Below are 71,228 nucleotides of genomic sequence, written 5' to 3' on the forward strand. Positions count from 1 at the left end.
GAGGCTGGGGAGCTGGAGAATGGTATTTCTGAAAGGCACGTTTTTCCTGCAGGAATACCCCCGTGGGTCTGCTGGCCTGCACAGCGGTGACATCTGGCAGAAGTGGCTGAGTTGGGATGGATGAGGCTGAATCCTGCCTGCTGCAGCAGCTGCAGAGCACTGGGCAGCCCCAAAGAGGGGATGGAGCAGAAAGATGGGGCAATGCTGCCAAAAATACCCTCCAGCAAACCAGAATATTTTTTTCCTCCAGTAGCAAGTATCAAACATTACAGAACAAACTTTTATTTGTATTTTTGGGAAACAGCAGGATTTTTTTTTCAAGGTCAATATGCTTTATGGGAGTGGAGAAATGAGGTAAAAGACAAAAAGAGACATTTCCCCTAATGAACAATGTCCATTAACTCCCCACAGCACAGGAGGAGGGAAAGACCCAACAGGCATTTTTGTCTGCACATCTGTAGTTTTTCATTGCTATATCATTTGTGCAGAGTGCCAGGCTGCACGCAGAGCCCAAATAAACCAGGGAGGGAAAATGTCCCAGCAGGAGAGGCTCTAAACGAGGTGGTGGTGCCTGACTTGCAGCAAGCAGCAGCATTCGGGATCTGCCTTTTTTGCTAACACGGGAAATCAGTGCTCAGCCAGCAGATGAATGCAGCGCAGTCACCAGCACATGATGGGCTGATGGCGGCCGTGGCAGCTCTCCAGAGGTAAAAAGGAGCAGCAAAATTGCCCTCCTTGTTGCCTTCTCCATCCATATGAATAAAACCCAATGTGTGAGAGGGAGGGCACTGCTTGTGAAAGCAAACCCAAAGACCGAGTTTTGCCTGAGACTCCAAACTTGCAGGGTTCAGTCCCACTCTGAAGCATTTTCACACTCAAACAGCACCACCACGCCCACCCAATTTCCACCACAGTTTCACCACTCCACAGGAAAAAGTCACCCAGGAGATTGAGGCTGCAGGAGAGGCAAACTACTGCAAGAACAAATCTTACCAAGCCATGAAAAAACTGGAGAGAAAGTAGAGATGTTGGGAGGCAAACCACAGCTATGGTCAGCAGGTAGGGGTCCCTGAGGGGTCTCCTAAGCAGGGTCTGCACCTGTGCTCTTCTGATGTCTCCTGACCTGGCAGCTGCCCTTGCACAGTTGTGACACAGCCACCAGCCCACCCAAGTCCAAAGACCATCAGGGTTTAAACTGCAACACCAGCCCAGGACACAATGCCCACTTGAAATACAGCTTTTTTTCCCCACACTTCTGGTTTCCAGAGTCATTGGTCCAGCAAAGATGGTTTTAGTTTGATCACTCTTGTCTCTCCATCAAATTTTTACATTTTCATCCTGGTTTTTACTCTTGGTCCAGCTATGGGGAGAATGAACTGAAATGCCCTCAGCATTCAAGGTTTTCATCGCTCTCCTTTTCTGTTTCCATTTTCATCTTATTAGGATTCATACCTTGAACAAGAGCTTGTCATTAGACCACTGGACCAAGGCTTTATTTAATATGGATTGCATTCTCAGCTCAGTCTCCAGCTTCTTGCGTGATCTTGAGAAGGATCTCCTTTCCCCAGATCCTGCTACTGTAAAATGGATATTGTAACTTTTCCTCACTGTGTCTTTTCTAAATCTCAAGAAAGAGACTGTCTCACACAAAGTGTATGCACGGCAAAACAATGAAAATTATTTGGTTATATTGTAAAGTATCTTTAACCATTATTTAACAAAATACCCAAGTTCCTGACAATGTATTGGCAAAAAAAAAAAAAAAATTTCACCAACTCTCTTCCCACATGATTAATTCTTGTGAAGAGTATCACACTGGTGTGTCCAGCCCATACAACTGCTCCAGGTGCTGTAGTTGTCTGTTCAACCTTGACACTTAATTGCCTGCAAGTGCCTTGTTCTTCCGAGCACACCCTCAGCGTGTCCAAGGGAGCACTGATGGGCAGTGAGGAAGGGAAGGGAGGACACAATCACTCCAAAGGATAAATGTCACGGTGAGTTCTGACACCCAACCCTGTGTTCCAGGGCTGCAGATCGAGCCAGGGTGGCCAACAGAGACAGGCAGGGCTGAGCCGTTTGCTTCTCCTGCCGCAGTGCTGCTGTGTAACTTGGGGAAATAGGTTTTGTTTCCCACGCCTCAGTTTCCCCATCTGGAACAGGGAAATAATTGTCTTGGCTTCTTTTTAAAGGCCTTTCACACGAACAGCCCTTTTAAAGAGGTAAGTTGTATTATAAGCAACGGACTCTCATGTCTGCCAAGAACCAAAAGTGATATGAGGGAGATGAAATTCAGGCCACCTCATCAGCAAAGCATGTTGACCTGGCCTTCAAGACAAGGTTAGGGCTCTTGGTGAGAGCCCATTCCTTTTTGGGATGGAAAGGAGTGGACATAGACCCAGCACATGCTTTCCTATTATTAGGCATTTGTATCCATGTATTGCTGCAAACATGTACAGCTCTCAACAACCCACCAAAGCAAGGGCACAGCAGCTCGACCTCACAATGGGGGATGAGGAGAAGCTGCCAGGTAATTTCCCTGCGGCGGCTCGGGCAGGATGGATGCAACCAGTCCTCACCAAGCCCCAGCAGCTCCATGAGCCCTCAGTGGGACTGGAGAGGGACAGGAGCAGGCAGAGGGACCTGCCTGGGGACCAGCTGGGCATCCCTGGAGGGCCAGGTGGGTGCCTCGCGTTTGGCCGGGGGAAGCAGGCGAGGTGCAGGTTCGTGAGGAGCTCTCAAACAGGGCTGGAAGCACGGCCGGGAGCTGCTTTGCACGGCGGGGCCAAATCCGTGGCTGGCAGCGCTCCGCTGTGTTTGTGTAAGGATCCGGGCCTGGCCGCGCTGCGAGGCACCGGCTGCGGGGCCGGCATGCCAGCCTGGAGCCCAGACACCGGGACGGTGCCAGATGCCGGGCATATTTTGTCAGCTGTGCAGGCTGTGAGCTGTCACACGGCGCTGGCCGTGCACCTGTGCGACCCCGAGCCGCTGGAACAGCCGGGAACAGGCGGGCTCGGATCGCTGAGGGCCCGTCCCGGCACGGGGCTGAACCGGCCTCACCACCCCCCCATTAACCCCGGGGCTTCACTGCAGCCGGCACCCATGCAAATGTTAATGCACCACTGCTTGCTGCTCGCCCATACAAATGTTAATGCACCGCTGCTTAGCCATACAAATGTTAATGCAGCACTGCTTGCTGCTCCTCTGGATTCAGGCTGAGTGTGCAGCTGGCACCCATACAAATGTTAATGCAGCACTGCTTGCTGCCCGTCGGGGTTTGGGCTGAGTGGCCAACCCGCCTCCACCACGCCCGGGTGTAGGGGGATAGAACATAAATAAATAAAGGTAGTATAGCATGTAATCTTACCTCCTAAAGAGTTGTAGCTGGGTTAATTATTAAGGGTTAGGAGCAGGCCTGATTTGAACAGGCCAGGCCAGTAACCAACGAGAAGAAGAGTGTTATAAAAGAGTGGATTGGTTGGTTAAGGGGAATTGGAGTCAGTTGGCTGCTGTGAGGACAAGGAAGAGTCAGTGCCTGGAGGAGCTGCCTACAAGAAACATCAAGAAAGCATGAAACTCTAGTAATGTGGAACCCTTGCTATGTAATGACAATAGAACTCTTGCTCTATAATGACAACATCCCGGATCATGGGATGCCCAGAGCTCCTGGTGCAGCCCCTGGAGCTGATGGAGCTCTGAAGGTCTCCCGATGCAAGTGTTGAATGTTTGGGATCCTCCAAGCAAAGATGAGGCCAACATCGTTGAAGAAGAGCTAACACAGTGACAACCAACACAAGCGTGTTAGTGTCATGGTTTGATGCTGGCACAATGCCAATGCCCCCATGAAAATATATTCTCCTTAATGTCTGCTGTGAGATGTGACCAGAAATGGAGCAAAGTGGGAGCAAGAGCAAAGTGAAAAAGCCAAGCAAAAAGCAAGAGATAAGTGTGTTTAGTACCCAAAGGTAAGCTGCAGCAGGCACTGACAATTTGGAGGTTAAAATCCTCCCAGACATGAGAGATATCATCTGAAGGGGTCAGGGAGGGAGGCATTGAAGACAAACTGCATTTACATATTTTATCACCCCCTCCACAACAACCTCAGCACCAGCCCTGAGCAATCCCTGCACATCCAGAGGAAAGGTCCTGCCATGTCCAGTCCCTTTGCAGGAAACACTCAGTGTGTGATCGCCTTCACATTCTCTCCCTCCTTTCACTGCTCACCCAAAGTAAGATCAATCTGACTAATTACCAGAGTTAATTAGCATCAGGATGAAACATCCAACATGGACTGCAGACTCTTAGGAAATACATTTTGATGCCTTGAGACACAGAAAAATGATTTCCCAAGCATCATGTGCACAGCACAGCCGGCTATGTGACTTTTCCTCTTTTTCCCCACCAGTTCTTGGTTCTCATATGAAGATGATTTTTAATGCCAAAGCATTGTGCTTCATCTCTCTTTATTTCAGGCCACAGGCTCACCACATTTTGGACTGGTTGCAACCCATCTGGTTTCACTAATACTTCTAATATAATATTTATAACTAGCTAAGGGCTGATCATATGACGGGTGTAATCCATAAGTCACGTGCCAGTTGTGGTTATTCTACACCTCAAGCCGTTTTTCTGTATTTTGGTGTCCATAGCCTACTGGGGTATTTCTATGTTTTGTCACTGTTGTACCTTTCCATCTTTGAAGAAGGCTGTCTCAGTAATTGAGAGAAAAGGGATCACTTTTTTCCACCCAAAAATAGGAAATGAGATGAGAGAATCAACCCAAGCCTCTGCTTGCCATCATCTTTGGATTTTCTGAAGGAACTTGTGCTTAGGAAAGTTGTTGAATCTAAACAAAAACATCTCCTCAACAAGTTCCTCCTTCCCACTGCCAGAAGAATCATCCAACAGAAACCAAAACCAGGTCTGACAGCTTTAGCTCACCCACAGCCAGCTGTGGCAGCCCAACTTCATCTTCAGCAGACACAGGACAATTCCTGGCAGACCATCAGGTGCCAGGGAGGAAGGATCCTCTGTATTAAACAGGGAGTTCCAGCTGCATGCAGGTAACTTCCTTCTTGTCTTGTTCTCTTTGCCCTTCTTACCCCACATTGCCAAGTGAGAGGAATCTCTGGAAAGATGCTCAGACACATCAAGAAATGTTCTTGACCCGTCCCAAATAGCACATCATAAAATACCTTAAAGAAATTTTGAGTGAGACCATATTTGAGGGGGAAAAACCTAAACAAACAAACAAAAACCACTTTTTCCTTAGGTTTGAAAAGAATGAATATCATTAGTGTTAAGCCACTGGCACCAGGCTAGGATCTGGCCCCGTGTGGCTGCAGAGGCAGAAGGAGACTGAATTCTCCCTTTCCACGGGTGCTTACAGTTGGCCACAGCCTGCAAAAGCAAATGATTTAATGATTCATGCTGGCAAGCAGGGAAGGATGACTTCAGGTTTGAGCTCCCCACATCACTTCCAGCAGATCCAACACGTCAGTGGCCAAGACCTTTGCACAAGGCAGAGCCAAGAGGTGCTGCCTTCTCAGCCTCTGGGGCCCGAGCATTTTGTATTTGGGTTCCCCCCAAACAAAAGAAGGAATGATGAATCAGACTCCATGTTCTCAGAAGGTTACTTTATTATTTTATGATACTATATTATATTAAAGAATAGTATATTATATTATACTAATGAATATAGAAAGAATACTTACTGAATGGTAAAAAGATAATAATGAAAACTCCTGACTCTTTCCAGAGTCCTGACACAGCTTGGCCCTGATTGGCCAAAGAGCGAAAACAACTCACAGCAGAATCCAATGGAACAATCACCTGTGGGTAAACAATCTCCAAACACATTCCACATGAGCACAACACAGGAGAAGCAAATGAGATAATTATTGTTTTGATTTTTCTCTGAGGCTTCTCAGCTTCCCAGGACAGAAAAATCCTGTGCGAAGGGATTTTTCAGGAAATGTGAATGCCACAGGAGCACAAAGCTGGGTCCGTCTGTGGCACATGGGAATCCAGCAGTAAAGCAGAGGCTGTGCATCAAGCCCAGGAGAAGATAAACCTCTCCTTTTTATGCAGAGCCTTTCAGCAGCAACAGCCTCTTCCCCGTGGGTCAGTTTATTCAGAACTCAGTAATGGGATTAAGGAGCTCTTCACTGCTTGGATCGCTTCACAGCGGGAAGATCCAAAATCAACTGATGGAAAACAGGATAAGTCCTCCTGCAGAGGGAGCAGGATTGTTTGTGGAACAGAATGATCAAACAATGACTCTGAGCACTTCAAACCTGCCATGCCTGGAGACACGTACCCTACCCTGGGGGCACTGGGCACAGCGTCAGCGCTTGGTTGGGACCCCATGGGGGGGTTCTGTGGGGCTCTGTGTGCTTGAAGGTAGCAGAGGTTACAGGAAAAGGAGCAGTCATCCTCTCAGGCAAATCTCAGCTGTGAACCTCAGGGCTGGAGGCTCAATCCCCTGAGGAGCTCTTGAAGGAACTTAAAAACCTGAATTGCCCCAGGATTTGTGACTGAGCAGCCCCAAATAACACATCCACCATCATCTGAGTGTGGTGTTTGTGAGGTCCCCAGGACAGGTGAGAGATGAGGAATCTGACTCCATGTTCTCAGAAGGCTGATTTATTATTTTATTATATTTATATTATATTAAAGAATACTATGCTAGAACTATACTAAAGATTGCAGAAAGGATACAGACAGAAGGCTTAACAAGAATGATAATGAAAGCTTGTGACTGCCTCCTCAGAGTCTGACACAGCTGGCTGTGATTGGTCATTAAGTAAAAACAATTCACATGAAACCAATCAAACATTTACCAGTTGGTAAACAATGTCCAGATCATATTCCAAAGCAGCAAAGCACAGGAGAAGCAAATCAGATAATTATTGTTTACATTTTTCTCTGAGGCTTCTCAACTTCCCAGGAGAAATCCTGGTGAAGGATTTTTCCAGCAAATTTCACAGTGACAATATGAGGATGTACAAAACACTCCTCCCCAGTGCAGAACTGGGTTTCCTCTTCCCCACAACACCACATGGCCTTGTACCTTGCACAAACCCTTATCTCCAAAAAGAAAGATACTCTCAAATTCTTGCAGTATCCACCTTGCCAAACTAATTTTCTGGTTCATCCAGCCCTCCTGGGATCTGGCACTGGAGAGGGAGAATTGGCTCAGCAGCAGCAGGCACCTAAAGCTTGTGACATTAGAGCAAGGCAAATTTTGGAAACCATCAAGCCTCCACCATCAAGAACAGGAGTCACTCAACCAACCTCTCCAAGAGCCTTTGTGGGTGAAAATATTTCACATTAAAGGCAGTCATACATTTAACATGCACACATTATTTCAACTCTGACAAGTTTTAGGAGCTTGTCAGAAATTATTATTAGAGGCTTTGTACATGTCTTGTTTTTCTTCAGTCTCTCCCATGACAGGGAGTGAAGTCTTGTGACAGTCAAGACCTTACTAAGGGTTTCCAGTGTTCACACAGAGCTTGACACCTCAAAGTTACATTATTCAGGGTCTTCTTCATCTGGAAGAGTGAAGGGACTACAGCTGGTCTGAAAAATTCAGTTTTCTTCTCTCACAAAAATTCTGACTTTTGCTTAAAATAAATAGAAACAGCTAAAAATAAACTTTCTGCTTTTAGATATACAACTTCAGTAAACATATGAAATTTCATGCCAGAAAGAGACACTTTTCAAGGAAAAAATATTGCTTAATCTACAAAGGCATTTCTGACAGAAAGCATTTGAGAGGTAAATATTTTGGAGCAGCCCTGGAAATGCTCTTTTGCCTAGATCAGTGCAGTGCACATTGCCTATTTTAACTATCAGTTGGAACACAGATATCTGGACCTTTAAACAGAGAAATCTTTATTATCCTCCCCTCCAGGTAAGCTCTGTAATAGATTCTCAGAATGATTCTATGCTTTCCTCACATCCCATTTCCACCTTGATTGTGACCAGGTTTGATATTTATCATGATACATCTGTGGATATGAAAGCAAATTGCTATCTCAGGAATGTATCAGGGGCTCTGAATGTCATTAGGAGCAATCAGTAGCAGGAAAAGGGTTTTAAGTTAGGGTAAATGTGAAAATTAAAGAGCCTCAATGCCTTGTTTGACTGTGCATCATGTTTGGCTCTGCTCAAAGGTGGGTGGAAAGCACAGGAATAAAAATGTCCACATGAAAACTGGAGTCAGATCCACAGCACATATTTCACCAGGCTCCTGTTTCAGGGCAGCCAAGGTTGGCTTTCTGATCAGCTCAGCCCCAGAATCACAAAGAGAAACATTATCAGCTCTTTCTGGTGTGCTAATATCCAATTTATTTTTCAGCAGTGCAATTTCCTGCCTGCTCTTTGAACAGCTATCAAAGGACAAGACACCAGATCATGGCAGACATTCTTCTAGTGCTGACATCTGCTAAACTAGTCAGTCTGTTCCTATACAGCCCACTCAGTGCATCCTAAAATATTTTATAAGCCACCAGTGGAACAGAGGATGGTACAGCCAGAATTTCTGGGTCCCCTCAGTTTAGGGTTTCTGTTATCTCCAAACCCAATGAAATCATTTAATGCCATCTGGCACTTCATATCCTTCACAGTTTTTCATCTGAGAGCATTGGCAAATCTGCAGATGAAACTTAATCCAAAAACCTCTGAAAACCAATGGATAGACAGTTTTGGATCATGTCTAAAAGTGCAAGACTTTGTTTAGCAAACTTCAGGACTTTATTTAGAAACTGCTTTCTACAGCTTTGCTGGAAGGTGTTTGTCCTTTGAACAAGCTCTCAACCAGCAGCAAACACATTCCAAAAAGACATCTGGACACCTAGGAAAAGGTTGGTCCCATTACATTTGGAGAAGCCCAGAAGTATCACTGCTAAGCCATTGCTCAAACTCATATGTGTCAGCTCTGTGGCTATTTTTGCTTTGGGTGACACCACTGATACCATGAATAAATATCAGCCTGTTTCACAAACATAGGCAAGTACAGCAAGGGACTACTCACAGCCCATTTTCAGAGTTATTCATGGAACCTGGAGTCTCTGTGTCACTGCCTCTCGTGTCCTCTCTGGCTGTGTCCCAAAATATTTCCCATAGCAGTGCTGACTTCTGCCTTAGTTTTGAGATCTGCAGCCAGGAGAAAAAAAAAAGTGCCTAAGCACCTGGTTGTTTTCTTGAAGGTTTGGTTGCAGGTTTGCCTCAACCAGTCACTGTTTAAGGAGTTCTTTTCATTGCTTTCTGCTCCTCACCATCCTTCTGTGTCTCCTGAGCATGACCTCTCCTACTCCTGGTTCACATCTCCCTGACTTCATTCCCATTCCATCTGTCCTTGTCCTGGGCCCTCCCCTGTGCCATTGCTCTCACCAATCTTCAACTTCATCCCAGGCTAAACTTTTCTTTTCTTCTTGAAAGAGTTCCTAGATGTATTTTGGCCAAATTTCCAGCCCATCATCTTGCTTATCCGGACCACTGTGTCCTTCAAATTCATATCCATTGACCACATTGTTTTCATTCACTTCTTATGAGCCCTGCCCAATCCTGGCCACCTTTCTGAGACCCTCAGTCTAATTTCTCTTTCTCTATATTCTTTTGGTACAGTGTTCAGCAGGGCCCTGATCAGGATGGAAGTGAGAAGTTCACAGACCAAACTGTCAGAAAGTTGATAATGCCCACAGAGTATGCATTTATGTGCTGTGAAACACGTTAGGAGGCCAAGGTGGAGAAACTGTATTGCAGAACTGCCTTGAATTTTGGCAGGGGTTGTATTTTATATCATATTAAATGTAGGAAGACATTTACTGACTCGTACTAACCCAAGTCCTGCATTAAACTGATGTATTGGTTACCAGTCACATCTTTCATATTTTAAGTAATTGAGCTTTTTCTCTGCTTTCAGGATGCTGACAGGCAGTAACACAAAACTGAAGAGTTGTACTGAAAGGAAGCTGAAAGGGAAAGTTAGGAGTCAAATGGTTTCAGGACTCACAGACTTTATTTGAACAGCACCTTAATGTCAGTGGAGTGAAAAACAGAACAAAGTCTATCAGAAGCAAAGTATGGGAATGAAGTTCAGAAAGGGAATGTGGAAGAAACATGCACACAGGTAAGCCAGTGCTAGAAGTCAATATAAATGTATTAAAAAACCTTCTGAAAAGCAATTTTCTACAGCTCTGAAAGCTCATAACAAAAGCTGCCTCACAGCAGGTAGTTTTCCAGACAGCTGTTCAGACTGATAGATGATCAATATGTGATAGATGAGCACTCAAGACACATTATCTCATGATGGCAAAGTCAAATAAATACTGAGGATTCATCCCACACTGCAGCCTTTCCTTCTCAAGAACACATCTGCAGAGATACCTCAAACCAAAACATCAGTAGGAAAGGTTTTCCAACAAACTGATAAAATGAATAGGATCAATCTGCAAGACCAGACAGCATTCACCCAAGAGCTCTGTGGAAATCCAAAGAGGAAATTGCTGCATGGTTATCCATGGTGCAGAGCCAGCCAGCTGTTTGAATCAGTCTATGCCAAAAGAATAGAAGCAGTAAATGTGATGCAGAATGAAAAAGCAGTTTCCAGAGAAGGAATTAATAGAGACAAGTGTGATTCCATGTCTGGCAAAATGATAAATATTCTGAAAAAAATCATTAGAGACATCAGAGAGCAAGGTGCAATGGGGAAGAGCCAAGTGTTGTATCTGTAGGATGAAATTCTGATTCACAAATTGAGTTTTTGGAGCTGTCACTGAAGGAATAGGGACGTGAGTGATGCCATTCACTTGGCTTTACAAATGTGAGAACCTATGAAAAACTTCATGGTAAGAGCTACCCTGGATGGTTTTCTAAAAATGAGAACTTAGTGCTCCACAGGAATTTAAAAAGCAAAAATTAAAAATGAGCAGGAAAATACTTGAGAGCAATAGCACAAATTTTTGCACATAGCTCTAATGCAGCAATCTCACAGAGGATAGAACAGAACTGCAAAAGGCAAGAAAGGGCAACAAGACACCAGAGACAAGGCACATTTTCCAGACCAAAGAGCCAGAATAGGCTGAAACCCCTCATCTTGGGAGAAAAACCAGCAGAGGGGATCTGAGAGAGGTCTGTAAAGTCATGGCTTGCATGGAGAAGGTGAACAGGAAATAACTGCAAATTATTATCCAAAATAAGTGCACCATTTCTCAAAACTTCAAGGGACAGACAGACACTAATGAAATTATGAGACACCAAGTTAAGAACAGAAAAAAAGGACATTACTCTCACAAATGAGTTATGGGACTGTCATGGGCGCTAAAAATTACAAATTAGTACAAATGGGCTTAAAACAGTAATGGTGGGTATCTCCAGCAGGGCTGTTAAACATCATAATCCAAATTCAACCTCAGGAGATCCCTTTGGCATTCTGCAATTCCCTGGCAGCTGACTGCCAGAAGCTGGAATGAGGTACCACAGGTAGCACCACTCTGCACTCAATGTGCTTCTTATTTTATTATTTTTTAAATTTCTTCCAGTTTCTTAGAATCTTTCTATTTTATGATTTCAAGACAAGTCTCAGCAGCATGACCCTGGACCCCATGTCCTTATTCACTAATATGTCACTAAAGAACTGTGTCCAAACATGAAGTTCAAACCTAACCAGAGACAAGGTGCTACATGAGATTTTGTGGAAATCTAACTGGTATGCTCAAATAATAAATTCAGCCTTTCTGATGAATGATTTATAGAAGAAAATAATAAACTTTTGCAGATGTAAGACTTCCATGAAGAGAAGCCTCTCTAAGCATCCTCTGCCTTTCCAAAACCTCAATTTCTCCACCATGGTGTGAACAGCCCACTGGAGATGTGGGCACATGAGCTCATGTAAAAGGAGCTGTGAGTGATAGTACTCTTCCCTCCTCACCATTAAAAGCTCTTTCACACCTGGAGAATCTGACCAGGATTCTCCAGGTATAAAAGAGCTTTTGATGGTGAAATAAATATGGAGCAATAAATAAATAATTTGGAATAAATATGCCTCTAATTGCACACTCTTTACATAACCACTAAGAGTCACTGGGAGTTCTTGGGACCTTGCAGGCCACAGTCAACAGCCACCATTGAAAAACCTGGCAAACAAATGTTTGCATTGCCCTCACCCACAAAAGTAAACTTCCACCCAAAATTTATAGGTTTTAACTAAAAGACAGTCTGTCCTGCACCCATGTCCTATTTAAGGTCAACTGTCCTTTTTCTAAAGCAAAAGAATATTAAGTGAAAGACTTTAATATCTTCAGGCCTCATAATTTTCACTTTTCTGGTTGGTTTTTTTGTTTGGGTTTTCTTTTTTCCAGGGGTCCTTCAAAAGAGAAAAGCCTAAAGAATGCTGCGTGCGCATGGGGTAACTGAGTTTGAGCTAATGTTGATCCTGGGCATCTTGCTGGTGCTGCAGGGGCCAGGGAGCACAGGGAGGAGGCAGCTGGGCCGAGGATGGGCACGTTACTGCTGCTTGCCAGGACCCAGGAGATCAGGAGCACTACAGGGAGCAGCCCTCTGGGCATTTTGGCAGAGCTGGGGCTATCCCTCACGTCCATCCCCACACACAACCCCTCTCCTGACCACAGGAACAACCTCCCAGCCTCAGACAGGTCCTAAGCAAACAAATGGGAGGATTTTTATTGGTTTTAATGATGTATGAGGTCAGATGGAGCTGAAGCCAGACCAGCTGCCAGTGCAACTGTGCATAAATCAGTGCATTGGCTCACAGATGGAGAAACAGTTGAGGTTTCTGCAGGTCCTTACCCAGCCACTCAGCCTCCCATACACCTCACACCCAAGCAATGCTGGAGCCAGCACTGCTCTTGCTGAAGTCCAGGGTGAGCTGTCCTTGGCCTCAGTGGCCCCAGGGTCACTGTCCAAGCTGGCGCAGCATGGCCCAGCCTCTGGCAGTCACTGGAGACACTTCAATTGTCCCCCCTCAGCTGGGGGAGACACTGCTTTGGGTAAGGCAGCACTTCCACTAGGGCTAGGCTGAGAACTTCAGCTTCTTTTCATTTCAAACAGCATTGCTTCTTCATGAAATTGAGCCTCTCCACCTGCAGCAGAGTGCATCCAAACAGTCTGCATCCATGCAGTCTGATTTGCAAAACTGCCAAGGACCCAGTGTCTCCCACCAAGCAGTGTGGTGGTGCTTCAGAAAGTCAGATACCTGCTGGGGATTCAGTGGTTGTAGGGCTAGAGGGACCCTGTGTGATTATTTAGTCCAGCTTTAAATTCATACAGTAACTCCTGCATCATGTCCCCAGCTTAAAATGTAACATCTATTTCTGAAATGTGTCCAGTTTTTATTTCTACAATTCCAACAGTATAGACTCCACTATTCTTTTATGTATTGATCATTATGTTTGGCACAACTGCATTGGTGCTCTCACAAGGCTCATTTGTTGTGCCTCTGGGAATAATTGCAGTTCTTTCTGATAGACAGGAGAGCCATGGGACAGCAGCAACATCCTCCTCATGGAGATGTGGACAGGCAACAAAAGCATCTCACCCTCTGCTCTGGGCTGAGATACACTGACAAAAGATATTTTCCAGAGAGAGGAGAGGAGAGGAGAGGAGAGGAGAGGAGAGGAGAGGAGAGGAGAGGAGAGGAGAGGAGAGGAGAGGAGAGGAGAGGAGAGGAGAGGAGAGGAAGAGGAGAGGAGAGGAGAGGAGAGGAGAGGAGAGGAGAGGAGAGGAGAGGAGAGGAGAGGAGAGGAGAGGAGAGGAGAGGAGAGGAGAGGAGAGGAGAGGAGAGGAGAGGAGAGGAGAGGAGAGGAGAGGAAGGAGAGGAGAGGAGAGGAAGAGGAGAGGAGAGGAGAGGAGAGGAGAGGAGACTTAAATCTCATCATTCTAAGCTAAGAGAATAAAATTAAGCTGCAGACTGCCATAAGCACTTTTCCCTCTAAATGCATATTGACTGGGTCAAGTTAAAAATAAGCATTTAAAAAGAAATACAATTTGGAGTCAATGGCAGATATGATTCCAATTTACATTGTGTGTGAATAATTCTCATTTCCTATCTCATTTCACTATCCTTCCTCAGTTTCATATTATCCAAGAGGACTCCCATAATCCTGCCCATGCACATTTGCCAAGTCTCCAAATAGCTTTAAAAAACCCACTGATGAGAGACCACCAACTTTACGGGTTCTTACAACTCCCACTGTACATTTTATGGGTATTTAGAAATGCTACAGGGTTTTCATAATGCTGGAGAAATTTCACTTCTCTTCACTAATAATAGACATGTGTTTCAGCAGCCTTTCCTCACTTTTCTTCTCCTTGCCTCCCTATATTCTCAAATTCCTGCTTTTTAAGATGTATTTTTCATAGAACTATAAAACCAGAGACATTTTTTTTCCATTTCTTTTCTTTTTTTTCTTGTTTTTTTTTATCCTCAGATTAAGGACTGGACAAAACTTTCAGACTGCCAAGCTTATGCTTTCTTTCTTTTTTGTTTTTTTTTTTTTTTGCTTGTTATTTAAATACTTCACAATAAAAGAATGTGCTCCCGATGGAATTTTTACTGCAAAAAGACAAGTTCTCCCTTTCTTCTTTCTTACATCTTGTACATTTTGAAACACATACTGAAGCTCTGAAACCTCCTGAGGAAGATGGCTGCTGAAATGCTGTCAGACTATTAATGATAATGTCAGGCTGCAAGACACATATTTAAACATTAAAAGAAGAAGGATTAAGGCTGCACCTCAGCCTCACTTTGATGATTCAACTTTACATTGATATCCTCAACATGCCACTTGCAATCAGACTTCTGGTTTTGCTCTTCAACAGCATTTTAAAATAATTCCTCTTGCCTAAGGAGGATGTTGGAAGCTGTATATGAGAGTAGATGTTCCTTTTTAACAAGTGCAGAGCTCTGGTTTTTCGCAGGGTTTGGAGTGTGTTCTGCTTTTCAGAAGTACAAAGCTGTCACCAGCTGAATCATCCTCCAGAAATGTTCAGGATGCTTTCCTGGGGAAAATGTCCCATCCCTTGGGCACTGCTTTGGAGACATCCCCCAGCACCCACCTGCAGCATGTCTTTCCTGGGCTCTGAGGACAAGCCTTTCCAACATCCCAACTGCATCCACAACTAATTCTTGCTACCTAGTACCTTATTTCAACGTCCTTTTCCTTCCTACTTGTTTTTTGGTTTTTTTTGTTTTTTTTTTTTTTTAATATATTGTCTGAAGACACATTCTGGGGTTTCAAAGTAATTTCTTACAACCACATTAGTTTTTATCAGGGCAGAGAGCCACCCAACAGGGTGTGTCACCCAGTGGCAGAAGGCAGAGACTGATTTAGGGTATGGGGCTGATTTAGGGTATAGTGAGAGCTTGGCCCTGTTTGGGTGGAGTTAATCCATGGCTGAGTAGCTCAGTGACACAGGATGGGAGCACAGGTTAACACTTCTCCAGTGATTTTTACCCAGGACTCTCATGTTCTCCATAGAGGACTGGCAAAGGGTTTATTTCCTTATTTCCAGCGCCTGACAACCCTTTTGGTCACAACATTTTTCTTAATATCCAACATAAATCTACCCTGGTGTAATCTGAGGCCATTTCCTCTTGTCCTTTATCTCCCCTCGAAGGCAAAGGTAGCAGAGTTGTATGACAAGCGGTGCTGTGCTTATGCTGAAGTTATGTTCTCAGTTGGTCTCAAAGCACAGGAGCAACCCCTTTGTCACCTCACCAGTGTGTAGCCACGGCCACATCACCACACCAAAAAATGCCAGGTATATCAAACAGGGCTGGGCTGGGTTAGCTTTGCTCAGCCAGGCACAGAGAACCTCAGAGCTGGCAAAGGGAGGAACCGGGAGAACAGCAAGAAGGAGAAAGGGCAATGGGACAGGACAGCACCATCAGCTTGGCTGTGCCAGAGAGGAAACCTTCCCTGGAGTGTGTCTATGTCCTGCAAGCACCTGCATTATCCATATCTGTAAAAAATGGATCCACAGGACATGGCAGGACTGCTAAAATGATACAGCTCTGAGTGCAGGCAAGGCTGACATAATGTGGGCCACAGAAAGGAGAGGTCAAAAGTTTCACTACCAGTCACAGTCATGGTCCTGTCACTGTGCGTTTCTCCCCCGCAGCCAGGTGATTCCCTCCATCTGCTCTGCACCTCATGCCATCATTCTGGCACGCAGGCACAACGCAGCAGGATGAGCTGCTGCATCCATATGGCTCAGAGCAGGCAGCACCACCTGCAGATTTGTTTGCATTTGCTCCCAAAAGCCGTGTTTCTCTGGTGGCATTGCACCAGGACACACTGCTCCCAGCCCAAATTCCAATGCCAGCACAGGCACAATGCTTTGTTTTCCAGAGGCCAGGTGGGGAGCTCGGGCATCACTGCCCATCCCCACTGCATGTGGCTCTGGGGCTGCCATGGCATGCCCTGAAGGGATGGGTTTGCTCTTCAGGAAACTCACCTTTGCCTAATGGAAGAGTAAACCTTCATCTAAACAACTTTCTCGGGTTGCTGTTGATATTTGCTGCCCCAAGATGTGCAGGGTGTCTCTGCTTTGGCCCGTGCAACTAAAGAACAAGTCTGGACTCTTCACTTTTCGGTCTTGAGGTTGTTTATTAATTCTTATCTATAAAATTTTCTTTCTGCCCCGCTCAGCAGGGCAGCCACAGGCACTCCGACCACCCCTGAGGTGGTGCTGGTTTTTTATACTACAAACTGCATATATCATATTTACTCTTAATTCCCAATACCTATCGCCTGTGTTAGACAGTGCACTTCTACTGCAAACCAATCCCAAAGTGCCAACATCACTGCAGAAAATGGAGAACAAGAAGAAGAAGGAGGAAGGCTACACACACCCAGATTCCTCCATCTTGTCCCCATAACCCCCATACCAAAATTCCTAAAATCTACATTTTCACCCTGTGATCATTTTGTTATTACACCATTCAAAGCTGTGTGACATTCACGTCCTCATACAAAGTTGGTAACTTGCTCCAGGGGTAAAAATCAAATCCCCGGGTGCTCTGGGCAGCATGCCAGGGTCTCTGAGCCCCCCAGAGGGGTCCTGGGCAACTCTGGACACCCAGAGGGATGTGCTGAGTTCTGACAAACTTTAGCTGGTAGAGAAGGTTGCATGAATTCTTTCATGAAGTTTAAATCTCTCTCCCTTCATTCTAGTCCCAGGCAAGTTCCAGTTTCAATCTCCACATAGGCAAACAGGAGCAACCCAACTGGATGGTGACAGAGAGTCCTCCCCAGACTGTCCTGCTTTAACAAAGGAAGGTGAGTGTTGGAACCCAGGAAATTCCTCTGGCTGCCCTGCAGGACTCGAGCCCCTGCCCAGGGGGCTCAGAGACCTTGGCACAGAGCCCAGGACCCCTGTGCCTTTGATTCAGCCCTTGGAAAAAACAATTACCAACATCATATGAAAAATTACAACCCACCAAAGTTTAAGTAGAATGATAGCAAATTCATCACGGGGTGAAAAATAGATTTTTGGGGCTTTTAGAATGGAGGTTCAGGGGGCAAGATGGAGGAATCTGAGTGTGTCCAACCTTTCTCCTTCTTCCTCTTAGCCTCCATCTTCTGCTGTGATGTTGGAACTTTTGGGTTGGTTTAGAGCAGAAGCTCGCTGTCTAACATAGGTGATAGGTATTGGGAAGTTATTGTAAAAAACAAATTTTTGGGGTTTTTAGAATGGGGGTTCAGGGGGCGAGATGCAGGAATTGGGGCATGTCCAGCCTTTCACCTTCTTCTTGGCCTCCATCTTCTGCAGTGATGTTGGCACTTTTGGGTTGGTTTAGAGTAGAAGCTTGCTGTCTAACATAGGTGATAGGTATTGGGAAGTTATGGTAAATGTAGTTTTTAGTATAAAAAGATAACATCACCTCTGAGGCGGGCAGAGTGCCTCTGTCTGTCTTGCTGAGAGGACCTCGGCAGGTCAGGAGAAAGAATTTTATAGATAAGGAACAATAAACAACGCTGAGACAGAGAAGTGAAGAGCTCTGACTCCTTCGAGCGCCAGGCTGGGAAAAGAGACTTTCTAACGCATCTCAGGGTCAGTGACCAGCAGAGATCCCGAGAGGTGAGCAGGGTGGGAGCAGGTTTGTGCTCACAGTGCGTGCTCTGGGGCTGGCAGCTGTCACTGCTGTGCCCTCTGGGAACGGGCACAGGCAGGGACGGGCACAGGCAGCGCTCCGTGCGTCACGCGGAGGGACAGGGCCCAGCGTGACTCAGCCCTGAGCTGGGCCACCCCGGCCATGCTGTGATACCCGTAACCACGGGGATACTAAAAGGAGAGAAGGGGAAGGTCTGACAGGGGGTTATGTGACTAGGGACACTCAGGTTTAGGTTTCTTCTTGGAAGCACTCCGAAACGCAGCCACCGCCAAGGGAGCAGCTACATAGCCAGCACTGAGAGAATAAACATGCCTTAGGGGCAAAATGAGGGGGAAAACGGTGTAAATGGCTGCAAATGCCTTTGGTTTTAATGGCCTTCATCTATTTGCTGCCCAAATGGATTTGATTCATTGAGCCAAGCTGAAAGAGGGAGGGGATTTTAGGGAGGCAGAATTTAATGGCTGAGACTGCAATTCTGGGCCAAGGTCCTCCTCTTGTGAGAAGAGTCCCCAAATGTTTAACAGAGGCTCCACTGAAGGATAGACCCTGCTGGAGGGGCTGATGCTACTGCCACTCACTGGGATGCTTGGGAGAAACACGGTCAACTGAAAATCCCTTTGCTGGCTCTCAGCTTTGAGAGTTAGAGGAACTAAGATGAAAGATGGAGAAAATAGTCATTAAGGCATGCCCTAGCATTAGCAGCAATAACTCACAGGCTCTAGCTGAGGATATCAGGGCGGTTTGCCAGCACCACCACAAGGCAGGGGGGTGCTGCTACCCACACTGGGAAGTCAGGAACTTGTGAGTTCCACCGACTCACCTGAAGTCCTTCTGCAAGGGAAAATCAAACTGCAGGGACACTTGGGACGTGGGAGGCAATGGGGGAGGCAGCACCGCTGTCACAGATACGGTGCTGAACCAGCACTCAGCACATCTTCTCCAGCGCTTTCTCCACAACCTCTGCTTTCTCCTCATGAGGAAACCCTTCCAATGTTTGCTCCGGGGCAGCCTGGCCACAGTAGCAAGAGGAAATTAGTCATCAGGCAGCGCTTGTGTTGCATCACGGACCTACAGGAGGTCAATAGAAGCTCCTTCTCCTCACCCCACACAGTGTTGATGGCTTCTAGGTTGACACACCACGGGAGGAAGAAGAGGATGAGGAGGGTAAAGAACCAACGTCCCTTTCACTGCTGTGAATTCAAGCATCTCACAGCTTGCATCCCATTGATTCTCAGTACAACTTAATGTCTAAGGGGTTTAGACAGTTTGAAAAGCCAGGTGCCTAAATAACAGAGATACTTTTAAACATTACAAAGGATCTCCTGAAGTCCCTTCCACCTCAAAATTTTCCTACAATCCTGACAAATGGAGTTTATTCCCAGCTGTGCCACAGCTCTGACTGTGAACTGCACCTCTCCATCCCTCCCTCCCACTCTGTCTGCCCACTCTGCAGAGACCCCAAGGCTGAGGTGAGGGGAATTGAGGGGTTTTGGGGCGCCAGCAGAAGGCAGCCCAAAGCTGGCAGCAGTAACCCACGAGTGCAGGCTCCCTTGTTAGCCCTGTGAAAAACAGGGCAGGCTGTTGCTGCGGAATAATTCTTCCTAGCGGGTCCGAGTCGGTGGCGGGGCAGCGACCGGAGGATTCCGCGGGCGGCGGGAGGGATGTGGGGATGCGTGTGCGAGAAACGCCGGAGCTGCCCCAGCTCCCCATCCCGCCGCGGTGCCCGCGGTGCTCCCGGGCACATTCAGGAAGGCGACGTGAAGTCAGGCACCCCGTGCCTCGCCGATGAGGGTCTTGATGCGGAAAACCAGTGATACGGGAGGAGAAGCGGCATGAAGCGTGTTGGAAACCGAAGCAAATCCCAGATTTCCCTGGGGAAGCGGGGCAGGGGGCTGGGGGAGAGGCGCACACGGTGGGTCGCGGCGAGTCTCCGGGGGGCAGGATTTCTCTTCCATCGCATGGAAGAGCGAGATTAAAGAAGAAAGTGGGAGTGGGGTGGGAGGGGAGGGAAGGGAAGGGGGGGTAGGGGGGGATGAACAAAGGAGATTGGCAGCACAGCTGTTTTGGGAAGAAAAAAAAAAAAAAAAAAAGGCCAGCCTTCCTGTTTCTTTAAAGCCGCTCATCTGCGCGGCGGCCGGCTGCCGGCGGCGGGAGGCAGGCGGGCTGTGCGGGAGCTGCGCGGAGCTCGGAGGAACGCACGGACGGACGGAGCTCCGCTGCCCGCCGCGGCCGGGCGGGCGCAGATGGGCGGCAGCGGGGCGGCGGCAGCAGCGGCAGCAGCAGCGGCAGCGGCAGCATCGGGAGCGGCGCAGCAGCAGCGGCGGAGCGGCCGCGGCTGAGCTTCGCCGCGCAGCGCCCCGCGCCATGCGGAGCGCGCCGCTGGCCGAGGGCGAGCCCTGGCCGCGCCTGTGCCCCGCCGAGCTCGGCGGGCTGCGGCGGCTGCGGCGCAAGCACGGCGCCTGCAAAAGTTTCCGCGTGGAGCTCAAAGTGCTGAGCGGGCGGCGGACCGCGCTCCGCGCCCCCCCCGCAATGCCGCCCCCCGCCGCCACCGCCGCCGCCGCCGCGCCGCCCGCCTGGGAGCCGCGCAGCGCCGCGCTCGGCCCCGCCGCCGCCAGCAGCGCCTTCCCCGCCGCCCCGCCGCCGCCGCCCGCCGCTTCCCCGCGCCCGCGGCCGGGCGAGGCGTCCGGCGTCTCGCCCGAGATCAAAGCGCTGCAGCAGACGCGGCGGCTGCTGGCCAACGCCCGGGAGAGGACCCGCGTCCACACCATCAGCGCCGCCTTCGAGGCGCTGCGCAAGCAGGTACCTGCCGCCGCCCGGGCACCGCTCCGCCCGGCCCCGCAGTGCCCGCGGGGGCACCGCGCCGCGCTCCGCCTGCCCGGCCCGCGCTCTGCCCGCCGGGACCCGCGGGGTGCCAGGGGAGGTGAAGGGCAGGAGCCGAGTGGCCGCCTGACAGGAGGGGAAGTCGGTTTAAAATGCCTGGAAGTACCAACCCTAGAACTGTGCTAACGCTCAAGATAAATAAATAAGGGCTTTTAATTTGCTTGCAGTTAGAAAGTTTTGGACTTTTTTTTCTCTCTCCCGGAGGGAGAGTGGTGTAGAGAGCGAAAAATGAAACAAACCCGATAAATCCCTCCGAGGGAGAACAGAGTGTGTAGAGAGGCACTTGGTCAGGCTGGGAGCTGGGGTGATGCTCCTGTACCTAAAGCACGTGTAGTTGCCAGCTGTCTAGCTGCGGTGAGCTGCCCCAAAGGGATCACCGGGAATTTGGGCAGCACCGTGCTCCTGTTGACGTTGATCCCTCAGAGCCCTTGGGTTCTTGCAGCAGCCTCTGAAGCGTTCTATGTGCCCTGTGTGCCAGGGATAGCCAAGCTGAGCTGTGGTACTCCACCAGTTAGCTTCCCATGGCTTTTACTGTAGGCTGTGTTTGAAGTGTGTCTTGTGCTGAGCTTTCTTGCTGAGAGGACTTGAAAATCGTCATGGTTGGCTGTAAAGGATATGTTCACAGTGTCAGGGTGGCACTTTGAAAGGTTTTGCTCAAAATCCTTCCATTACCTGCCCAGGATGAGGAGAGAAGCCACAAGGCTCTTGTATCTTCTGCACAAGGATAAATCAGTGTCCTGGCCCCGGTACTCAGCTTTATCTGCGTGTAGGCACCGTGTAGAGTGCAGTGATAGACAAAGATGTGCTGTCACATTGTGCAAGCCCAGCTGTGCTGGCTTTTCTGCCTTTCTGTTAAATGTTGATGGGACTGTTCCAGGTGTGCAGGAAGGAGGAGATGCACAGGGCTCAGAGGGTGGTAAGCTGCAGATGAGGCTGTGAGAGGTGTTAAGCATCACCTCTCCCAGGATGGTCCCTCCAGGATGGTTCCTCCCTGGTGGGAGCAGCGGTGCTCTGCTTGCAGAGAAGCTCACACACACAGGCTTTTCCCTACCATCTTCTGGACATTGCTAATCTGAGCTACTCTGCAAGTGTGCTCGCTTTAGGACTCAATCTGCTGCCCTGCTTAGAGGAAATCTGCCTGTTCCTCTCTTCAGCATGCTGCCTGGAGCCCTTCTCAATGGCTGCTGTGTCCTGGGTAGTTGCACCCCAAGAGTTAATCCTTTCCCGTCATCTACTTTGGCAAACAGATTTCTGGGGCTGAGACCAGGGCTGTGTGTCAGGAGAGAATCGCTGGTGAACAACTAAACGAGAGCATTTCTGATCAGTGTGCAGTGGTGGGATCTCACTGCTCCTGTTATAATCCCAGTAATCCAGTGTGTGCTGGGTGCTGTCCCCCAGTGCTGAGAGGCTGCCCCTTGTCTGTGCAAACTCCAGACTTGATGTATTTTGTTTCTGTGAGCTGTTTCCATATTTCAGTTGTTTGGTGACTGTGTGTAACACGCCTGGAAGTGTCAGTCTGATTCTCCATGGACAGACATCTACACCACCAAAACCGCAAGGGGAAGTAGCACTGATTTCCCAAATCACTGGCAATCTTGTTCTAGGCTGAGCCTCAAGCACAAGTCAGGCAGGCAACAAATTAAAGCTGCACTCTTTGGGGAAATGGGCAACTCTTGAAAAGCCTCAGATTCCTGGCCTTGGCCCTGTCTCTATAAATCACTTCAGCCATGGACTCAGCTGGGAGCCCAAGGAGCCTGGAGAACAAGCTGCCGTCCTCTCCTCCCGTGAAAGCCGCTCTCTAGGGTCAGCACAGGAGCGAACTGGCCGAGCTGTGCTCGCTCTGCAGAGAGAAAGACATCATTCTCTGGGACATGTTTGCCACGAGGTTTTCCTAGCAGTTTGCTGAGGGGTGGGCTGGCTGTCCCGACCATCATTGGATGACATTTGCATTCATTTCTTGTTGGGCTGCCAGCGGCGCGCCGGGTGCCGTCGGTGCCATCAGGTGACAGCCAGCTTCATTGCACACACGCACGGCGCTGCTGCCTTGGCACTCGCCTCATCCGTGACGCAGAGGGGATTCTGGGGGACAGGAGGGTCCTTTCTGTCACACCTTGGCCAGCAGGGCTGTGGAGATGCCCTGGTGGAGGTACACACAGTAGGGAGGCTTTCTCAGGGCAGCACCGCCTTCCCACACGCCTGGGCCTTCAGCCCCTTGAGAGACGCAATCCCTGCGTGCTGTCTGCTGCAGGCCTCCCCTCTTGTTCCTTGGTTAGTCCTCCGTCCCCTCCTTGTCATCACATATCAGGCTCTTAAGCAGCTGGGAGGCTTTTCCTGAGGCACTGAAACTGATCCGTCCCCGCAGACAGGAGGGTGAGGAGCAGGGATTGTGCCGTGCCTGCACACAGCCCACCCTGGCCCCACGCTCCTTTGGCTGGGTCAGGTGCTGCCTGTGCAGCTGCTGGAAGCAGGAGCCTTCCTCAGCCCCTGGTACCCAACACCCACAGGTGTCATCCCTGTCCCTGCTGGATGCACGAGTGGAGATACCCATCCTCACTGGCACACGTGAGATAAAACCCCATTGCTGCAGGATCAGACCCACCACGGCCACGCTGTAGGGAGCCCATCCGTGCTTGCTGAGGAGGAGGAGGAGCAGGAAAGGGAAGTCATGGCTCTCTGCAGGACACTCTCCCTGTCTGAGCAGCCCACCCGAGGGCAGGCGCCTGGCACACAGCAAGCACAGCGCACAGATGGGCTGACGGCGGCGTCCCGGCGCTCCACAGCTGCCTGCATATGGCACACATGTTTTGGCTTGTGCTGGCTGACTCTCCAGATGGCAGGAAGGGGTGTGGGTGCCTTTTTTTCCTCCCAGTTCTTGGTGGAGGAAGAGCCAAACACAGTTGTTTCGCACAAGGCGAGGCCAAGCCAGAACCCAGCCGTGTCCCTGAGGACTGAGCTGTCCCCAGCTTGCCTCGGAGGCCAGGGCCCCTCAGAGGTGGGAGGCAGGCGGGCAGCTGCCAGCTCTGGGAAGCTGCCTGCTGTTGGGAGAGATGTGTCCTTGCCATTGTGCTCACCCCTTGGTGTCACAGCCACCAGGAACGAGGATTTCTCTCCCTCTCTGTGTTGAGCTGCTGTACACCCTGCTGCCCTGCCATACAGCCACAGCACTGAAGTGGGACTGAGCAGATGCTCCTGAGAAACAGCTTCTTCCCCCTGGTCTTGGTGCTTGTGGTCTTCAGCTATTAAGTCTGGAAGAGATTTCTCCCCCTTAGTCCCCCAAGTATCACTTGTCCAAGTGATCTTTCCACTGACAGCAGGCTCCTGAGGCAAACTGGAGTTCTTGGGAAACACTGACCTGCTCTGAAGCACTTGGAGGTGGTGAGATACTTCTGCTGTACTTGGCTGTCCCTCTGCTGCTGCCTTTCTGGTGTCCCTCGTGGCGCTGCTCCTGTCCCTGTGACTGGGCAGCTCCTGTCTGCAGCACTGCTCTCCTGCTCCCAAATGCCCTGGCAGCTGCTGGTCAGTGAGTTCTTGCCCTGCCCTGGCTGCTGCATGCCCTGGCTGTGACATGGGGGATTGTCACTTGCATCCCTTTCATCTTCCTCTCCCTGCCATGGTGGGTGGTCAGAAACCCAAACATCTCTGATGCAGCACTGAGACAGCACTGAGTTCACAGGGACCTGGGGTCACCTTGTCCTCCATGTGAAGATTCCTACCCATCCTTTTCATGTTCAAGTTCATGGACTAGTGCAACTGTCTGGAGGAGACAAGATGTGACAACAACATTGCCTATCTTCAAAGCAACTGTTCTCCATGCAGTGCAATTCTGTCTCTTTTTTTATCTGCAAATTCCTATTGGCAGCGAGAGACTCATCCTCCAGCAAGTCCCATCTGTGAAACTGAACCACTGTAATTTTTATTGCAGTACGGCCTTAGCCACCAGGTTTTCTGCTGGAGGCCTTGGCCAGAAGGGAATTGTGCTCTTCACCATGAGACTGCATGGACAGCCAAGCAAACCAGTATGTGGCACTCCCAGGAGCTGGGACTGAGCTCCTCAGCTGTGCTGACAGACCCTAAGGTGGCAGCAAACTCTCCCTGGATGGATGGAGACAACCAGAGCAGCCTTCCTGATGTGGAGCCTGCCTGGGCTTGCACATCTGGTTTGTCTCTGGAGCACTGCTGTCCAGCTCCTCCTGAAGAGAGTGATGCATGGAGCCACAGCGAGCTGGAGTCTGTGCCGGGAGCAAATGTGTCCACAGACATTCATCTTCCCCTGAAGTGCTCCGGCGTTTGCCTCAATCTTTTCACCACCACGTTGCCAGGACATTCTCTGCCTCAGCAGCTGACAGCCTCGCTCTCTGCACTCGTGTGGGTTCTGGAGATGCTTTAGGGTTTTATAGGGCTTTTTAGCTGCTGGAATGGAGGTTTTCCCCCCACACAGGGTTTTCCCTTTCACTCTGTGCCTCGGGCATGCACATGGCTGCTGTGGCTTGCTGTTAAATCAGTGCAGAAAAGTCCCCGCTCTTTCCCATGGTGGGACATCAATAGCAGAAGCCTCAAGGCTGCAGGAGGAGATTTTGTGGCTGTGGGGACAAACTGTCTGCAGGGGTTTGAAGGGACAAACCAGGCAGTAAATGGAGGAGCTGTGGCTTGAGCAGTGCCTTAGCCAGCAGAGGCTGAGGCTGTTGTGTGGGTGCATCATTCCGTGCTCCCCCTCTCTGTGTGCCATCCCAAGGGTGGCTGTGGTTTGTCACCTCTGCAGGCGGGACCCTGCATGTGACCAGTGTCACTGACGTGTCCTGCCTGAGAGCTGTCCTTGGTCACCTGCTGACATCTGCCAGCCCTATTCCCAGTGATTCATCCCTCTGTGATCCACCAGCAGGAAACCCTAGGGTGCTTTAAAACCCAGCTCCTGTAGGCAAACCACCCATTGAGCTCTGGGAGTGAAGGCTGGGCAGGAAGGTTTGGCTGTTGGAGGGATGCAGCTGGGCTCCAGGAGAGCAGGAGCATCTTGCAGACACAGTGTGCAGTGCCAGTGCTGTGTGTTGTCACTGAGCAGCCCAGTGTTAACCAGAGCATCTCCGTGGCTGCTGCCAGTCCCAAGTGACACTGATGGATATTTGGAGCCCAGAGTGGGGCAGCCCTGTGGTTTAACAGCTAAAGAAGATGACAAAATACTGGCCTGAAGCAACACAGGAGGAAAGAAAATAAGGGGGAAACCAAACAAAAGGACAAAAATCCTGAAAACAATGGCTGTGTGTCACCAAGAACAAGGCTTTTTTGCTCCCTTGGCTGCTGTCTAGCTGATTTTATCCTTTGCTACAAATCCTGCTCCTGTCAGGAGGTGTTTGCTCTGCCTGCTGCAGCCACCCTGAGTTAACCTCTGTGTTTTCTTATGTCTCCCACTGAAATTGGAGAAAAGAATCTGCTTTTCTCCATCAGGCTTTGACTCCAGCCTCTGCTCCCTGCCTTAATCCACTGTCAAATTCCTTTCTGGGCGGCAGTGGGGAGGTGGGACACTTCTCAGTGCCTTGCAGAGATCTCCCCAGGCTCTTTGTTCCCAGCCTGCATCTCCTTTGGTCAGTGCCATGTGTGTTCCCAGGTGATGTATCCCATCCTGCTCCTGTCCCCTGTGCCAGGCAGGGATGCAAACAGAGCCATGTGTGTGCTGTGGGAGGTTCTGCTCCTCTGCAGCTGCCACGGGCTCATGGTGACAGCTCCTGGGGCTCAGCAGTGACAGCAAGAGAGGGGAAAACCCTGTGGTGTCCAAGAGTCACCAAATCCAAGCTGAGTTAATGCCGTTATCTCCAGTGGAGCTTGCTCTTCTATTTACCAGAGGGTTTGGATCCATTGGACTTCAGAGATGCAGATGGCCACTACTAAACTACCACCCAAAAGAGTGTTTCCCCACTATAGTGCAGCCCCTTTCTGAGGAGATTTTCTGTGCCCAGTAGCCCTGGGATTTCTCCTCTGATAACCCCAGTAATTGTCTGTCTAGTTACTATTTTGGGGAGTGGTTCAAAGAACCAGCAGTAAGGTAAGAGCGTTTCTGCAGCCCAGCAGTGTGATATTTTTCAGGCATGATACTGAGGGAGTGTTCTGTGTGCCCTGAGGATGTGCAGGAGGCTTTGGGGGTGCAAAACCTCTGTGGGAAGTGCAGGACAACTGTCCAGAAGGGAGCAGAGCCAGGCCTGGGGCAGCATTCACCAGGCTGCCATTTGGAAGGGACTCCTGGTGAACTCACCCAGCACCACACCTAGGTTTTGTTTGGAGGAAGCCAATTCCTGCTCCAAGGAGTGAACTCATGTTTGTGTAATGTGGGCGATGGGGAGCCAGGAGCTGGGAGGGAAGCAGGAGCTGGGATGTTTGACAGCCTGGACCCACCCAAGAGGCAAAGGCACCTCGGTCAGCACTGGGGCTCCTGCCTGAGCGGTGCTGCTGCTGTTCTTGGTGGCATTTTCCAGCTTGCTTTGGGCCTGGGCTGAGCACTTTGCTCCCCGTGGTGAGGCAGGGGTGAGGCTTGCTTTCAAACTGCTGGCATTGCATTGCTGGCACAGGGCTGCCCCTTGCTGCCGCTGCATTTGGGGGCACAGAAAGCAAAAGCCTCTCAGCCCCATGGCATGGAGTAGCTGCTGGAGTAGAGCTCTGTGGAACATCAGACACTGTGACACCAGGGATGGTCAGGGGAGGTGGCTCTTCCCCTCTGCTCTGCTCTGTGAGGCCCCACTGCAGTGCTGCATCTGGAATCCTCAGGACAGGAGAGATGTGGATCTCTTGGAGCAAGCATAGAGGAAGCCACCAAGGTGATCAAGTGAATGGCTGAGAAAGTTGGGATTGTTCAGCCTGGAGGAGAAAAGGTTCTGGGAGATTTTTTCAGCCCCTTCACCCCTTTCCCTTAAAGGAAGACAAACTGTTTGCTACACCCTGTTGTCATAGGCATAATGGTTTTAAACTAAAATAGAGTAGATTTAGACTAGATATAAGGAAGGTTTTTGCAATGAGGCTTGTAAAACACTGGCACAGGTTGCCCAGAGAGGTGACACATATCCCATCCCTATAAACATTCAAGGTCAGGCTAGACAGGTCTCTGAGCAACCTGATCCAGTTAAAGATGTCCCTGCACACTGCAGGGGGCTGGACTAGATGACCTTTAAAGGTCCTTTTCAACTCAAACTATTCTGTGATCTTTGGGGCCCTTTTCCAGCAGCAGTTCCATGGGAGCCACGCCATCTATCCACACAGCAAGATCTGGCTTTAGATCTGGCTGGGTTCAAACCCAAGGGTGCTGCCCCAAAGGTCCAGGTCAGGGTAGTGAGCACCAGAGGAGCCATGGGTGATCCTGGTTGCTGCTCTGCTGCAGGAGGGATATTTGGGAATCAGCTCTGAAGGGATCTGGTAGGACTGTGAAAGGATGTCTCAGGAGTAGTTGCAGGCTTTTCCATCCTACAGCTGTGTAAGTCATCTTTGTCCCACCTGGAACATTAGAAGGACTCAGGTTCTGCAGCTGCTGAGAGCAAGGTGGAGAGGCAAAGTCACCTTGCTGGTGAACCTGAACCAAGTCATCAATGAGTCCTGCAAGCAGCAAAGGGACACATGTGTGTTCACTTCACCCCCAGAACTGGGTGGAAAGAGAAAAGGGCTGGCTCTAAACCCTTCCCTGCAATGTAACACATCTTGAATAGAGCCAATGATCTTCTGGGCAAAGCCTTCAGCTTGTTAAGGATCTTACTCATGGAATCACAGAAGGGCTTGGGCTGGAAGGGACCTTAAAGATCTTCCAGTTCCAACCCCACTGCTGTGGGCAGGGACCCTTCCTCTAGCCCAGGTTACTCAAAATCACATCCAGCTTGGCCTTGGGATGAGGCATCCTTTGAGGGAGGAGCATCCCCACATCCACAGCAGCTCTACAGATAATTTGAGATCATGCAGGAGGGGCTTCCCCTGTCAGGGCTGACAAGGCAGGGACACTGTCAGTCCTCTGCCCCACCCTGCCACTGTTCCCCAAGGTGCCTGAGCCCCGGGAAGTGTCTGACTCACCCTGGGCTGGAAAGGGATGTGCAACAGCCAGAACTGTGAAGTACTGGACATTCATATGAACCTCTGGAAATGTTTTTGGCAGGAAGCTCAGCACAAACAATGAGGCAGCGCTGCTGGGCTGCGTGTTGGGATGCAGGGAGAGGCAGCCAAATGTTTTCCTGGGGGAGGGGGGCAAGGAGAGGGGCCCTGATGTGTTTTAACTCCCAGCATAAAAAATAAACCAGATGAATTAGCAGGCAGGTAGATTCAGCAGCTTATTATGGCATGAGGAGGAACTAGCTCAGGAGGGCTTGGCTTGTGCTGTGCCTCAAACTCTGCCTTAGAGCAGTGCCTTAGAGCCCTACACTGCCTTAGAGCTGACCCATCTTCCCTGCTGGGCCTGGGGGGCCCAATTCTGCCCTGTGACCTTCTGTGGAGGGGATCTGAGCACGTCTGTGCTGCTAAATCACATTTGGAGCACAGTCACAGAGGCATCTGGACCCCCAGCACTCAACACCCTTCTTTACCCCAGCATTTTCATGCAGTGTAAAAGCAGGCTTGGTTTCACAGATGTTATCTGTACAGGTCCAGAGGGTGTTTATGGAAATGGCATCTATTTTATAAAGACAGAGCTACACAGAAGCTCAATGATGTGAACTGGCTTAATGCTCCCAAAGTGCACAGGATGCTCCTGGTTGTTCCCTGCAGACCCATCACAGTGAACACACTCTGTACCTTCATCTCCAGCCTGGTTTCCCCTGGCTCTGGATGGACCTGCTCCGCTCACAGCTGCCCCATTAAAGCACTGAATTCTGTTCAGTTCAGGCATGAGGAGCAAGGAGGTGACAGAAGGGAAGGGTTTGGTCCTTGCCAGGAGCATGACAGATACCTGCTCACGTTCCTGCCTGAACATACTGTGTCACCCTAGAGATGGGTGACACTTGTGCCCTTTCACCATCTCCAGCTTTCCCCAAGCTCCTCCTGCAGCCTCCTCCCCTGTGCCATGTCAGAACCAGCCCTCAGCCCCTGGCTTTGGTGGGTGACAGTGATGCTCTGGGGAGCTGCAGTGGGTCCCTGCCCCGCTCAGGAGGGCTGGCTGCAGGTCAGGAGCACAGCAGCCTTCCCACGGACTTCAAAGGGAGCATCTCTGGTTTTCCAAGGGCGCTGCCTCCAAGTCTGAGACGTCAAGGATAGACCAGACCTGTTAGGTCACATCCCTTTCTGTTTTCCTGCCAAAGAAGGGCTCTTCTGCACAGGAATATGTCCCAGGAGCATTCATCTTGCCTTGCTTCAACTCCTGCCAGCCTGGGGATCACTGATAAGACCCATGAGACTCCGCAGAGCCCTTTGCAGACACAACTAACAAACATCCTCTGGCTGGAGCTCTGGTTCCTCTGGTCCCAGCTCACTCTGTGCTCATGTCCCAAAGCTGAGGATGGTGCTGGTGTCCTTGCCTTTCTCGCAGACAGCTGCATTCCTCAGGGCTGGTGTGAAATTTCAGTTGCAGTTCCTTCCTAATTCCTTTTAATCGTTGCAGATTTTGCAGGCAAGATGGTGAGCTGTGCTGCTGCTCCCCAGAGACCAGTGAGGTCAGATAAGGGAAATATTTTCATTAACTGCCCAGGAACTCGAGCCTGGTTCCCCCTGGCTCTGGATGGACCTGCTCAGCTCACAGCTGCCCCATTAAAGCACTGAATTCTGTTCAGTTCAGGCATGGGGAGCAAGGAGGTGACAGAAGGGAAGGCTTTGGTCCTTGCCAGGAGCATGACAGATACCTGCTCACGTTCCTGCCTGCCAGAGTTCTGTGTGGAGGCTCTGTGGGAGCTGGCAGGGTTACACCTGCAAGGCCACACCAGCCTCAGGTGTTTTTCCCACCTCTAAAACACTCTCTCTGCTTTAAGTTGGATTTTGAAGATTTCTTGGCATCCAGGTGTGTCGCTGACACCCCTTACTGCAGTTTGTACAAATCTGCCCCCTCTTTCCTGTAGACTTTGTGTTAAAGAAGAGGTCATACCAAAGTTACACACAGACACACTTGGGGAAGTTTTGGCTCTGGTTTTGAACTAAGTGGCTCGTTCCTCTCTTAATTTCCCATGTTTAATTCAAAAGGAAACATTAAAATGGCAGGAGCTGAGCCAAGACAGGGAGGGTTCCTATGAAATAGTTTTTCTAACACTGTTACCATGGCAAAAAAACCTCTTATCTCTTAATGTTGGAGCCCTGCACCCATCACAGGAGTATCTGAACACCTCAAGGTGAAACTCTTCCCATGGGCATACAGGCAGTTTGGACATTGTTGCAGCAGTGTGGGAAAAGTGCTGTGTAATCCCAGATGAGGGTTTTGTCAGCTGTGCTAGCACTGAAATCTTCCTTGCCTTTTGTAGCAAACACGTCCTACAAAATAGTTTGGGTTTTGTTTTGTTTCTTTTTGTTTCCTTAAGAAAAAGAAAAATCCCAAAACACAAAAGAAAGAGCAAAACAGATGAGGAAAGGAGACATTGGCCTGCCTGCTCGTGTTGTAACTGCACAGCGTCTGTGCATCAGCCTCAAGGATTTCATGGTCTATTTTCCTTCCACTCAATTTAACTTCCCTCTTGCTCTAATTCTGAAATTACTCCCACATTTCACTGAATCCTTCCATTTTAGTTTCCATCTTGCTTTGTTCTTCCCTGGTGCTGTTTGATCTGGGGTCTCTGCTTTCCCTGTGTTGGCGTCCAAAGAGCCCTGGGTGTTTCTGCTGCTGCCTGCAGCTCTTGCTTTCACAATAACTCAGCTCATTGCATCTGGGGACCAGGTACTGAGGGCAGGGGCATTGCTGGGAGCAACAAAAGTGAAGGCAGGGATTTAGAGAGAGGTTTTGTCAGACAAAAAGGGGCTCTGAAACAGAATCTCTGCGATGTCCCTGCTCATTGCAGAGGGAATATGGACTAGGGGACCTTTAAAGGTCCCTCCCAACCCAAGTTATTCTGTATTCCTTGTATTTTCAGGGGTATCAGTAGAAAGTGGTGTGTATTAAAAAAAGGCCATTTGAAGTTTTATGGCTGGTTTCTGGAGAGGCACCTCAGCCACATCACAGCTGCAATCCTGTGTTCAGTTTTGGGTCCCTCTTTACAAGGACATTCAGGTGCTGCAGCGTGTTCAGAGAAGGGCACAGAGCTGGGGAAGGGTCTGATGAGGAGCAGCTGAGGGAGCTGGGGCCTCAGCCTGAGAAAAGGAGGCTTGGGGGGACCCTCTGGCTCTGCACAACTCATGACAGGAGAGGGCAGCCAGGTGGGATTTGGTCTCTTCTCATAGATAACAAGTGACAGGACAAGAGGAAATGCCCTCAAGTTGTGTCTGGGGAGGTTTAGATTGGATATGAGAAAAATACCTTCACTAAAAATGTGGTCAATCATTGGAACAGGCTGCCCAGGGAGGTGGCAGAGTCACCATCCCTGGAAGTGTCCAGAAAATGTGTAGGTGTGGTGCTTGGGGACACAGTTTGGCTGGGTAAATGGTTGGAGCCCATGTCCTTAGGGGTGTTTTCCAGCCTAAAGGATTCTGTGTGTTGTACAAGACATGGCCCATAGGGTCAACAGCCCTAAAATCCTCGTGCTCTTGGGAAAGGGTGAGCCAAGCAGCCAGTTTGGATTTCCATGAGCACCATGGCAGAGTGTTCCCTGGGGAAGAAGAAACCAAAGAGCTTGGCTGGGAGTGTGGGTCAGTGGTCAGTGTAGAGGCAGGGGATGGTGGGTAGGGAAACTGGGCCAGTTCCTGCAGGGAGGGACATCATGACAAACCAGGATCTGACTCTGAGCTCAGCCCTGCTCTAAACAGGGAATGTCAGGTTCCAGAGCCTGAAACTGTGGCTGTGTGAGCTGTGCTGAGGTTCATGACTCTGAGTGATGAGGTAATCATATGGCAGAAGAAATGAATACCACGCAGATAAAGTGGAGTGATGCATATGGAAAAACCCATACCAGAGTCCACGTGTGAAGTGATAGACCCTGAACTGACCATTATTTCAGAGAAGGGAGACCTTGGGGTTTCTCTAGATGGTTCAAGGAAAGTCTCAGGTCAGTGGCTGGCAGCAGTCACAAATCAAATCAGGAGTTAGGAAGAAAGGAACATTAAACAAAACACAGAACATAAGCATCTGTTAGATACATGCACCCACAGCATGAACACTTTGTGTTGTTCTGATCATCTCGTCTCCAAAAGGACTAGGAAAGGTTCAGGAAAGAGCAGCAAGGGTCATCAAAGATATGGGATGGCTTCCACAGAACTGTCTGCTGAGCAGGATTAATCTTTTTCTTTTGGAAAAGAGGCTGAAAAGATGATGGTGAACTAAAAAACATATGTCACACAGGAGGTGAATAAAGATCTGTTGTCCTCTCTTCTAATACAGAACTGTAGTACCTCAAGGGAAGACAGTAGGAGCCAAGTTCAAAACAAGCAAAAAGAGAAAAAATTTATGTAGACTGGAGAGAGCACTTTGCAAAAAGATGTTGTGGCTGCTCAAAATCAACAGGGTTGGTTCAGCTTACCAGACCAAGTTCATGGGCAGAAAAGATCTATTGTGGATTGCTGAATTTGGGGATGGCACATCTTGCTGTAGTGATGGAGGTGATGGTAGCTGGAGCCTGACAACACTTGGGGAAATCCTGTGTATGCCTGAGCTGTCTCCTCCTTTGGCATCTGTGTGTGGCTGCTGTGGGGTTTGTGGAGGAGCTGAACCCATTTTACCTTCTGTAAAGTCAGGGAAAGCATTCCGGGGGTGATCCCATCTTTGTGTCCTTGTGGAGGAGAGAGAAGCTGAGGCACGAGCATGGCAAGAGGAGACAAAAATCCCCAGCCCTAAGCTGAGTGTGACACCCTAGAGGGCTGTGGAGAACGGAGGCTGGTGCAGAGGCAGGTGGTGGAGAAACACTGAGGTGTGCCAATGATTGATGATGTGAAGGCTTTGACAGGTGCTCAGACAACCTGAGGGGCTCGGATGGGTTTCAGATGAATGCACAGCTTCAGTTTCCTGTGGGCAAGAGACTCTTGCTCATTAAAGGCTGAGTGACCTTCAGCAATTTTGCAAACTAGAAAATGGGGTGCCCAAGCCTGTTGAATTCAGAAGACTTCTCTTTAAGCTGGACATATTAAAGTTTTATGCCTAAAATCAAGTGCAGAGGTGGTGTTTTTATAGATCATGATTGAAAAGCAACCAACCCTTCTGCAGCAAGAACCACATACTGCTCAGTTATTGAGCCCCATTCAGTTTAGTTTGAATTGTTCAAATGTTTCACCTCACAGTAGAAATCTTTAAGGGTGAAGAAATAAATTGCAGAAGATGCACCCAGCTCCCTGAAACAGGCTCTGTTTTGGTCTCTTTTGTGGGGTGAAGTACCACGATGGAGTGTTGGAAATTAGAACAGGTAGAAATTACTGCCTGCTCAAGGTCCTGCTACTCAACAACATTGTGTTTTTGCATGGGTGAAAGTCACAACTGTTGATTTTTGAGCACAGAAATACCAGGTTGTGATATAACTGCTCATATCTTCTTATTGCCTTATTCTGCAAGACCTGTGATGACATGGGAGCTGATTGTAGGGAGTAACTTACTCAGGACAAGTTACTGGGAGGCATGGGGATGCAGGTTTCTGAGAAGCAGGGCCTCCAAGAGGTGACCTGAGCAGCAGGCAGATGCCCTGGGCTGTATCCTGCCATCACATTTTAAGCAGAACTGCCCTGCTGAAATCAAGAGGCTTCGTGCTGCTTTCATCCCCATGGAGATCAGCAGGGGAGTTCTTCTTAAAAACCTGTTGGGACCATGTGGTATTTTATCACTAGAGTTTCTATTTGTGTTAAAACTGCTAAGAAAATAACTGAGAGTTGTTTTGTCATGCTTCAAGCGAGATGTTTTGTTTATCTGGCCTAATTTTTAATTATTTCTTTTTCCCTGTTGCCCTTTCTAGGTTCCCTGCTATTCTTATGGTCAAAAGTTGTCCAAACTGGCCATCTTGAGAATAGCCTGTAACTATATCCTTTCCCTGGCCAGACTAGCAGACCTGGATTACAGCGCTGACCACAGTAACATGAGCTTCTCTGAATGCGTGGAGCAGTGCACTAGGACCTTACAAGCAGAAGGAAGATCTAAAAAAAGGAAGGTATGTTACAGCCTCTCCCCCAACTCACCCCCTAAAAAATGGTAAAAGTTACAAAAGGGAGGGGAAAAAAAAAACAAAAACAAAAATCCAAAGTGGTTTCCTTCTTTTCTGAACCTTGTGAAATTTGCCTGATATTTTTTATCCCTCGCCTTTCTCTCTCTCTGTGTTTTTCTCCTCCATCCATCTGATCTTGTAATAACCACATTCCTCCCTAATCAAAAGCTTTTCTCTCCTCCCCGCTCTTCCCCTCGTTAGTTGCCCATCGTGTGTTTCAGCACGAGCTGATCCCATTAAGAGTCATCTTGGGACTGTTACTTGTTAAACCAAACCAACCTTGAGTCGCCTTTGGGAGCCTGTGAAACGCTGTCACCCTCCTATGTTTTCTGTTTTGTTTAATCTCACACTTATCTCCGAGAAAAATCACCCGACAACAAAAAAAAAGGTAGCTGATGGAGACATTATATGTATAAACACATTAGTAAGATGTATGACCTGAAGGACATGTGGGTATCTTGAGGAAACAACGTTAAATCTAATTATGCCTTGCATTCCTTTAGGTTACTTAACACTGAACCAATTAGGTGAAATCATCGTCAAGCGGCGGGAGGAAGAAGCAGAGCGTTCTGCCAGTTTTCCTCTCAGAGAGTGACATGGCTGAATTAAAGGAGTGATTGATGTCTTTGTTCAGGCTTTTATGACAAAAAGAGTTTTGTAAACTTGAATTGAACTTCCCCCTGCTCCCTGAGCTTGCTTGTCAGGCAGGATAATAAATCAGCAGGATTTTAATGGATGAATGGGCAGCTAAGCTGGGGAGCAGGCTCCTTCCCCGGTGTTGTTAAGATCTGCCTCTGATTCGGGCAGGTTTCCTCACTTTTCCTCCTCTTCAGCCCAACAAATCATCCTGCAGCAGCTCAGTTTATAAATAAACACAATAGCACACTCCCTGTTGCTTCCTCTGGCTGTCAGGGGCTGTATTTATGCCCACGGAGCAGCAGTGCCAGGCAGAGAGAGGCACAGCACCACGTGCCCACAGCTGGCAGCTCTGCTGGGGCTGGGAGGTGTGGGGCAGCTCCAGGGCACAGCCCCACAGCCCCATAGGCTGGGGGTTCACCCTGGGCTCTGTAGTGCCACAGGCAGTGGTGTCCCAGGGACACTGAAGTGGTGCTGCCAGCCCTGGGGCAAGCTGAGAGTTGGTTCTTGGGTTTCCTCTGCAAGTTAAGATGGAGGAGGAGAAAAGCATCATTTTTGGGGCTTCAGCAGGTTGCTGGTTGGGTCTAGGGACCACTCTCCATGTCAAGAAGAGGATGAGCATCTTTGTGAGGCTTTAGTAGATTGCTAGTTAGGTCTTGGGTGCCCTCCCAAAGTCACAATGGAGGGAAGGAAGAGAATGGGCATCCTTCATGGGGCTGCAGCCCATTTCTGGGCTGCTCTTCAGGCTTTGGGTGCCCAGTGGGCTGAGACCCCTTGTCCTGGCATATGTAACCCAATGCAGGCTTAAAGACAGGAAACAAGGAGCCAGATTTTAAGTGGCTCCAAATCCCAGGGTGTTTACATCTGAGAGTTAGAGCTGGGCCCATCCTTAATTTAAAAATTCAGTGAAGATTTAAAAGCCTTCCATTTACGGTGGTTCCCTTCAGAGTGGATGCATGGAGAAAAGCCCCAAGCCAACCAAGAGTGCCTGAACAATGGAACTCTACCAGGGCATCTGCCAGGCACCACCAACCCACAGAAACAGCATCACCAGGAGAAAATCTGCCTTTTCTCCACGTTCTTGAAGGACACCCAACCTGAACCTTCTCCAAAAGCCCCCTTAGAAAAGAAAGCCAGGCTTGGTACCCGAGGCAGGGTCTTAGCCCCTGCTCTGCCTTGCTTTTCTTGCGGGAAATTATAGTTCTGCTGCCAGTTTAGGGCAGCCCCAGAGCACACAGATTCCCTTAAGGATGACAAGTACAGTTTTATTTCCAGCAGTATTGGCTCAGGTGATGGCAAGAGCTCATCCAGCTGCTGATGAAGCCAAAACCAGCAGGTACCACTGAGTAACTCTGGTAAATCCCAGAAGATGGGAGTGGGGATGCAAAGCCTGGGTTGGGAGGGCTCATCTTGCACATCTCCCTTTCTCCTTGAGCCCAGCAGATGGTGAGCTCAGGGGAGGAGAAGGCTGTTGTCAGAGGGCAGTTACAGATGTGGGATGGCTGTGCAGCTGGTCCAGGCTCTGGGTGTCAGGTGGGGAGGAGGGATGTCTCTCCTGGGGGGTCTCACACGGGCAAATGGATGAGCATACAATGGCTTGGCCCAAAATCGCTGCTCCCCCATTCATGTTGAGATCGGCACGTTTCTGTGAGCTCTGTGTGGTTTTAATCAGGTCTCTGAAACCACTGCTCACTGAGCAGTTCCTCTGAATTATCGGCTTTGGGGCGGTTGTTATTTTGTTACTGTTTTGTTTTGAGTTTCCTTTTATATTCTCTCTTAAAAAAATCCCAGCGATCCTGAGCACAGACCTCCTTGAGCTGCACCTTAGGTCCACAGCACCCTTATCTCCTGTCATCTCCATTTTATTGTGTGTCTGCCTCTCTCTCAGCTCGCTGGTTGCAATGTGCTGTGGCACCGTGATCTTTTCACACAAAAAAGTAGCTGGTTGGAGTTTGTTTTGGCAGGCAGAGACTCCAGATGTTGCATTTGCTGGAGTGTGCATTGCCTTTTGCTTTGTTTTTGGGGGCAAATTATCCCGTGTCCCTAACGCTAGGTTGTTGTTCATATTTTGCTGTTGCAATCGGAAATTTACTGAGTGGTTTTACCCCCCGCCCTTTCTATTCCCATTTTTGTTAATTAGAAAAGTTGGCTTTAGTTTTTCAAAGTTGACTAGAAAAAAGAAAATCCCCTTTTCTGTCCTGACTACAGTTATAAGGTGATTTTAGTTCTTGCAGTTGAGGGTGTTTGGTGATGGGAGATCTCATTTATAAGCAACAAAGGAGGCTTCAGATGCCTTTTCTTAAAAAAGAAGAAAAAAAGCTGACTGTGGGGGGGTGGTGGTGGCGAATTCTGATGATAGTTTTCATTCTTTAAAGCTGCCTCTTGCTTGGTTATAAATGATCTGGACTAAGCCTCGTCCTTAACCGTGCACCCAAGAGTTGCACCACGCTGGAGATCTGGGTTGCAACACCCTCAGCAGAGCCCCAAGTCCTGCAGGGGCCACGCTGATGTCCTGGAAAAAGGGGGGAATTGCCTTCAGCTCCGGCCAGGAGCATTCTCCAGCAGCACAGAGAAAGGAAAGGCAGCAGCAGCAAGAGAAAGGGAAGGCCAAGTTTTCCTTACCCCCAGGGTACCCCATTTCTGCATGGCACAGGATCCTCAGTGGCCAGGGGGTATCTGAAAGCCTCACAGGGATTCTTTAGTGTTTGGGGTCCAGCTTGCTGCTCCCAGAATCTCTTTTTTCCAGGGCTGAATTCTGGTGTCATGCAGGAAAGCAGCTCAGGGTCAGGATAAGGGTGTAGGGTGCATGGCTGGGGGCTCTCCCTGTTATTTGTAGGGTGCAGAGCTGTGCATCAGAACCCCCCAGCCCCACAGGATCTGGCCCCAAAACTGTGGGGCAGAACTTTATTCACAACCACAGTCACTCAGTGCACACAGAGCAGGATCCAAGCACGGACCAACACCCAGCACCCAAAACCCCAAACACCCGTGGCAAAAGGTACCCCATTTCTGCATGGCACAGGATCCTCAGTGGCCAGGGGGTGTCTGAAAGCCTCACAGGGATTCTGTGGTGTTTGTTTGGGGTCCAACTTGCTGCTCCCAGAATCTCTTTTTTCCAGGGCTGATTTCTGGTGCCCTGCAGGAAAGCAGCTCAGGATAAGGGTGTAGGGTGCACGGCTGGGGGCTCTCCCTGTTATTTGTAGGGTGCAGAGCTGTGCATCAGAACCCCCCAGCCCCACAGGATCTGGCCCCAAAGCTGTGGGGCAGAACTTTATTCACAACCACAGTCACTCAGTGCACACAGAGCAGGATCCAAGCACGGCAACCAGCACCCCCAAACACCCGTGGCAAAGGTCCCCTTTCCCTTCCCACGGATCAGCGCCGTGCTGGCCAGGTCGCCGCGGCCATGTGGCCCAGCCGAGCAGGACGATGGTGGTATTTTCTGAACCTCCCAGCTCTCTTTCTGTTTGTGGGCTCTTCTGCAGTCTCAGAATCTCATTTTTCGAGCGCGAGCTGAATTCCTGCTGGCGCCACTGGGCAAGCAGGCAAGGCACGCGAGCTAACGGGTCTAGTCTGCAGGCTTGGCGCTTCGCTCTGTTATTTGTAGGGTGCAGAGCTGTGCATCAGAACCCCCCAGCCCCACAGGATCTGACCCCAAAGCTTGGGGCAGAACTTTATTCACAACCACAGTCACTCAGTGCACACAGAGCAGGATCCAAGCACGGACCAGCACCCCAAACACCCGTGGCAAGGCTCCTTTCCCTTCCCCTCGGGATCAGCCCCGTGCTAGGCCGCAGCGTCGCCGCGGCCATGGGAGCCCAGCCGGAGCAGGGAGCGATGGGTGAGGGATATTTTCTCTCTCTCTCTCTCTCTCTCTGCTCCATCCTCCCCCCGTGGCGGCTCTTCTGGCAGTCTCAGACTCCAGATGTTCGGAGCGCGAGCTGGGAAGTCCTGCTGGCGCCACTTGGGGCAGAGGGCAGGGGAAAGGCACGCGAGCTGGAACCCGGAGTACTCAGTCACTGCAGGACTTGGCGCATTCCCCAGCTCGCTGCTGGCACATTCCCCAGCTCTCTCCTGGCCATCTGTTCCAAAAAAACACTTTCAGAACCTCATCATCACTCAGGATACAACACTGCGAGCAGCTGTTAGCGAGGCAGAAGGGGAGGAAAAAAAAAAAGGAAAAAAAAAAAAAGAAACACACACACATTAAAAAAAAAAAAACCAAAACCATGCGAAAGGTCTCTTTGTGAGAGAGGAAACTGGGTTATGAATAACAGGCGAGCTGTTGGAGCTCAATAAAAGTTTTCGGCTGGAATTTAGTTTCTTGTTTTTGTGCCTGTGTGTGTGGATGAGCACAGACGCAAGGAATTAAAAATTAAAAATAAGCTGTGTATATGTCTTTTCCCAGATAATTAAACGATATAGAAACATATATGGAACAAAAAGCTTCTCTGTTTGTTGCAGCCTGCTGCACTAAAAGGGCTGACATTATGTATGTCATTATTGCATTATATAAAATAGTTATTGTGGTGTTGTGCCGTGCCTTGATGCCCCCTCATTGCTGCTTTGCTAAAAGCAGAGCTCCTGCTGTAGGTAACACTTATTCCTGCTGAACAAATTAGAAGGAGGGCGTTCTGCAGGCGTATTTACCTGCAGGAGTGAACAAGTTAAGGGTTTATATTATAAAAGAGAAATGGTAGTGGCAGACTTGATTTGTACAGCACTGAAACCATTTGCTTGGAGCATATTTTTTTGATAACACTGTATCATGACTCGTGATTTATTTTGACAAAGCCCCGAGATAAAGCCACAGCTCCCACCCCCTGGTTTGTGCAGCTGATCCTGGCTGCAGGGTCTCGCTGTTATTGATCATCTGATATTGATTATCAGAACCATTCAGAGCCAGCACAGTAAAACCTTGATGATCCGCATGGCATTTCTTCCTCCTGGCTTCCCATCCTGTGTGGGGAGGAGGGAGGGGGTCTCATAATGAGATTCGACCTCCCTTTCCCCTGCAGTTTGCCTTAGCAGAGGTTCCTCTTTAAAAATAGCTTCATTTCCCTGCTCGGACTTGCCGGCGAGCGCGGGCAGCCAGCCAGTCTGATCCCCACGGCCGCCAGCTCCAGGGAGGAGCTGCACCACAGGAGAGCCCAGCCCGCCCTGAGCCGCCTGTCCCTCTGTCCGTCTGCCCCGGGACAGCATCCCCTGGGGCACGGAGGGGGCCTGGGTCTGCCTGGCCATGGGTTATCCCTGCTGCGTGCTAGATGAAGGGTTACCCACCCAGGGACCTGCTGATAAACAGGGCAGTGAGAGGGTAGTGAGGTTAATTTGTTTATTCCTTGTGCCTTGTATGTCCTGCAGCCCAAAACAAGGATTGCAGGTGGGGCACGGGTGCTAAGGCTTGTGAGGAGGTCATGAGCAAGATCACCCAACTCTGGACAGGGTACCCCAAGGGCACTGCACACCCTGCATCAGCCCACTGGGGCACTGAGCATCAGGACCCCAAAGAGCAGGGCCCAAAGCTTTTCCTTACAGAAGGATGTGATGAGGGACTCAGTACCCCAAAGAGCAGGGCCCAAAGCTTTTCCTTACAAAAGGATGTGATATGGGACTCAGTACCCCAAAGAGCAGGGCCCAAAGCTTTTCCTTACAAAAGGATGTGATGTGGGACTCCCCTGTTCCATCACAGCACCCCAAAAGCCCCTTTGCTTTAAAGGGTGTTGGAACAGTCATGTCAGCAGTCACAGCACAGGGATGGGACCGGGGATTTGCTCCCTTGGTGGGAGCAGGATCCAGCATAGGATCCATCCCCTCTGTAGCAAGGGTGTTGCCAAGAATAGGGTAAGATCCCCCCACAGATATTGGGTAACTGCAGCAGAAGGAAGATGTGAGTAGAAGAGACAGGAGAAGCCCTGGAACAAAGGCTGACTCAATTCCAGAAGTGCTTTGATTTATGGAGATTGAAATGCTCCAGGATGCTGCAAACTCACCAAGGTCATTGGGCCAGTTGTCAAATTCAAGAGCCATGGGAGTTCTGATGTTATTAGTTTAAAGCAGACCCAGGCTCATAAATCTGTCTTCAGAGCTCCTGGCTGAGTGAAAAAGGGTGGAGGGGGAAATAAAAGCCTCTTCCCACCACACATAACCCATGGCCAAGCGCTGGGCAATGCCTGGGGACCCATCCAGTGGTGCCAGTGAGGTGTGCTGAGCATCTCCATCGTGCTGCAGGGGGATCTCTCCATTCCCCTTCCCATTTCCTGTGTCTGGAAGGCGCAGCACAAATGCCCTGGCCTGGTTTGTGCATATTCCCTCCTGTCCCCCCATGGTTGATCTTCCCCAGCTGCAGAGACTTCAGAGCAGAGACCTGGCCCTGAGACTCCTCCTCCTAAAGCCATCCTGCTTCCCCAAACCCACAAATGCTTTTGATCTCTCTGCTGTCTTTTAATATTGATGACAGCAGTCATTGCTTCCCTTCTTTCACATTTTCTTTCCATAGGTAAATGTGGGATAAATTAAACAACCAACTTTTCTATTACAGGTTATTAATACACATTACATATTGTTGAAGGGTCCCAACAGAAACATTGGCAATGCAGAAGGCTGTTTGTTATTCTCCCACCTGAACCTCATTTATTCAAAATCCCAAATAAAGCCTTGAATCAGAGAAAGTTCCTACATTTTCTCTGAGCAGCTCTAGGTAGGATTGTCCAGAGACAACTCCAGGAATCTGGGGTCCAGCAGACACCAGCATTTATTGCATGGAGGATGACCTGGGTGCTTTTAGTGAAATATTCTTATCAAGAGAAACCTTGATGGTGCTGGGGCAGTCCTGAGCTTCCCTGGGTCTGCACTTGACAGGAGGGGGTGAAAAGGTGGATTTTAGGTTCCCCTGTCCCTTAGCCTGTCATGGATGACCAGCTGTAATCGTTGATCTCACAGCAGCTGCCCTAATGATAGCCATAAATCAAATAAATACCAGCAGGTTGCCAGTATTTTATACCCTGATGTTACAATGTCCAGTGATGGAAAAGGACAGGCAGTACAGAAACAAAACAGACTGGGGAAGAAAGTTTTTCAGGCCAGGCTTTAAGGAGTTTGACCCTGTTAGGACTGACAGAAATGTGGCTGACCTGTTCAGGGAATTGGTGACTGTGTCCAAAGGACTTTCAGAAGCTGTACTGCACCCTGAAAGGTTCTTAAATCCACTGGCAAAAAGCAAGAAATGCTGGTAGCACTAGCTAAATGTGATCTCATTTCCAAGTTTCTAATTCCTAAGTTATTTAAAAGAGGATTTAGGGCCCACGTGATGAAGGCAGTTTGGACAATGGGGATGTGATCTCATGAAATCCTCATGCCCTGAGGATTTTCTTCTGTTTTGAACTATGTTAACCATTGTTTGTGGGATATTTGTGGGGCTTATTTTAATGCCGAAGGGGGTTTAGATGAGATTTCCTTGTCTCAAGCTGCCATGGTTTGGAGTTGACCATTTTTCCTATGGACCTGGCCATAATATTCTGTAGCCCAGTGTAATTTCCCAATTGCCACAGCTGTGACAGGCACATGGGACAAGTCGCAGTCCCACAGACCGAGCAGCTATGCCTGCAGAAAACTCAATGCAACAACTAAAATGTGCAGGAAAGCCCGTCTCCTGCTTAAACCCTCTAGCTGCCACTCCTTTGCTTTCTGAGATCAGCTCCTGAACTGAAAATAGCAGATAATTGCCATCACTTCTAATTATTTATTTTTTTCGGCAGGAGTTGGACCCAACACCAAATTACTGTGTTGTTTTTCTTCCCCAAGCCTTCCTCTTGCTGTCTGCCTCTCCCTGTCCTCTGTGCAGGCTGTGGCCTCTGCTGTGGCACCCACGGGTGGTTCCAGTGTGAGCCCAGCTCTGGAGCATTGCAGATCCAGTGGTCCCCAAGGACACCGCGTGCTCACTGATCTCATGGTGCTTCTCTCTCCTTCCAGGAGTAACAACCAGCAAGGGAGGATTCACAAGAGCTTCCAGCCAGAGCTACGTCTGGTCTTGGCAAAGGTTGCACGATCCAGATGAAGACTGAAAGCAGCTTTTTTGCAGAAACCCCTATTGGAGATGACGATTGGCCAAGGAACTTTCTTAATCTCTGGAACAGAAAGGAAAAAAGGAAAAGGAAAGGAAAAACAAAAGGACAGGGATGCTTCTTATTGTTGTTAAGCCAGCCACCTTTTCGTACGTGCAATTTATTTAGCACTTTTCCCTTTGCTTAACTGGGAAATGTTACCCTCTCAGCTCATGTGTACAGTAATTTTTTGTTGTTGTTGTTGTTGCTGTTGTGCCAAAGATTTGATGGAGCTTCTACACTGTGTCTTATTGTTGCCTTAATGTTAAACCTTTGAGCCAAAGAAAAGTCAGAGGAGCCATTCAGATCGTGGCAAGCAGGCCAGCCAGCTGTGGGTGACAAAGCCCAATTTCTGTACCCTTCTGCGAGTTACCTCTTATTTCTGCAGCCTGCACTTCCCTGGAGCCAGCATTTGGTGTGGGCAAGAGCTGGGACAACACAAAACCATTCTGTGGTGTTCAGGTTTGCTTCTTCCTTTGAGCTACTCTGTAGTTCTGCCTTTTGGGCAATTTCCTGATGTTCCTGCCTGTGCAACACATCCACAGGGTGAAAGTACTGACACGAAGTGAGAGCTGAAACAGGAGCTATGAATTTATTTTTTTTTAATAAAGAAATAAAATTAAACAAGCAAAAGCAAAGTGCCATGTAAAGCAAAGAGAGAGAGAAAAAAAAAACCAGAAATCATAAGAAAGTTCAGCCAGGCAGAAAGAAGTGCAGCAAAATGATTCAGCCGGTGTTTCAGGTTTGTGAAGTCGTTTTTTCCATGGGGTTTTTCAAGTGGTCAGAAACCCGTGTAATGCAAAAGCATTTGAATCCTGTACTGTACCTTTCACTTCAAATTGAAGTAAAAAAAAAGAGAGAAGAGATGGAGAAACATTTGCTTGGAGTAAGCAGACTTTATAGGTAATGCAGTTCGTATGCAGGACATCTGCTAATGATGGAGGGACGGAGCTCTGTGTTCAAGTAAAAAATATGAGTTTCCAAACCAAGAAGATTAACATGTTTTGTTAATCCCAGGGGGAAATGTTGTTATTTGTGAGGCCAGATTCGCATCCTGGCCCTCAGTGTGAATCAGGTTCCCTCCCCTGTGTCTGACTTACTCCAGTGGGGTCTGGCCCAGCCCCGCCAGGCACTGGGGCAGGCAGGAGGCACTGGGCAAGGGAGGGAACAGTCTCTGTTTTACTGACGTGAACATGCAAAACTGGAGCTCCTCAGTGCCTGCCTGCTCCTTCCCCAAGCTGAGCAATGGGCTGGTGAGCCCCGAGCTGGGGAGCTGCTGTGCCAAACCTGTCTGGGGTGCCAGGCTGCTCAGTGCCAGCTCCCCTGGCTCCCAGCGAGCTCGAGATGTCCTCTGCCACATTTCTGGGGCACGTAGGACAGCTGTGTCCAAACCCCCTCCCAGGAGCTCATTATATGGCTCCCCCTCCACTCTCACCGCTGGTCATTATTAGCAGCCCAATAAAATACATTTTTAGATTGTCATTTGTATTTCTTTATTAAAGCACAGTTTTTAACGATGTCTTTTATTATATACATTAAAGCCAGATTTTTAGCTTGTAATGGGGAGAGGGGCTGAGCTCACTGACTGTGGGAAATGCTCCAGGGCTGTTTGCACTCATGTCAAAGGACTGGGTTTAAAGTGCTTTTGCTTTCAAGAACCAGCAAGCAACTGGACCTTGTGTGTGTGGCCCAGCCAGAGAAAACAGCGAGAAAAAGGGAAATGGAAGGCAGTAGGGGTAAAAAATGAAAGAACAAAACAAAACAACCTCACAAGATGACCTAAAGGGAGAACAGTAGGTTTTGCCATGAACATGCTGCAATTCTCCCATCTGGGTTTTGAGCAAGAGCAATGGAGACAGCCCCAGGTTGTCCTGGTACACACAGGAAACCCTGTGGGCATTTCATTCTTTGAGCAGAGTGAAGCATTCCCTGAGCATTTTTAATTTGAGAAATGCCATCATATTCTAGTTATGAGTTCTGCAATGGCTCTCAGTTTGGGTTAATAATTGTCAGTAAAGCAAGGTCTGCAGGGAGAGCCAACGATACAATACTGCTGATAGGCTTTATTTACCCTTTTTTTCCCTTTCAATGCCTGTTATAGATAAGGAATTTGCTGCAAATACGTAAGTCACAAGCTGGACAGCATCACTGGGTTGCAACTGGGGCTTGAGGTCACACAGTATTTTTTGTCCCCCTGATTAGGGAAATATTAACCCTTGGGATTATGTTGCTCACTTAAAAATTCCCAGATTCACTTTCCTTAAATATTCCCTGGTATTCCCAGATGGCAGGGAGATGGCAGAGAGAAAGTCCCTAAAAGCTAAAAAATTAAACTGGTTTGCCTGATTTAGTGAGCAAGGCTCTGAAGAGGATGTGTGGGTGCTTTTGAATCTCACACAGGGAGGTCAGGCAAGGTGAGAGGAGCAGCAATGCCACCCCTGCCACTGCCCCTGCACCTCGGCCCAGCCCCACCAGCCAGCCCTGACAACAACAAGAAGGATAAATGTTTACCAAAGGGTGGCAAACATGTGGGTTTGAGCGCTGCCATGGAGCTTTCATGGGCAGTGGTGTCAGCTGAGGTACAGAGCTGACCTTGCCGCGCTCCTCCCCTCCCCGAGAGGTCTCTGTCTCTGCAGATAACAGGGGGATGATGTTTGTTATCATGCTGGAAAAGCAAAACAGCCCTCGTGCCGTCGCCTCCCTGGGGCCAGCAGAGCCAAAACCTTTGCTCCCAGTTGGCGCCGGCTCCCAGCTCCACGTATTGGATGGGAGGGCACAGGAGCCTTGGACACACAGCCCACAAAGGGTGCCAGCTCTGCTCACTGACCCTGACCCACTGTGGGACCAGGGGCATGATGTTCACTGTGTGAAGGGGAGATATTTGGGTTTTTCACAGATGCTGAATGCCACATTAGACCCAGATGCCATATTAAATCAGAATTCACACACCAACACAGTAACATTGCCTGGCTGTAAAGCACTGCACCCACTGCAAAGGTGCCAGTTGTGGTGGGTGAAGGGCATCAGCTCTTCCCCTTAATTCTGATCTAGCAATTGCTGAAGGAATTCAGTGGCCAAGTTTATACCAAACCAAAGGATCCTCTTATAAAAGTGACAACACTGCCAACACTTGTTCCAAGTACTGCTCAGGATTTGCAGCAGCAGTCACCTTTTACCTGCTTGTTAAATAATGTCCTTGCAGCTGCCAAGTCCTTCTTGCACAAGGAGCTCTGTCCTGCAGACACCCCTAAATCCAAACTTTTTCAAGCCAGGTTTTGTATGACCACTTATATAACACTTGAAGTTGCCAAGGGTTGAAAGGCAGTCTATGAAAGCTGTCCATGAAGTCTCAAAAATTTGTGGAATAATCTGCCCCATAAAGCCAGATTCCTTTCTTTTGAGGGTTTCCTGTTGCTCATGGTTGGTGGGGTTAGTAGAGATGCAGAGGAGAAATATGACTTTTTCTTACCATTTCTATCCTTGAACACTGAGCCCAAAGTGGCTTTCAGTGTTGGTTGTAACCATTAGGACCTAAAGGAACAGCATGAAGTTGTGTCGGGATGTTTAGCTTGGATTTTAAGAAAATGCACATCACCCAGAAGATGCTGGGAACTAGAACAGGCTCCCCAGCAAAGTGGCCACAGCACCAAGCCTGGCAGAGTTTGAGGTGTGTTGGGATAATGCTACCAGACACACTGTGGGCTTTTTGGGCTTCTCCTGTGTAGGGCAGGGAGTTGAGCTTTGATGATCCTTGTGGGTCCTCCCCAGTTCAGGATATTCTATGATTATATGATTTCTAGACCAACACAACCACATTTGTATAACAATGCTCACCAGGCTCAGCTGAGCATCTCCTCCCTCTTGCCCCACATCAATAGAAATACTCAGGCTAACCCATCAGTCTTTGCATGGCTGGGTAAAATCCCTTTGGCAGGCTGGTTCTGGCTGCCATGGTTCCCATTCATCATCTCTTCTCTAACTAGGATATCTCCATACCAAAATATGGCCAAAACAGAAACTTTCTGCCCAAACCAAGGTGGCCAAGTGCAAACCAGGTCCTGTTAATAACTCCCAACAATGTGCCCCCGAGGACGTGCCTCAGGGCAGACCCAAGCATGTTGGTTTTTTCTCCTCCTTTTGTCACTTGAAGTGCTCTGGAGACCTGTGCAGAATGAGAGTGGCTGGCCCTTGTCCTGCTGCTGTGGAGAATGGGGGCTCAGCATTGTAAATCCAGGTTAGTGTTGGCAAAGGTGCTGGTGGGCTGCTGCAGACAGAGCCCAGAAAGCAGGTTAGCCTGTCAGCAAAGGAAGCAAATCTCAGCCTAAACTGTGCAGCAGATATAAATATGTAGATGTTGAAACAAAAATCACTGCCTGAACTTTTTGATATAGTAGTACAGGAAAAAGAAATCTGCATTGTTTCTACCCTCCCCCTCGTGCTGAGATGGGGCATCTTGGAGTCTGGGACAGCAGTGCTAATCAACCCATTAACCAATGTGCATCAACCCAAATCACACATAAAGCCTCATAAACCCACATGTATGAACACAAATCCCTCACAGAGTTGTATGCAAAGGTCAGGACTGGCCTTGAACCCTTCCTGTGTCCTTAATCCCCACCCAGGGCTGTCTGACAGATGCCAGCACCAACACCTCCCTACAAGCCACGTACCTTTGGCAGGGATCACCTTTTAGGGGAGCTCTACTGTGACTCAAAGCACTTTTATTACAAATCCTGGGCTGAGCCCAGCTTTTCCAAGCTGGAAGGTGAGACACAGCTTGTGACAGTGTTCACAGGGGTTTTCAGGTGAGGGAAGAGACGAGGATTTGACTCCATGTTTCAGAAGGCTTGATTTATTATTTTATGATATATATTACATTAAAATTATACTAAAAGAATAGAAGGAAAAGTTTCATCTCAGAAGGCTAGCTAAGCTAAGAATAGAAAGGAATGAATAATAAAGGTTTGTGTCTCGGACAGAGAGTCCAAGCTAACTGGGCTGGGATTGGCCATTAATTACAAACATCCAAGATGGGCCAATCACAGATGCACCTGTTGCATTCCACAGCAGCAGATAACCATTGTTTATATTTTTTTCCTGAGGCCTCTCAGCTTCTCAGGAGGAAAAATCCTAAGAAAGGATTTTGAATGAAAGGATGTCTGCGACAACAGCTCACCTGGTGATCTGCTGCGTCATCTGCCTTTGCTGCTGCATTTATAGGATTCCTTCTCTCCCTCCACAACTCTGGGGTCTTGAAAACCATCTCCTCCTTCCCATAAATAACTAGGAGATCCATCATCAAAGCAAGAAAATGTGGATTCCTCTTCCTGGGTGTTGATGAATCAAATTCTCATATATAAACTATAAAGAGAGGGTTCCCACCTTGGTTTTCTTGGATGTGGTATTTCATGGACTCAACCATATTTCAGTGGAAGTTTCCTCTCTCCTGCCCCTGCCCTGCTTCATGTCACAGTGGCACCAATTACACTGCAGCTGTAAGATGGGCATTGTCATTATTAGTAATTGTATTCACCCACTCCATATAAAAATATCAGCACAGGAACATGAATGATTTGTGTAATGATATATTTGCTGTTATTAGGACCTAATATGTTATGCCTGTAATTACATACTATGCCCCATATAATAAGCTTGGAATTGCTGTGTAAATTTTGGGTAATTGAGGAAAACTGTGCTACAAACAGGTCCCCCTAGACCAAGTTCAGCATTCACTACCAGGAAATAACCATTATTAAAGGTTCTGCAATAGACAAAACACTAGACTAGGAGCTAAAAGCCTTGGGATATGTAATAGCAATGAAGAGAAACAAATAACCAGTGCAGGAGAGCAAGAGGAGCACCAGTCCAGGCAGTGCCATCCCTGGGGAATATTTCTTCTAACTTTGGTTTCAGGAATACTCCAGCAAAGGAATTTCCAGAGGGTGCAATGGGAGCTGCAAGTAGCATAAACCCATTCAGATGCAACTGTTTCAGAGGATTTAGAAGCCATGCTCCTCATTACAAAGGAAGTTAAAATGCTCACATCTAGATTAAAAGTCTGCCAGAGGTCATCACAGCTTAATGCATAGTCAGGCTTTTCTGAATCGGCAGGAGACATTGACATTGATTAAATTTATCCTCTCCTTCACAGGCCCAAGAGCTTTTCCAGATTTCAATGCATTTTTTGGTGAAGCTGATCTTTCCTGTCCTCACTGCAGTATCTGCACATCTTCCATCTAAAATCAATAGGCACAGCATGGTCCCCCATGGGCTCCTTGTGAGGATGGGACGTGATGGGCAGAAATGAGATCAGCCACTTTTATGGCCCAGTGAATAGTTATGGGCTTCAAGGGCTCTCTCATGGTCATGAACCTCCAAACAATTTCTGATTGTTCGAATTTCACTGCAGCCTTCCAGCTTCGTCATCTGCACTGCCAACTTCTATTAAGGTTCCATTAAAAGGCAATGAAACACAGGGCCTTTTACAATACCCTTGACAAAACAATTTCCCTTTCTGGATACAGTAAAAATTTTCAGCCAAAAATACAACTTTTTGGTTTAAAAAAAAAAAAAAAAAAGGGAGACAATGTCAAGCAGATCAAAATATTTCATAAAATGCTGTCAGATTGTCTCAGCCAGAAAAAACAATCCAGAAAAGGCTAATTTTCAAATCAAAACATTGATTTTTCTCTCTGCCTATCATAATTACATTTGTTTCCACTTGCTTATGAAAAGGCCTAGGTATCAGACAATATTTCATTTTGTGTAGAGCTAAGTGTTTTATTCAGATCAAAGTGTTTTCCACAACACTTTGTCATTGATAGGTATTTGGCAATTTAGTTTTACTGTTATTAGTGCACCTTTTCCTTCAAGGATCACTTTAAGTGTAACCACACATAGCAGCAGAGAAGGGCAAATGCTGCCCTCAGATATAACCAGGTGCATTCAAGCAAATCCTGATTGAATCAAAATGTGTTATAAAAGTTAAGGGCTGGGGGGGGATAAAATTTAACCCAAAGTGACACATAGAATAAGCTTGCCCAAGACACTACTTCAAAAATTTTAACCCACAACACACCAATATCTTATAAAATCCATGTCCTTTTGTATCAATATTGAAACAAGTGTGATTTAGGGGCATCAGTGTGCTGGATCTTTCTGAAGCCCAAGGGATTTCTCAACATTAAGTACAAGAAACCGGTTTGGTGTGTCAGGGATGTCAGAGCGCCAGGGATGGGTTTTGTGCATGGAGAGATCATTTACTTCAAACACTGGTGGGTAGTAAAATGGAGGTCCTGTCCCCATGAGGATGTTCCCTCTGATAAAACCATGGAATCAAGGATCATTAAAGCTGGAAAAGGCCAAGTCCAGCTTTTGACCAAATACCAATATGAGCCAGATCACAAAATGCCTCACCTGCTTGTTTTCTGAACACTTCCAGGGATGGACACTCCACCACTTTCCTGGGGACCCCACTCCAGTGCTTCCAGTGAAGAACTTTTTCCAAACACCCTGGCCCCCATCCCAAACACATAAGAGAGTGTAAACCATGGGTTTAACTTTAGGGGTCTTTGCAAGGAAGCAGAAGATCCCATTGCTCTACCCCTTTCTGTGACACACGTTTTAATGGCATATAACTCATTAATTACACCATAAATCACTCCTGGGCTTGCTGCACAGACGAAAGCAAGGGAGTTGTTTTGGAAGAAGGCTGGGAGGGCTGAAAGTGAGACAGGCTGGCCGGAGCCATGGACAGCCTTGAGCCAGCAGAAGAGAGAAGGGAGCTGTGGGGTGAGCAGGCTCCAAGCAGCCAGGCTGAGAGGGCAGAGCTGTCCCACCTCATCGGCAGCACACATTGGAGCAACCCCGAGGCTGTCATGAAATGAGGGTGCGTGCTCCTTGCAAGAGCAGCGCCTCTTTGGTGAGCTGAAAGGAGCAGATCCTGCACAAAAACGCTGCAAAATGGTCACGAGTCCTCCACAAGGCATATATTTATAAAAGCTAAAGGAACACTGGAGATCAGATCTCCACTCTGGAGTCTCCTGACTTCTCCACGATGGAGTTTATAGCCTCAGCGTGGCTTACAGACATACACTGCCTCAATACTGACCTGAGTTTTACAGACTGCACATTTGCAGGTCTGCAGTTCAAAACTAATTGCAGTGACCTCACATAAAATAGTCATAATCAACTATCAATAATACTTTGGGAACTGAGGGGAAAAAGAAAGGGAAAATGTTCATTCTTAGTAAAAGCTGGTGCTGACGGTCAGGAAATTGAACCTTCTGCAAGCATTAGTCACAGGAGCCAAAAACATTGCTGCTGAGTGTTTCTGGGGAGCATATGCTTCATATATTGAAAGATATTCTTCTATATCAAGTCTTTGTAATTACAGAGACATGGCAAATAAAGGCAGAAATCATAAAGATTTCCTTTTCCTCTGGTAGATAATCAGTCCAGGGTGTATTTATGTACAAGCAGAGAGCTGTCTCCATCCAACCTCTCTGCTCCCTGCATCTCCAGGACACAGAGTCTGATGAGCAGCTAGCTGGTGTTCCCCTGATGAATCAAACCATTTGCTGCAGAAACACAAGATGTAGGGCCAATATTTTCAAAAGCTGCCTTTAAAACTCTGGCAGCAGTTTAGTGTGGTCATGTTTCCGAGTGTGAAGTTCTCCATGTATGAATGCTTGCACTCAGGATTTATTTGCTTGGACTGCACTCACATCCGTGCAGGGAGTATGACCGTGAGCACAAAGTTTTCCATGTGCTATCTGCTAGATGGGGGAAAATGAGTTTAAAGGATTAAAAGCCAGGTAAGGACTAGAAATCTGGTGAGGATTTGTAGCTCCAGGGTGGTGTTTAGGGCTTTAGGGCAGTCAGTGAATTAGTGGAAAGGGGAAAAAATGACATTTACAAACCCAACAGCTTTGCTACATTCAGTACTACCTTTCTTTCCTTGCACTTCACTTAAAGTGGAGGAGCAGTGTCTTTCTGTGGACACCTGGAAGCACAGCAGCACAAAGCACAGTGCACAGATCCCAGAGCTGACCTCAGAGCTGGAAATGGTCTGGCCACATCAGCATCATCCAAAATCAAAACTAATTAGTCCTTCTGGGAGCACATCAGCCCCAGTTATGTGATGTTAACATGACATGAGACTGCAGTCAGGGCCTGAATGGGGACCTGCTGTCCGGGGGCACTAAACCTTTCTGACTTTGCCTGGGGGCTCCTTGCACGCCCCTTCCTCACACCTCGTTTGTTATCCACTGTGCTTAGAAGGGAAAGGCCACAGCTCAAACTGAGCAAGATGTCTGCAATGTGTATTTTTGAATGTTCTGTGATGTGCAGCATCTCACCCACAGGGCAGGACCACACCACACTGTGCAAACCGGAAAGATGCCACCTGCCTCAGCCCACAGTCAAATCCACCTATCTCTGTATCACCCCCATTTTAAGCCTTTTCTACTTTTAAAGAAAAGCCAGATTTAATACAGAAATAGACCCACCAAGGGTCCTGCAGTTTTCATGGAGAACAGCGTGCTTGCTCAGGAAGCGTGAAATTAAAAGCTCTGGAGCGTGCACTTGCCCAGCTCCCCATCACATGCACCTCACCAGCTCTGCAGCAGGGCAGGAGCTCAGCCACCAATTCTCTCCATGGCCTCATCCTGCAAACATGCACCCCTGCAAGCGAGGCTTACTCATGGAAACACTATGCCTGCATTCCCAGCAGCGAGCACTCAGGAGGAACCTGCTCCCTGGGCTGCCCTGGGGACACGGCTGGCACCTGGCGCTGTCCCAGAGTCAGCCTGGCACCGTCAGCAGGGCTCCAGCAGCACAGCAAGCCACCAAGCCCGGCCAAGAAATCCCACGTGCTCCGAAGGACACCCTCTGGCCGTGATCAGGACTCACTTGGATGGTTTCTGACAGCACAGGACACCAAAATCTCTTCTCGAAATAAAGTGGCTCCAAACAGCTTCCAAGAGGCTCCAGAGACATGCCCAGGAGCTTTACTAAAAGCAGCTTGCCTGCCTCTCCATCCCTGTGTTACCAGAGCTTGCTTTGTGGTGTGCCTTCCTTCTCCTTATGAAAATTTGTATGTTGGAACAGCCCCCATCAACAGCCTTCATGTCCTCAGGGCTGGGCATGAGACACACGAAAAGGACTCCTGAGAGCTGAATCCCAGACTACAGCAGCCCCTCACATGTCTTCAAGGCTGAGTGGTGGCCAGTGTCCTGCTCCTGAACATCTCAGACACAGCAGGGCAGCAGAGCCCTCACCCCACAAAAGGTTTTTCTGGGGCAAGACTGGACAACACCAGGTCTGGAAGCTCTGTCACCTGTGAGGGTTCTCAGCTCAACCCATGGAGGTTTGGTGCTATGGAAATAATTGTGTGCTGTGACACATCACCCTGTGTCCCTGCCAAGCCCTGCTGGGAGGCTCTTCCCATATGGAAGAGAAGAAAGCCAAGGCACCTGCCCTTCTTTGAGAGATGGCATACCAAAAATGTCACTTGCTCGCAAACCTAAGAGGGTCCAGATTTTCACGAGGAGAACAAAAGCATACCACAAAGCAAAATTTGGTGACACAGGGATGGAGAGACAGGCAAGCTGCTTTTAGTAAAAGACTTGTGACCCTTGGACAGATTCCCCCTTGGGTTTGAGGGGTTCAGGTACTTCCTATGACCTCATACACGCCCCATGGACCACGGTGTCTCCATGGGGTTCAGGGAGCCCCTGCCGTGGCTCCATCTCTGTTGGTCACAGTGCCCCAACACACAAATGTAACGCATTCCAGACTCCTCTGGTTTGACAGATGAGTATTTTGACAGCTCAGAGAAAACATTTTGCAAGATGCACAGTCAAAGGCTCTTTCAAGGCGGGCTGTTGTGGAAAGCCGCGTGAGCTCTCCAAGGCGCTATCGCTCGCTCTCTCTGCCAGCCGCGCTGATGAAAGCTCCCTGTGCAGGCCAGAAGATGCAGCAGGGAATAATACAGTCCTTTAAATAGCATCCTGGCTGGCTTGAGGAGGCCACGGACATTTTAACTCACTTATAATTTCCCTGTGGTTCAACCCTCTCTCCCGCAGCAGCCTGCCCTGGGCGCTGCGGCCAAGCAAAGGCTTGGGGAGCCTTGGGAATGGCATTAACCAACAACCCGTGACTGTTCTGGGACTGCCCGTGCTCGTGTCCTTTCCCAAGCAATTCCCACCCTGGGTGTGCTGCTCAGACCTTCGTTACCTGGAGGAATTTGGCACAGGAAGACACAGCACTGAGATCAGCAGAGGAGACCTTGTTCCGCCCATGACTGAGCTCAAAGAGATGATTGCTGCAGTGACACAAGGCACTGGCCAGAAAATGCTCCCCTAACATCTTCCATGTGACATTTTTCCAGAGGCAACGCCAGCCAAAGAGGTCCCTGAATGTTTTCCTCCTTAGGTCCTGTTCAACTATCTGTAAAGCAGGTCAGTGAAAGAAAACACTTGGCGCCAAAGAGGGGGAAACAAAATAAGTGAGATTTAAAGAAATTGCACACACGCCATTTTTGCAGCACAACCCATGGGCAGCAGTTTTGGCATGGCTGCAGGACAGAGAACTGCCAAGCAACAGGAGGAAAATGTGTGGGGCTAAGAAGCATTGGGAGTCCCTTCAAGCAGCTTTGCTCAAGGGACTGAGTCCTGAATAATGAGGAGAAGAAGATGAGGGCATCATTGAGAGGTTTAGAACTTCCATATAGAAAGAATTATTCAAATCAATTCCCAGCCTCATGCCCCACAGGAAATGTTGAAGAAAATCTTGAGATTCAGTGGCAACACCAGCCTAAACAAAAAATAAAGAGAGGAAAATTTCTCTGGGGAAAAAATATCAAAAGGATCATTTTCTCTGCTGAAAGCTGAAATTCTTCCACAAAAGAGTCATTTTGCCACTCCCCAAAAAAACCAGAAAAAATACCAGCATTTTCCATTTTAATGGTTGCCTCATTGTCTTCAATGTTCTTTCTGCAAAGCCTCCCAGCCCTGCCCTTGCCTCCATCAGCTCTTCAGGACAGAAGGTTTCTCTTTTGTGCAGTTCACAGCACACAGTGTCAGTGTTTTAATCAGGTTATATTGCTGATGGCAACACCCTGACGCTGCCATAGCTTCAGAGCTTTGTGATGCTGAAAGTGTGTGTTACCAGAGCATGTCCAAGGTTCTGGGCTTTCTCCCTGTTCTAATTTCTTCTTGCTTTTCTCTGCCACTGCCCCAAAATATGTCAACTTCTCATCCCAAAGGTTTTGTGCTGTGGAAATAACTGTAATATTTTTTGTGAAGCAAAATGGTGTCAAACAGCCTCAACACAAGTGTCCCATATTTTACAGGGGTATTTTAGGGACTGCCTCTTAAGTTTTATCAGGTGTTTTACTTTGTTGTGCAGGTCTACAAAGGATATTTTAAATCACCCATCTTGTCATGGGTTTTTTTGCAGATCTGAATGATTTTTGTTGCACAGATCTATCAGCAATCTGCTCAAATTTATTATATTAGAAAAAAGGTTTATGGAAGTCTCAGCATAACCAGATCTTCTTTTATCTGGGAACATCTGGTTTGTCTATAAGCCTTTACCCCGAGAAAAGCAGTTCTTTGTATTTTTCACAAAAAGAAATTTGGCCTCTTCCTCACTTATTTTGTGTTTGGGAACAGATAATTTGCTTTAAGCTAAGCATGGTCAGGGTTCCTCAAACTTAAAGCACAACTCTGTTTGCTACAAATCCATCTCCATGGAGCACTTCCAGCACAAGAAAAAGGCATCAAAACAGTTTTTAGTGGGAGCTGGACAACTTTCACTCTTCCAGCTGCAGCTGCGTCAGAAGGAACCATTCTGAAATATCATGGCCTTTCTGGTGACAATGAGTGCAGGTGGCTTTCCATCCCCTTTCCAAACTGCAATTGCAGCAGCTCCGGCTTTTCAGGCTGTCAAACAGCCCTTGGCAAGTCTGTGGTGAGGGTGCCCCATGCCCTGTCACCAGCACAGTGGGGACCAGGGCACGCTGACAGCACTCCCCATGGGGATTGGACCCATGGCAAATCAGTGTCAGCACCAGGCATGGCCCTGCTGCTGTAGGACTTGCCCTTGATTGCAAGGGTTTGCTCACAAGAGAACAGATTTGGTGTTGGGTTTGATCTTCCCCAGCACCTGTTTAAAACATTCAGTGCTCACAGTACTCACACACGGAGTTACTCTGCACTCAAATTTTGATGAGGTCGTGTCATAAAATCCCCACATGGTTTGGGATTGGGGACCTTGAAGATCATCTGTATCCAAGCTCCCAGCCACGGACAGGGACACCTTACACTAGTCCAGGTTGTTCAGAGCCCCATCCAACTTGGCCTTCAGAACTTCCAGTGATGGGTTCAGCTGTCATTTCTCAGCTTCTCTGAGAAACCTGTGCCAGTGCATCACCACCTGCAGAGTAAACTGTTTCTTACTCATATTGAATATTAACCTGCCCTCTGCCATTTTGAAGCCATTGCCCCTTGTCCTGTCACTCCTTGTGAAAAGTCCCTCTCCAGCTCTCTTGTAGCCCCTTTAGGTACTGCAAGGTGCCATAGGCCCTTCCCAGAGCCGTCTGTTCTGCAGGCAGGGCATCCCCAGCTGTCCCAGCCTGTCCCCACAGCAGAGGGGCTCAGCCCTTGATCACCTCTGTGGCCTCCTCGGGCCTCGCTCCAGCAGGTTCAGATCCCTCTGGTGTGGGGGGCCCAGAGCTGGACACAGCACTGCTGGTGGGGCTTCATGAGAGCAGAGCAGAGGCAGAATCACCCCCCTGACCTTCTGGGCACCCTTCTTGTGGTGCAGCCCAGGACACAGTTGGCTTTTTGGGCTTCATGTGCACATTGACAATCTTCTTTGGGGGCTATGTTGAGCTTCTCAACCACCAACACCCCCAAGTCCTTCTCCCCAGGGCTGGTCTCAACCCATTCTGCACTTACCCCGTGTTTGTGCTCGGGATTGCCCCGGGGCTGGCACACACGGAGGTGCCATCCAGGGACTTCAGTGACATTTGTGACCCCCAGCCAGGAGGAAGCAGCCTGAGAGCACATCCACGGCTCAGCTGCAGGGGCCTGCAGCCCAGAGAATTAAGCATTCAACAACCACTAAACTCCAACATAGACAGTAGGCGCCAAAATCCTCAGCTGTGGCTCCTTGGACTGCGCTGGATTTACGCTGATTTAATCCAGCTGAGGATCAGCACCAGCGGGCCAAGTCCTGCTGTCCTACCTCAAGCTGATGGCCAGTTGACGTGACTGATGACTGAGATTCCCATTTAGCCTAACTGGAAGCATGAGCAGGGCCTGTGTAGTGCTACCATTGTTGACTCCGGGCTTTTGTCTCGGGCTGTAACCGATAGGCCTAATAACCGAAATCATGCTGCATGCATTCATTCACCCTCTTCACAAACAGCATGTTATTGAGCTCCGTGGTGAAAAGGCATGCACAAACACAATGGGGCTGGGATTAAGCCCAGCTGCATTACCAAAGTAAATACTTTTGCTGCTGACAGTTTGTCTGTGGGGATTTGGAGAAAAGTTTTGTGCATCTACTTAGGCAACATATGGTTTTATTTTTCCTGTTAACAAAAACAGTAGTGGTCAAAAGTCAACACCCTCTGATGACTGTTCGGTGGCCAGTGTGGAATGGGCTTGGTGGTCTAAGTCCAGTTCCTTACATGTCCACAAAAAAAAATCATCCTCTTCCTGCATTCCCGTCTCACTTGGCACTGCGGTTTGCAGGAAGCCAGGGGGGTTTGAGGTTAATCTCATCTGTCCTCCTTTCTGATTGAAAGCAATGGGTGACGTGGTTTGGGTTAAGATACTCTGCTAGCTTCTTTCATTCCCCTTGTGATGAAAACCCCTCCACAATCTGTTTCCTTGAAGCCTGAGGAGAGTCAGAATTAATCCGCATTAGCTGGCGGCCGGGGCATGTCAGCCAGTCAGACTTCTAAAGCAAACACACAGCCATGAGGAGGAGCAGCATGCCAAGAGCACAAATGGTCTGAATTTAGCCCTTCATCTCCAAGCTGAATGCACACTGTTCTCCAAAGATCTCTGCAACACTCAATCAACAGCTGGTCACCTCCACATCTGAAACCAAGAAGAAAACCCACTAGGGCCTGGCTTTGTATTTGGCCATGATTTCAGCAGGCTGGTAAAGGGCAAAAAGATTGGCTGAGCTGCCACAAGTGCCCATCTCACATAGCTCCAGTGAAGGAGCTGGCAGATACTGGCATTCAGCATTTTTGGGAAGAAAAAACCACCCCCATCACCAAACCCTCCGTAGGGATTCCCCTAAAAGATTTTAAAGCTTTTAAGGTGCAAACAGGTCTTGTCTACACTGAGGTAATGAGAATTACAGCAACTAGAGCACAACTGCTAACACTTAGCATCTGCAGGGTCAGAGGCAGCTCAGAGCTGGAAGGAGTGCTAACTAGATCCACCACATGAAGTAATTGTTTTTAAGGGAGTGTGTCCAAGCTGGAACACAGCGATGTAGAACATGCACACTCAGACAGGTGTAATCCCAGGCACAGTGGGTGGTAAGCAAGGCTGGAAAATCACAATTAGGAAGCCAAGATGTGTTGCCTAATCCAGGCTTCCCCACCAAGATGAAGGTAGATTTTTGAGGGCCAGATCCTGCATAATGCCCAGCTAGTCCTGTAATGTGTTTGCCACCCTCAGATGCTCCTGACATCTCTGGAAGCTGAAGGCTTGAAGGGTTTTGCAGGGGATGCTCAAACCTGCCCACAAACAGCCAGAAATGGGCAGAGAGCCAGGGCTGGAGGGATTAAACCAGGCAGAGAAAGTGCTGCAGCTCAGGTTGACAGCAAATGGAGCTCAGAGATGGAACATCACAGTCCCACACACATCCATCTGCGGAGGAAAAAGGGAAAAGGCAGAAATTGTTTCTGCTCCTATGAAAGACAATCGGTGAAAACAAAAGCTTATCTCAACACTTTTCTGCAAAAGTTCAGGGGTTTTCATTCAAGAAGCAAAAACTGAAAAATGTTTGGTTTCTGGCAATCAAAAACTGGAAACATTTTGGCCAGAAATCAAAACAATTTGGGATTTCTGGTTTTTGGTTTTCGTCTGGTTTTTTGCCAAACTCCTTAGCTTACTTTTGCCAAAAAACTGCACATTTTTCAAGCTTTTTCTTCCTCAATGAAAACCTTAAAATTGTTGTTGAAATTGGACATTTCCCACAGATTTTTGGTTTGATATTTTTTTTAAAGGCACCTTCAGCAAAAAGAATGTTTTGAATGAACAATTTCACCGAGGAGCTCTGTAAGTGGATCCATTGGAGGGACTGTCATACCCTCACTTTTATCTCCTCTCCCCTCCTCTCTTCTCCCACCCAGGGGACTCAGGGTGGTGATCCTGGTCTGGTTTTGACCACCACAAAACCAGGCTTTAGAGCAGTGGAGCTGCCTTGGAGGACAGACAGCTCTGAGCTGGGAATGGCTTGAGCTTTTTCTGAGATACCAACTCTCAGAAAATAAAAAGTGCAGCAAAAAAAATAAATATCTGGAGCCTGGATTCAGCAGTGTTTGTACTGGGAATATATTTGGGCATGTGGCTCTGGGAGAAGAAGCTGCTGGTACATGTCCTCCAGAGTGCCTAAATGTCAATTATCCTCAGGTTTGTTAAAGCTGCTGGCCCTGGGTCTACCACAGAGAACTGGTACAATCTGTATTAATGTTCAAAGTTTGGCACAAAAAAGGTGGATGTGAAAGGTGGACAAGAAAAATTAGATATTATGGACTCCTGACATAAATCCAATGCTAGGGACTAAACAGAAAATGAAGAACACTAACATGTGTCTGCTCTGAGCACTGAACTTGGAGGTGGAACTGAAGGGCAAACCCAACTCAGAATGGAAAGGGTGTAGGCACCCTGTCTCCAGGGATAACTTTGATCTGACCCAACACTGAAACCAGAAACTGCACAGAGGAGAAGGAAATCTGGACTGGAGTCAGAGTGCCAGAGTTTCATACTGCACCTTTACAAAGCAAACTACAATAAAAAGTTGGACTGGGCTTTGAATTTCAGTCATCCAACCAAAGGGATCTTTGAGCCCTTGTAAGCAGAGCCATCTCATGGCTGCATTCCCCCTTTAAGTACCCCATTTTTCTTGCTTTCAAGGCCTGTTTGGGTGTTTTCTGTGGTTGTTGTTTGATGCTCAGCCAGAGCAGGCAGAGGGAGACCAGGAGAAGGAAAGACAGCACAGGCAAGGCAACCACACGTCAGTGGTGAGTGGAAGAGTGGGAGAGGAAGAGGAGAGGTGAAGAGTCTCAAATTTAGGCAAAAATGGGATTGCCACACAGCAAAAATGCCAACTTGGAGGACTTTCAGCAGGACGTTTGGAGAGATCAGCCAAGACAAGAACTGCTGGCAGAAGGAGATGGATTTGGGGTGGGTTGGAGAAGGGGAGGAATAAGGAATGTGTGGGTGAGGAGGAGAGAGGTCATCAGCTGGTTATGAGGATGGAGGTGTTGTCAGGATTTGGGGATGGGTCAGGGATAAGGAAGAGGGTCTGAGGGGCTGCTAAATTCTCATAATCCAGGCAATAAAGGAGTAATGAGGGATTATGAGGGGACTGAGTGGTCAATGAGGAAGAGGAGCAGATAAGGGGTTTTCTTTTCTTTTTCCGCGTTTGGATAATAATGGCCCTTTACACTCTTTTAACTCTGATTTTCAGCAAAGTTTATTTAAGCTTTGACACAGTGCAATGCTGTCAGCTGAGCCGTGGTTAACAATGCTGTCTCCTAAGCCCAAGGCAAGCAGGGCAAGGGGAATAAATTAGTTTAAACCTCTGCAAAGTTTTCCCAGTTGCAACAGGGCGAAAGCGCAGGCACAATAAATTACTGCAGTTCAGCTCTCTGGTAATTCAGTGTCTGAATTCTCCAAACACAGAGGAGACACTCTGTCATTGATGCAAACCTAGAAATGAGCTAAAATAACAGCACAGGCTGGTTTCAGACGCTCTGACATGGAGCAGTTAGCTTGGGTGGTGAGCTGGAGCTGCTCGTGGTGAAAGCTTCACAAATGGAGAGGTGGGTGAAATGCCAGACAGCCCTGGGACAGAAGGAAATGTTTATATTGATTTATTCTGACATTTTGAACTGTGAATGTCCTTGTCATAAAGCCCGCCTCAGGCGTGGGTGTTACTTGGATGGTCCTGATAGCGAGAAAGCCAAGAAGGGGAAACTGAGGCAGGGCACAGACCTGACACCCAGCTGCACAAACCCCTTTTGTGGCCCTTTATCGGGGCTGTTTTCTCCCATTGTGTACTCACATAGTTAAGAGGATCTAGGAAGCTGCGACTGCTTTGCTTTCCAAAGCCTTCACTCAGGAAAAGACTAATTAAGTGGCTGTGTTATTACAGCAGGTCCTGGAGCCTCGGAACACAACCAGCGGCGATTAGGCAGGCGTCAGCTACTGGGCGGCATTTCCCACTGCCCAGCTGTGTAATTATCGCCCAGCTCAGCCAAAATCCTCCGGCAAAGACAGCCAGCTGCGGGCTGCGGGGCTGGGAGATAGCACATGGCCAGTGGAGAGAGAAAGAACAACCTCCTCTCTGTGTTTTTCCAAAAGAAAGAGCGCTGAAGAGAAGCGCGCACATTCCTGTGTCGGAGCAGATGGCAATGATGGTTTTTGGGGAGCTCCTGGAATAGGAGTCAGGGGTGCAGCACAGCTTGATGTACTTTATTTGGGGGAAGTGAATATTCGCTGCCTTCCTCATTTAGGGGCATGGAGGTGGCAGATGAGAGCTGCTAAGGAGGGAGGATCTGCTGCATTGCTTTGTCTCGGGTTGCTGTTGACAATTGCTGCCCCGAGATGTGCAGGGTGTCTCTGCTTCGGCCCATGCAACTAAAGAACGAGTCTGGACTCTTCACTTTTCGGTCTTGGGGTTGTTTATTAATTCTTATCTGTAAAATTTTCCTTCTGCCCAGCCGAGATCTGCTCAGCAGGGCAGCCACAGGCACTCTGTGTTGTCCTTTTATACTACAAACTATGTATATCATATTTACACCTAATTCCCAATATCCATCACCTATGTTAGACAGTGCACTTCTACTCTAAACCAATCCCAAAGTGCCAACATCACTGCCAGAAATGGAGAACAAGAAGAAGAAGGAGGAAGGCTGGACACGCCCAGATTCCTCCATCTTGTCCCCATAACCCCCATACCAAAATTCCTAAAATCTACATTTTCACCCTGTGATCATTTTGTTATTACACCATTCAAAGCTGTGTGAGTTTCACGTCCTCATACAAAGCTGGTAACTTGCTCCAGGAGTAAAAATCAAATCCCCAGGTGTTCTGGGCAGTGTGCCAGGGTCTCTGAGCCCCGCAGAGGGGTCCTCAGCAACTCTGGACACCTGGAGGGATGTGCTGAGTTCCGAGAGCTTTGAAATGTGGACCCCATGCTGCAGCATCATCCCTGCAGGGAGAGGCTGAGGGCTGTCTTTAATAACCCCAATAAAGCACTGAAGTGCACTTTGAGCAATGGAGAAGCTTTGGGTTAGTTTCTAGAAAAGATCAGATTTCCCTTGTCTGTGACCCTGACAAACCTCTTGCCTCAGTGTCCCCATCTCTAAGGGGAAGATGTCTGTGTTAGGTACCCCAGGGGTGTCTCAGCCACATCCATGATGCCTTCAGTCAAGCTGTGCAGAACCCAGACCACCACTCAGGAGCTCTCTTCTGTCAGATGCACCTTCAAGAGATGTCTTCCTTGTCTGTGGTCAAAAGCCAATGCACAAAAACATTCGTTTCCACTTATGTGTGGTAGGTCCCTTCCCAATTTCATATCATCATTGAAAGCTTTCTTTTCACTTACATCTGAATTTAGTTGGAGGAATCCTCTCCCTTCCTACAAACAGCCTGACAGGTCCCTCACAAACAGTGTTTGCTTGGTGGAGCCTGCAGGCAGGGCCAGATCTCACCTGACCTGCTGCATGAAGGACCCACCTCATCATAAATGTCCCAGCCCCAGCCTCCCACTGCATGCTCAGTGCCTGTGCAAATCTGCCAACCATTACTAAACCCCTTCTCAGAGGGCTCTTCAACCCACAAATCCATTTACTGAAATTGCCTGACACACGGCCTGGATGCATAACAGAGAGTGTGACCTTCCAGCCATCAAGCATTGCTAATATCTCAACTATTCCAAGTGTTTAATAGCCAAATTTAATGCAGTGAGAACAATTTGATTGAATGCACAATATCTGTAGCAGCTAATTAACCACAGTAGCCCAGAGAGGTCTTGGACTTCATACAACCTTTCAATATAATTACAAATTTTTAACAGCAAAATGAATTTAAATCCAGTCTGACACAGCAATCCATCTTCATCTCCAGATAAAAGGTAGCACATGGGGTATTAACATTTAAACAAGAGCCATGGGCAGTGGAGAGAGACAAGGAGCATTAGCAGATGTGCTGAATTAATTACTAACAGCACCACAGGAGGAGGGGGGTGAGTACTTCACATTTTACAGGTCTGACTTACAACACAGCCACTCACTCTGCTGGCTTTGCCTGCAGAAATTAGACTTCATGTCAAATGCAAAGCCATTTAGGTCTACCTGTGTCTGCTCCACAGCTCCAGGTGTGTGATTCCTGACTCATCCTCCTCTTCCATGTGCTGCAGAGCTCACAGCAGCAAGCACAGATCATCACACCCCTGATTTTATTGGAGCTGTTCCCCAGAAAATGGGTCTGAGCACAACCTCCATTTCTCTGTACCTGAGTAAGCAGAAAAAAAATCCAAATTATCTTCTTGCTCCTGGCTTGCAGGGGGACACTCAAGGGAACCATTTACTCTCCTGTGAGCCATGCCTGGAGCTTCTCCTGAAGATTTCCTCCTGTCTCCTCTTCCTGGGCATGTTCTATGGCTTTCAGGGACATGAGGATTTGGGTACAGACCTTGCAGGGTCAAAGTTGGAATTCACTTGCTAAATTCATGATGGCAATTAAACTGGATTTTAGGACACTGGGTGGGATTCATGATCCCCTGATGGAGCATGCCAGGTAGTCTGGGGGATTTGGGGTCTGTGTTCATCCTCCATTGGACCTGAAATATTTCAGGAGAGGGTTTGGTCCATTCCACAAGCATCTTGGAGACCAAACTGTTGCTGGCATTGATGGATGCAGCAGGCATGGGGTAACTTCCATGCAAAGCCCTGACATTCAGCAGAGTCTGACTGAAAACTCAACAACCACGAGACACCTCCCCAGGCAACAAGAGGAGAAGAACACAACATTTGCTGGTTTGGTTTGCTTTCTTGGTTTGAGACTTCTGCATTCAGAGAGCCTCTCCTAAAATCCAGGAAGGCAGGAACCAGATTTTAAGTGAAAGGTGAGATATCCCTGCTTCAACAGGCAACCACCTGCCCTCAGCTGCTTGGATGAGGCATTTTCTGGAGCCTGCACTACTGTAAAGCCAGCACAGACAGTTTTTGTGAAAGTGCTCCCAGTTTACACTGGTGTAAATAAACACCAACATTAGACTCACAGTAAAGCAGACAAAAAACCCAATGAGAATAAAACACAGACATCCTACAATCATGGTAGTGAGCAGCACTGCTGAATATTTGTAGTTCTGGTGAATATTTGTAGTTCTGAATAAATAGTAGGACTTGAAGGAACTATTTGTTCATACTGTTGGGAACATTTTAGATTCCTACTTAGCTTGTATCTGTCAGAGACATTTTTCCCCCAAGAGCTTGTGAAGCATTGCCATAAAATGTAGATTTTTAATTGATGAGTTCAAAACCAGGATGACTCTGCCAAATGTGATAGCATCAGCTGGTGGTGTCATTTGTCATTGTTACAGGCAAATAAGCCAGTGAGTTAATCAAAGGGGATGAAAAATGAGGTGGTTTCAGTTTTTGGAGTCCTGAATCCAAGTCCTTCTCCTTTCTTCTCATCAGTCTAGGCCAAAATGCCAACAACACCAGCTGGCCAGTAGGCACTCATTCAAAAATCCAGTGCAGACAACACACAGCACATTCTCAGTTGTTAAAACCAAGGACAAACAGAAGGAGATGTTACTAAGCAGGAGACAAAGAGGAGGAGAAAAGCGTTCTCTGGAGAGTGCAGCTGAAGGAGACGAGCAGAGAGGCAGGCCCTGCTGCTCAGGCCAAGGCCCCTCAGGATCAAACATCACACGGGGTCTCTCTGGAAGGACAGAGTGGTGAAACATGTGCATTCAAGGACTCCTTGGACTACTGCATAAAAACAAGCAGAGATCAAAATCTGAGCGTTTGTGAATCCTGCTTGTCAGCACTTTTTGCTAACCCTATCAGTATCCCAACCATCAGGTGTTGTTCCACCCCACAGACACTGCTCTTTGCTTGCAGACAGGAAGATTTTCTTCCACATTTTTGCTCTTTATATGCCAGTGCTGATGTTCAGCAGAGCCAAAGTAGGTGAGAAGATAATATTTGGTCCAAAGGTGTCCTGCTTATATCTCTTAGGTCCTTTGGTGGAAAGACAGGAGTTATTTCCCAGATGAAGGCCTAGCGGACTCCTACATGTCCAAGTCCATGGAGGAGTACAGGCCCTCCCAAATGAATCGCCACTGTGATCATAGAATAATAGAATATTATCCTGAGCTTGAAGGACCATAAGGACCAATGAATTCCAGCTCCTGGCCCTGCACAGGACAGCCCCAAGAATCCCAGAGGGTGCCCCAGAGCATTGTCCAAACAGCCCTGAGCTCTGCCAGGCTGGTGCTGCGCCCACTGCCCTGGGGAGCCTGGGCAGGGCCCAGCCACCCTCTGGGGCAGAACCTTTTCCTAAGCCTGTTACCCCTACAAAGCTCATGTATGAGCTGAAGCCTTTGCATGGTGCCCTATGGTTGACCCCAGAACAAACCCAAGGTCTTCCAAGCCCATGACCAAGAGCATCTCTCTTCATTCTAAATATTTTGAAGGCATCTTCTCATAATTTTTCCCCCCCTAAGTCTATCCCCCACTACTTCTCCTAGCAAAGTTCACTGCAAATCCAGTCCCAATAGTCCTGAACTTACATGTATTTACAGGGAAGTGAAAGACTGAAACAGCATCTCCTGCACAGCTCTGTCCTTGTCCTCCACCCAACTGCCCTTACTCCAGCCACAAAAGCCCAGAAATCTGTAACAGTTCTTATTCCTCCCACATTTTCCCCTTCTTAATTTTCCCTCTCTTTAACATGAAAATCCCACTTTACTTTCACTGTCCCTTGACATGAAGTTTGTTTATGCAGGATCAGAACAGATAATGAGGGAGGATCAGATACTTGTCCACAGCCAGCTGTGACTCCTTTAAACTCCATATTCCCAGTATCCTCACATTCAGAGATGAGCAAGTCTGGTCTGGGGGTTCAGATGGAGCCAGGTGAACTACTCAGCTTTGCACTTTGAGATGCTGGGATAAAAAAAAGCTGTTTTCTTCAACATGTGTGAAATAACTTCCTCAATAGATATAGAGTAAATGGAGAGAACAGTGATATTCTCTTTCTCAGAGCTTCCATAGTTTTAGGACTTTTAAGCTTGCTGCAGAAAAATAAGTGAAGACTTACCCCAGAACCCAAGACATCTGTGAAAAAAACCACAAAATGGTAATTCAAACAAAAACAAAGCCATCTCTTCCAGGACTTGATCTTATGTTCTCTGAGTTTGACCTCCTCTCCACTAATGTGTATGAAAATACCCTCAACAATGAAACATTTCTTCGTAGGCAATTATCTTAATTTTTATTACACAGGAATTCCTTTTCCTGTCAGACGGGGTTTGGGTGAGCTGAGCACTGCACATGGCATCTCTAGTTCGTCCCAGCAGATATCACAGTGGATGATCTCACAGAATGTGCATTTCCTCTCCACAAAATTTCAGAATGGGACCACCTCCCTGCAGATTTCCTATAGCCCAGAAGGAGATTTTACCTGATTTGTCCCTCCAGCTCAGGGAGAGCAGTGGCTGGACTTGCTGCAAGCTTTTAGGAAGCAAAGGTTGAGCCAGGAGAGAGAAATGCTGCTGTAATAAACAAGTGGAAAGCAAATATATGCTGGAAAGAAGAAATAAACTGCAAGAAAGAAGCAGCATGAAGGAAATTTGGTATCATAACTGGTGGAGCAGCAAGGTTTTGTAGTTAGTAGGTATGAGCAAGATGTTTTTGCCTAAAATGCAGCAACAGCAGTGGCTTAGTGCATTTAGTAGCAATTGGCCTCAGAGATCAAATCATCCTACAGGGCTCAAGATCACCTCCTTTACCCCTGAATATCTTGAGCTGGTGTCTGTTAAGGGCTGTCTCTGCATCCCCAGGCCTGGCACTGCAGAGCAGTGGTTGTGGTCTCAGACCCCAGGGACCCTGTGCCAATGGCTCAGCAGCACATGAGCATGTTCCCTTTCTGAAAGCAGAAACCAAACCAAAACCGTGTGTCATCTTGCCAAAACTCACAACTCCACCCTAAATCTCATGACCTTTGGAACCTCAGATCCTAGCAGCAAGTCTTTTACCTCTACCTTCCTACTGAGAAAGGAATTCCTCTGTGGAGAGCACCCTGTCCCATACCGCCCTGCAAAAAGGGAAACAGGGAATGTTTTCACACCAATGAGCCCTCAGCCCCACTGAAGAGAGCCATTGTGGAGTGACTGCATTATAAAAGTTGTTAAGACCTCTTCCAGACCATAAAATATGCAGCAAAACAGAGTGCCAAATACCAGTCCTCTCCATGGCCCAAGACAAAGAGCTGCCCTGCAAAGCATTAATCCCTGCAGCTGCCCTGAACTATTCATGTCTCTTGGCTTTACGTAAGGAGCCATTCCATTCCAGCTACCAGCCTCTCCAAAACAGAGATTTGCAGAGCCTTTAACACAATTAAAGGTCATTCTGTCAACAGAAAACCCAAAGATTTGAATGGGAGGCTGCGACTTAGCAGAGCAGGCCAGACTATTTATCTTCAGTGGGGAGTCAGTTTACCCAAAAATGCAGTTTTGATTGTTTCTCCCTTACACACATCAACACCCCTTTCCTTCATCCAGCAGCTCCATGGGTACTACATTCACTTGGGCTATGAGAGACCTTGCATCAATTTCCTCCTTTTCCTGGGGCCATCTGAAAATCTCCCATCTTTCTGCCCCTGACCACGAGACCACAGGACAGAGCTTCACAATTAAACATTTCCAAAGCCCCAAGGGTTGAATGATTGAGGTCAGCACTGCAGGGGCAGCGTGCTGTCCCCTGAACAGTCCCACACCAGGTCCTGCTGCTGCTGAGGATGACAGCACCCAGCTCCAGCTGCCCCCAGGGCAAGGTGGGCTGTAGGAGACACAGAAGCAGCTGCAGAAATGTGGGAAGCATCACGGTTTGCTGAGCCCTGTGCAAAAATACACTCCCAGTCTGGATACAGGCTGCAATGTGCCACCTGAGCCACCCTGTTAAAGGGCTCTGCTGGGATTTTTCATTTTCTCTCACTGACACTATTAAACCTTTCATACATCAACATGAATATGCCATGGATGGGGTGTCCCTTTCCATGGCATCCTTGTTGGTGGCAAGGAAGTTGGAACTACCTGCTCTTCAAAGCTCCTTCCAACCCAAACCATTCTATGATTCTGTGAATATTGGGAAATTTAATCTACAGGCTGGAGAAAAAGCCTTCATGGGCTCTCCTTCTATGGCAGAAAAGATTCTTAGGGTTTCATCATACAAAGTTCTAAGAAGTAGATTTGAAAAACATCTTTTGCCTGAAGATAAAACATTTTTATTTAAACCAAAGGAACATTTTGTCTTGACACAAGAATGGGGTTTTTTTTTATTTCATGGGTTTTTGAAATAAAGCTACAAATTTTAAGCTTGGCCACAGGAAGACCTAAATTTTTTACAAATGTTGGGTTCTGTAGCTAAGGCACACAAACAAACAAACAAGCAAACAAATATTTGTTTCTCACAGCTCAGCTTCTCATCCCAATAAGATATCTTTCTCCAAACCACTAGTCTTTAGTGGGTATGAGATGCCACCTCTGGTGTTTCCTTGTTTGAAGGCCAAGGGACCTCTGCTTGAAAACATGAAGAATAAATTGTCCCTAGTGACAAGAAGCCCATGTTTCTGGCACAAAAAGCAAAAGCAACAGGTGCATGATTGCACCTTCAGCTGGCAGCTTGTGACAAGATTTGTAATAGTGAAAGCCACTGCACCAGCACCCAGCCCTCATCTCACTTATTTTAAGTCAAAAGGAGGCAAAATGGGGGGCTGTGATGCTGCACTTCAGCTGGAGCAGGTCACATGAAAAGGCCTAATAGGGAAAAGACTCTCTGGAAGAGAAATCCCCAGCTTCCACCCAGCATGGCCCCTCTGATTTGCCCAAACCATTCCCCAGGACCAGCTCACACCTTTGGATGAGCAATGAAGACTCCTAAGACAAAAAAAACCCCAAGCAAAACAAAACAAACAAACAAAAAAACAAATAAGAAAAAAAAAAGCAAAACAAAAACCCAAAAGCCTCTAAGAGCTGGCAAGATTAAGCTAATTTGTCCTTCCCTGTGAGTCATCAAAGTATTTTTAAATGAACTTTGACTAACAGAGCACTCTTCTCTTGTTCTACCCCTGTGGTAGATGAGAGCCCCTGGCCCCAGGCAATGTCTTATGGGCATCATTCTGAACAGGAAGCAAAATTAAGTTGCTCCATTAGCAAAGGAACTTGTTTTCCTCACCACTCTGGTCGGGCTGTCCCAAAGCCCCTAATGGCTCTAAAGCCCTTGCTTGCAAATGCTCTGATGAAATACTACCAAATCCTGGCTCCCAAGCCCATCCCACACCAGTTTTATGTGGCAGCAAATCCTCACTTTAGAGGCTCCCAGAAGTTTAATGTGCAGTGACTGAAATAACCTGTCTGTTTGGTGACCCAAAATGGCTCAGACAATTACACATCCACTGGGATTCTCAGAGCTGTGGGGTGCATGGAAACCGGTCTGCACTGAGCCATCAGCTGTGAAAGCATTTTCACTCCTAAATATGTGAATGAACCAGGGGGGAAAAAAATGAGGGCAGTGTTTTTCCAATTATTATGGCATTTTCAATTCAGTTTTTTGGTACGTTACTGACAGCAGCTGGACACAACACTGAAATTTCAGGCATGTTGGTGCCTGAAATTTTAGTGTTGGTGAGGGTGCCCATCTTTCCTGTGTGCCAGCTCCAGTGGGGTTAGAGATTATGTCTCCAAAGACCCCAAAATAGAGATTACTAACTGGAAAAT

General features: G+C 48.2%; 1 protein-coding gene across 1 annotated transcript; it reads left to right on the plus strand.

The window, feature by feature from the left end:
- Window positions 1–20,292: 20,292 nt before the first annotated feature.
- Window positions 20,293–44,561, plus strand: ATOH8 (atonal bHLH transcription factor 8). The gene is made up of 3 exons (XM_064712436.1): window positions 20,293–20,941; window positions 34,978–35,169; window positions 43,828–44,561. The coding sequence occupies exons 1-3, from the start codon at window positions 20,507–20,509 to the stop codon at window positions 43,831–43,833; spliced, it is 633 nt and encodes a 210-aa protein (XP_064568506.1). The 5' UTR covers window positions 20,293–20,506; the 3' UTR covers window positions 43,834–44,561.
- Window positions 44,562–71,228: the final 26,667 nt, after the last annotated feature.

This window comes from Zonotrichia leucophrys, chromosome 4 (genome assembly GCF_028769735.1).
Source record: "Zonotrichia leucophrys gambelii isolate GWCS_2022_RI chromosome 4, RI_Zleu_2.0, whole genome shotgun sequence".
Lineage (NCBI taxonomy): Eukaryota > Metazoa > Chordata > Aves > Passeriformes > Passerellidae > Zonotrichia > Zonotrichia leucophrys.

What these genes read in the sequence shown, in the direction of transcription:
- ATOH8 (XM_064712436.1), top strand. Translation starts at nt 20,507, where the DNA reads ATGCGGAGCGCGCCGCTGGCCGAGGGCGAGCCCTGGCCGCGCCTGTGC. An exon ending in TCGAGGCGCTGCGCAAGCAG is followed by an intron (nt 20,942 to 34,977) that starts GTACCTGCCGCC and finishes TGCCCTTTCTAG; the next exon opens with GTTCCCTGCTATTCTTATGG.